This window comes from Grammomys surdaster, unplaced genomic scaffold (genome assembly GCF_004785775.1).
Source record: "Grammomys surdaster isolate TR1022 unplaced genomic scaffold, NIH_TR_1.0 62, whole genome shotgun sequence".
Lineage (NCBI taxonomy): Eukaryota > Metazoa > Chordata > Mammalia > Rodentia > Muridae > Grammomys > Grammomys surdaster.
Window position 1 is genome coordinate 29,349,994 of NW_021604564.1, and position 56,357 is coordinate 29,406,350.

The 56,357-nt window shown below is 35.8% G+C and overlaps 1 protein-coding gene and 3 pseudogenes across 2 annotated transcripts; 3 read left to right on the forward strand and 1 right to left on the reverse strand.

Moving 5' to 3' along the window:
• The first annotated feature begins 1,129 nt into the window (after positions 1–1,129).
• On the forward strand, positions 1,130–3,121 carry LOC114618694 (annotated as a pseudogene). The gene has a single exon (XR_003710996.1). The product of XR_003710996.1 is annotated as an adiponectin receptor protein 1 pseudogene (transcript).
• A 9,084-nt stretch (positions 3,122–12,205) lies between these two features.
• On the forward strand, positions 12,206–30,394 carry LOC114617453 (annotated as a pseudogene).
• Positions 30,395–33,965: 3,571 nt separating this feature from the next.
• LOC114610431 (prothymosin alpha-like) lies at positions 33,966–34,202 on the forward strand. The gene has a single exon (XM_028755019.1). The coding sequence runs from the start codon at positions 33,966–33,968 to the stop codon at positions 34,200–34,202; it is 237 nt and encodes a 78-aa protein (XP_028610852.1).
• A 15,047-nt stretch (positions 34,203–49,249) lies between these two features.
• LOC114610946 lies at positions 49,250–49,651 on the reverse strand (annotated as a pseudogene).
• Between the last annotated feature and the right edge of the window lie 6,706 nt (positions 49,652–56,357).

A 56,357-nucleotide genomic window follows, 5' to 3' on the forward strand; every position in this document is an offset into this window, starting at 1 on the left:
TTCCTTCCTTCCTTCCTTCCTTCCTTCCTTCCTTCCTTCCTTCCTTCCTTCCTTCCTTCTGCTCTTCTTCCAGTTAAGTACAATGTGACTTTTACAAGTACTCTTGGTTTTGGGATAGAGTGTAGTCAACATATCATTAAGAAAACTGACTGTCCCTCACAATGAAAATAGCAAATCCCTAAGATTGGGTGGGTAGCCCCATCCCACAACTGGGGACTATGCCTATCTACTGGAGATGGTATCTGCAGGTTATATTTCACCTTTGTTGGAAATTTTGGTTAATGGCATCCCAGTTGTGTCCTGAGAACCTCTTACTTCCCTCACTTCAGGAATTTTCTAGTGGCTACCCTACTTCCCCATCCCCTACTACATATTTCTGTTTAATTTCCTGAACCTATGAAGCCTAGAATTGTTCCTATCTAAAGTAAGTGAAAAAAACAAAATATTGAACAGAGTCTGAAGGAAAGGCCATACAGAAACTACCCCACCTAGGGATCCATCCCACCTGCAGACACCAAACCCTGACAGACACTATTGATGATGCCCAGAAGTGCTTGCTGACAGGAGCCTAATATAGCTGTCCCCTGAGAGGTTCTGCCAACACTTGACCAATATAGATGCAGATACTCACAGCCAACCATCAGACTGAGCTTTGAGACCCCCATGGAAGAATTAGGGGAGAGACTGAAGAAGCTGAAGAAGATTGCAACCCCATAGGAAGGACACCAATATCAACTAACCTGAGCACCCAGAGCTCCCAGGGAACTAAACCATCAACCAAAGAGTACACATGGATGAATCCATGGCTCCAGCTATATATGTAGTAGACGATTGCATTTTCTGGCATCAAAGGGAGGACAGGCCGTTTGTTTTGTAGAGGTCCTGTGGAGTATTGGGAGTGGATGGGGGAGCACCCTCACAGAGGCAAAGGGGAGGAGATGATGGAATGGGAGTTTTGCAGAGTGGAAACCTGGAAGAGAGACAACATTTGAAATGTAAATACGTAAAATAACCAATAAAAAAAGAAAATAACAAATTTCAATAGCTAACTATAAGCTAGTGTTTCGTATTCATATCTACCTACACTACTTTCATTACTACCTTACATACTCAAACTTTTTCTGGGCGCTCGGCATTTCAGCGCCGGCAGGGTGCTGAGGATCAGGCGCCCCTCAGCCGCAGGCCGCCTCCAGCGCCGGGGGATGTAGTGCCCGGGCCCGCGGCCCCCATCAGAGGCAGCCAGCCAGGCCTGTCCTCATCACAGGAAGATCTCTGCCCTCTGGGGCTGAAAGACTCCAACCTTTCCTCAAGCTGAAGCTTCAAGGCACTGAAGTACCAGCCAGATGTCTTCCCACAAAGGATCTGCTGTGGCACAGGGCAATGGGGCTCCTTCTATTAACAGAGAAGCTGACACAGTGAAGCTGGCTGAGCTGGGACCCCTGCTGGAGGAGAAGGGCAAGCGGGAAGCCACGAGCCCAGCCAAGGCTGAAGAAGAACAGACATGCTCAGTGCCACAAGAAGAGGAGGAGGAGGTGCGGGTACTGACGCTTCCTCTGCAAGCCCACCATGCCATGGAGAAGGTGGAGGAGTTCGTATATAAGGTCTGGGAGGGACGCTGGAGGGTCCCGTATGATGTGCTTCCTGACTGGCTGAAAGACAATGACTACCTGCTACATGGCCACAGACCACCTATGCCCTCCTTCCAGGCTTGCTTCAAGAGCATCTTCCGCATCCACACAGAAACGGGCAACATCTGGACACATCTGCTTGGTTTTGTGCTATTTCTCTTTCTGGGAATCTTGACCATGCTCAGACCAAATATGTACTTCATGGCTCCCCTACAGGAGAAGGTGGTCTTTGGGATGTTCTTCCTGGACGCAGTGCTTTGCCTCAGCTTCTCCTGGCTCTTCCACACCGTCTATTGTCATTCAGAAAAGGTCTCTAGGACTTTTTCCAAACTGGACTATTCAAGGATTGCTCTACTGATCATGGGGAGTTTCGTCCCCTGGCTCTACTACTTCTTCTACTGCTCCCCACAGCCACGGCTCATCTACCTCTCCATCGTCTGTGTCCTGGGCATCTCTGCCATCATTGTGACACAGTGGGACCAGTTTGCCACTCCTAAGCACTGGCAGACAAGAGCAGGAGTGTTCCTGGGACTTGGCTTGAGTGGTGTTGTACCCACCATGCACTTTACTATCACTGAGGGCTTTGTCAAGGCCACCACAGTGGGCCAGATGGGCTGGTTCTTCCTCATGGCTGTGATGTATATCACCGGAGCTGGCCTTTATGCTGCTCGGATTCCTGAGCGCTTCTTTTCTGGAAAATTTGACATATGGTTCCAGTCTCATCAGATTTTCCACTTCCTGGTGGTGGCAGCAGCTTTTGTCCACTTCTATGGGGTGTCCAATCTTCAGGAATTTCGTTATGGCCTAGAAGGTGGCTGTACCGACGACTCCCTTCTCTGAGCCTTCCCACCTGAGGGGTGGAGGAGGAACTTCCCAAGTGCTTTTTAAAATAAACTTCTTTCCTGAAGTACGTACGAGGAAGAGTCTGAGTTGTCTGTTTCTAGAAGAAACCTCTTAGAGAAGTCAGTACCAGTGAGGCTTCAGCTAGCTGTCAAAGCCTCGGGGCAGTACACTTCCCATGTGCATTCCCTGCAGTCACCTCAGTAAGGCAACTGCTGCTCCTTCACAGATAGGACGTGTGGGCTCATGTTGAGATTTTGCTCATTCCTCCAGCCATTTTGGGAGAAAAATTATGAACTGGGATTCTTCAGAAATTCTGTTTTGTTTTTTCTTGAAGAAAATATCCCTCCCTTACCCCCGTCCTTACTTTGTAACCTGGCTAATAACGGGCCATCCAGTTTTTGTAGCACACTTTTCAGAAACAATTATAACCTGGTCAAACAAAGCCACGCCTTGATGTAGCCCGGCTAGTCATGGAAGTATGTCCAGGCTTCAAGTAACTTGAGTTTAAATTTTTTTTCTTGGCAGAGTAATGTAAAATTAAAATGGGGAAGATATTTAATATTTAATACTAAGCTTTAAAAAGAAACCTGCTATCACTGCTATATATCTTGATGCAAATACTATGGTGATAATAAAAGAAAGTACAGACAAGGGAAAAAAAACTTTTTCTGGCTTGAACATGTGATTGTCTTGTGTATATTGTAACAATCACTAAAAGCTTTTGTTTTTAACTCCCCTAATGTATCCAGAAAACTATGTTTCCTGGGATTCCTTTACCATATTTGACTCTTGGAATCCCTCTGTTCCCTTTGTCACAAAGATCTCTGAGGCTTGTGGTATGATATGTATATTAGACACAGGACTGAACATTCCACTTACATATTACTTGCAAGACTAGTTGTTGGTTTCTATTGATTTCATTTTACTGCATAAACCAGCTTTTGAGAGATATACTGATATGTATTTATATATGTAAGTTAATAAAAATCATTTTAATACAGTGTCGATTTTTAACAACAATAGTATTGGGTTCACTTTTAGGCCTTTTGAACTACCTAGATACAAGTTCTTAGCCCTTTTTCTTAAAGCTTTGTTGTGTACATATTTCATCTGCTGGAATGGAAAGTATAGCCAGTAAAAATATATCTTTTAATTTTACATCATCTAATACTTCTTCAGTGTTAGGAAATGTAGAATTCCCTAATATAGAGTTGGCTTTCAGTGGCTTAAGAACACTAGATATTATTATGGGTACTTTTTTTTAAGGTTTAAGCTTCTTCTTTGAAACTACAGACTTCATTCTATCTAGAATTGAATGTATATATAGGTAGGCAGTCCACTCATAGACTTAGCAGAAGTATGCTTTTAAATTTAACTTCTAATCATTTCATCATTTCTTTATTAACAAAAGATGATATATATTTTATTTTTAAATATCTATAATCTGCTTTGGGGTAATTATAAAAATGTCTAAATCAACACTGAAATATTAGTATAGTGCCTTTTTAATCCATACTAACTTTCCAACATAAATATTGAACTATACAAATATTCAGAGAACTTATTTCAGGTAGCTTGTGATGGACAGTACTATAACAATCTTATTCAACTCCCAATATACATACAGAAATATTTTGATCAGTTTTAATTTTACAATCATTTAACTTTAGAATAAACTTTTAAAAATATAGTCCTATTTCATAAGTGAAGGTAATAAAGATTACATGGACAACAAAATAGATTATAGGTATTTTACTGTACAACAATCATCCAATTTAAGATTAAAAGATTCAAAATAAACATACTCATGGCTCAATTCTATATGAACTTGTCAAAAACAAGCAACTCTCTATACAATTGGTAATCAACCCACAGAGCTTTGCATAGACACTAATAACCTTAGAATTTTTCAAAATGCTCAAGTAGAAAGGCAAAATATACAAAGAAGGAGAAAACTTTATTCCTTCAATGTCTGTATGCACAACCCACTAAAAATTATGCCTACTGTCAAATATGAACCAAACTTTGGAACAGAAATAATTGTTTCTTACTTAGAGCAGAGGCATGTACTCTAACGTTCAGATTATACATAGTGCATACCATTTTATATGAATTAAATTGTGTGAGGCTAAGAATAACAGGATTCTTATGCAGCTGTTTTATTGTAGGCAGAAAAATCAAATAAGTATACACTAATTTTATGACATAAAACAATGAAGCATTGCTGCTGACTACTAGAAATTGACAACAATCAATCAATGTGACATGCCACAATTAGAAGTGAGGGAGCTGTAATTGAGCAAATGTGTCTTCTGGCTTGTAAGTGAAGGGGCAGATTCATAAGCAGTGACAAGATCTAACAATGGTGGCTCTATTCATTAATCAAAGAACATCTTCATACCATATTCTGCAATAAGACTTTGCTGTAAACATTCATTATTCAAGTGTTATTGATATAAATATGTAAACAAAATAATATTACAAGTGTGGGATTCACAAACTATTCCCAACGGCATGTTCTCAACCTTCCTGATTCTGTGACTCTTTAATACAGTTCCTACCTTTGTGGTTACATCAATTATAAAATTACTTTTGATGCTACTTCATAATTATAATTTTTAATGTTATGAATCATAGCATAAGTATCTGGGTTTTTCAATGGTCTTAGGCATCTCCAGTTTGACTTCAAAGGAATCATGACCCACACATTGAGAATCACAGCTCTATGAATTTTAATCTGAATATTGTAGTAAGACAAGCTTCAAAAATTGTGTTTATCACTTATTTATACAACATGAAAAACTGAAACACTGGGATGCTATAGTGATGCCTACATTTAATATAAGCACTTGAGAGCCACAGGCAGATATTTTGAGTTCAATGCCAACCATGTTTCCATAGTGAGGCTCTATCTCCCACTCTCACACACAAAAAAAGAAAATTGAAAACTATATGATGTAAGTTTTTTATAATTATGAATTTCAATCATGTATTAGGAATATTATAATTTATTCACAATACATTAAAATCAAAACTACAAATGTTATTTTATGTTAATTTTATTTATTAAGAAATGTTAAAATGGATTGTTCTGGATAGCTTTATGGTAATTTGACACAAACTAATGACATCTAAAAGAGGAACCCTGAATTAATAACATGCCTCCCATTTCTGACTGAAGCAGCAATGGGGAAACATGCATGCCTCTGTGCTGTGTCTTCTGCATGAATTCTATGGTTGTTTAGGTCAAACTCCAAACAGTGGGAGTGAGGATGTTCCTGACTGTTTAGTGCGCTCTTAGGATCCTTTTTCTTATACTGGGTTGGCCTACCCAGCCTTGGTATGAAAGTTTGTGCCTAGTCTTATTGTAAATTGTTAGGCTGTGTTCAATGGACATTTTTTCAGAAGATCTGGAGTAGAGGGGAGAAGGATAGCATGTAGATTAGGAGAAGAAGATGAAGTGGAGGAAGCAGAAGAGGAAGAAGAAGGATAAGGAGGAAGAAGAAGGACAAGGAAGATGAGAAGGAAGAAGAAGAAGAAGGAGAAGAAGAAGAAGAAAAAAGAAGAAGAAGAAGAAGAAGAAGAAGGAGGAGGAGGAGGAGGAGGAGGAGGAGGAGGAGGAGGAGGAGGAGGGAATGTCTCCATGATATTGGCTTGAAGGGCTGTGGCAAGCCTGTAGAGCATTTTCTTGAGTAGTGATTGATGGAGTAGTTCTTTCTATGGTGGGTGGTGCCATCCCTGTGCTGGTAGTCCTGGATTCTATGAAAAGTATACTGAGTAAGCCATGAGGAGCAATCCAGTAAACAGCACTCCATGCTCTACATCAGTTCCTGATTGATTTCATCAAGGCCCCAATTACCATCCTGATTTCCTTCAATGTGAACACTGTGGTGAAGGGATAAGCCAAACTAAACATTTCCTTCCCAGGTTACTGGGGTTACAGTGTTTCATCACAGGAATGATAACTGTAAATAAGACAGAGATCAAGGTCGTGTTGATCAAATATGTTTGTAAATTCCTTTTAGTTCTTTTCCTTTTGACCCTAGAGATTCATGGATATGGCTTTATATGGAGTACAAATAATCACAGTAACCTAATATGTAACAATATTAATACTTAAAATGATAAATGTTAGTCTCTTTGAATTATCAATAACCAATCTATATGTGTAAATATTAAGACACCAAGTTACATCTATCAAATTGATCTAACAAAAAATTGAGATTGCAGCCCAGTATAAATTTTTGCTGCTCATAAAAAGATTCATTTTAGAAGATATTTACTAGTAAACATTTATATAATTCAAAGCTGAAAGACATGAAACACATGTTAATGTCCTTCATCCATATTAATTTTACTCTTTATGTTGTCAATCTCCTATAATAAGTAATGGGAACATTTGTCATTTAATTAATTGATTCATGTAAAGACATATGTGTAGAAATATTTTAAGTGTATTAGATGTATTCAAACACTGATGTGTTTTGTATCTTAGACATTTACAGACTGAAGATACAGTATTGATATGCCTTTATTTATTTTTAAGCATAAACTTGCAGATTCAGCCAGTAGAGACCTAGAGTAGCTTCAATTGATGAGGCACAGCTAAACTAATATACACATGTTCAAGATGACTGGATGGTATTGAAAATTAACTGAGTCCTCCTTGGGAAACATATCTGAAATCAGGTGCTGAATATGTGTCCCAAAAGACAAGAGTGAAACTTCAGTCCCAGGTCAGCTATGTTGAGAGGTGAGATAGGTAAAAAGACTCTTGGATTAATTAAGCAAATATTGTAATAACTAGACTTCACATACCTGAGAAATAATTTTTCTTCATAAATTAACAACACTCATATATTCTTTATAGAGAGACAAACTGACAGAATATTTAAACATAAATTAAAGTTTTAAATATATCTAGATATCATTATATCTTATTTTATAATTGTCCCCTTTGTAAACTTTCAGAACACTTTTATGTAACTGTAAAAAAAATGTACTTACTGATTTTAACTTAGTTTTCTCTGGATTTTATTTTTTAAGAATTAAAATAGAATGAGGCAATCCTTTGTGGAGGTAGAAGACACATTACTGGGAAACCATCCTTCGTCTTTGGTATCAAGTTCCAAAAAATAGAAAATAAAAGTAACAGGTCCAATCAATCAGCTGCTGAATACAGTATACAAACAAGTAACATTTGTTGTCTGGCCAATATATGTATAATCATGCTCATAAATTTTGAACTAGATCTGGATGAAATAAGAAAGACGGCATTTATGAAAGCAAAATAAAATTGTAAAATACCTGTGTTTTTTTCCTTATGTAGAGTGTAAGTAAATTTGGTAGCTTGGAGTCATAAAAGTAATTATGTAGTATCATTTTTGTATTAATATTTATAAGATCATTAATAAAATATGTGATGTTTTAAATATTTATAATATTGATGTATAACACCTGATATTTACCTTTGTATTTTTGTACTTGAAACAACTGTGGAGAAAACATTAGAAAATTAGTATTATAGAAGTCAAATAAAGAATTATATTTTAAAAACCCTACTTAATCCACACAGCTCACTAATTGCTGAAGTTTAAACTCCTAGAGAGTTGGACTGTGAGTAATCTTCAGGTTTCAGGCAGTGTTTGCATGTTTGTAAATTTTTACAAGCTTCCTAATTAATGCCTAAGCCCTAGTGGAAAGCAATTAAATGTGTTTCAATAACTTTATCTTTTTTCCTTTATATTCTTTCTTTCCTTATTTATTTTTATACTCACTGTGCAAAATGCTCAATATTCCCTTAGATTTTTCTTATGTTTCCATGGGTTTATAAACTGCAGACCTTAGGGAGGTGAAAATGTGGAGAGCCTTTATTTTATTTTATTTTATTTTTTGAAGTCCCACAAAGGCCATGTCAGGAGGTCACCAGGGCATAGGAAAGGCAGGCATGTTCTGAAATACTGAGTTCTGTGTTGCTAACATGCGCTGATAGACACATCAGAAAATGTCTCATGAATTCAAATGGCATTCAGGAACAAAAGGCTGTCACTTCTTCCTTTAAAATAACTGTCTAGCTTATCTGTCTTTCTTCACACTGACAATACCTTCACAAAAGCAAAAGGTACACAATACAGTTTGAAAGACATACTTTACATTTATGCAAAAGAAAAAATGAGTTCCTGAAAATCATAAAGGGATATAAGTCATTAAGGAACACTCACATGCAACAGAAAACTCTCAGATATATCAAATGACAGAGGTAATATCATGTTTTCAAAACTTGGTTATTTTTGTCCAGTAGCAATGGTAGGTCACTTATTTAAAGATATATTTTTTTCTGAGGCTTGGTTATCTAGCCAGTCTATTCAAACCAGTAACAGTTTCAGTTTCAATGGAAGACTCTATGTCAATTGTTGAGGAAAGTATCTAAAATTAATTTCTATCTACCACTCACATATTTGAGGAGACGTATATTGTGAACTCTTGTCTCTTTCTTTCTCTCCTTATCCCTTTCCCTCTTTCTACTTCTCTTCCTCCCTCTCTCCCTCTCTCTTTCTGCCTGCCTGTCTCTGTCTCTCTGTCTCTCTTTGTGTCTCTCTCATCATATGTATATATATCATATATACACAGGATATATATACATATATATATATATCATATATACACATACATAAATATGTATATATGTGTATATATGTTATATATGTTATGCATATATATGTATCTGTATACATATATATATACATATATGTATATATATGATACAAAAGTAGAGATTGTGTAAGAGGAAATTAAATCTTCCTCTTACTGCTTCATTAAAAGTTCCTTCAGTGAGCAATTTATTACAAGCAGAGAAAGGAGAAATGAAGATGCACTCATATGAAATAAAAATCAAGTAAGCACAAAGCTTCTATGGGAATTCTTAACACATCCCTCACTAGCTGGTTGCACTTCCATTCTCCCAATTTCTGAGGTACTTTGTTCTGTTCAATGGCTTTCTCTTTACTAACTTGAGACACATTTTTGGAACAGCTTAATAAGGTCCTTAGGTTGAACAGGACTTATGGAGTCTTTTACAGTAAAGGACCAACAAATTCCTGTAACCTCAAAAACTTCCACATAAACAAAAGAATTTTGTCAAGATTTTATCTCTCAGAAGACCCACCATAAAACTCTGATTTTGTGTGACAGATTCTAATGTGTTATGTCATGATAAATCTAATCTACTTCATTGATAACTTCATAAATCTTCTGTCTATGGATAGGTTTGATTTTGTTAATATATTTTTCTTCTGTTCCAAGTCTATATAGTATATTACTGACATTAAAAAACTATATTAATGACAAGTATTCTTAAGTCTATTATGAGGAGACACAAGTGTACATATATGTATATGTGCATCATTCTATTATATGTATACTAGACATTGAACATATCTGAACAAAAACTATTCCTTAATATTTAATACAGAACTATTAAAATGGTAAGGTGATGACTGAACAACTTTAACCTAGCTTTATTAACTGACTTGCACAGATTCCTGAGAGTAAAAATATATTTACGTTTGATTATTTTCAGATTTAAGAAATAACAATTTGCCAATCATAAATAATGACTATAATCATTGATCCTAGTCTATATCAACTGTTGTTAGCTAAATAAAAGCAGATTTAAATGGTAATAGAAAAATTTTAAAGATGATTTCACACTTAAAGTAACCATGAGTCTAGAAACCTTTTGATTATATTTTCAAAATTATCAATATATTATGTATCCACACATCTATACTATCATGACTTGCCTTTCTGAAATCTCACTAAAGACCATTAAAACATTGAATATACAGAAAAAATATAAAAAGTCAATGTTCCTTTTTATCTTGATTTTGCTTGTTGTCAACATTGTTGGTCAGAAAATGAAGAATATTCAGATTAACCCGGTGGCAAAGTATTGTCTTCTCCAAACTTAGAGACTTACAGGAAAAGTCCTAGAATAAGAAGAGTGAAGGATAATCACAGATTTTGCTAAGATCCATAATGATCAGAATGAAAGAATATTTGGCTTAGTTAGAACTGCACTTAAACGTATCTTAGGATCCAGATGTGATGGATTTAGAGATCTTGTTGAATATTTTGTTTATTTCCTGAAACAGTACACATTTTGTTGCTGCTGTGTTGAGCACTGCTGTGAACATGAAACTTACCTTCCCTAAGAAGAGAAAATTAGTAAGACATAAATCCTACCCCATATTGGTGGGGGTGGAGGAAGTAGAAAGGCAGACAGTGAATGGTTTTACATACTCATCTCATAGACAACCACATTGATATAGCATTGTGAAGCATTTACAGATTGAGTGGAAACAGTACTGCAGAAGAAGGATCATGATACTTTAATATTCTATTGATCTTAAGTTCAGGAGTTTAGTTCAAACAACTAAATCTTTTTGGACATTTGTATGTTAACATACAAATAAAAGAATAAATAAATAAATAAATAAATAAATAAATAAATAAATAAAAGAATGTATTATCTACAGTTTGTAGAGTTCATACTTATTTGTTTCAGGTGCAAGTTCAGGTCTTGATTTATATACAGAAGTTTTTCTGTGGTGGTCAGCTGATATGCTGATAAACTCTTCTTTCAAACGATGGTCACAGTCAAAAGACCTTCCACAGTTGACTTTGCTGTCACATTTTGATGTATTCAAAGATTCGTGCCTTGTTAAACCGTCCTCAGAGAACAAAATACTTTCCATTTCCCCACTCTTCAGTAGATGAGAATAAATAGAGAGACTCACATGAGTACAATCAACAGAAAGTGGGAGACCTTGGAGCACTCAATTCTAAATTGGATGCCTCCATAATTTCCACCCCACAGGACTTAGGGAACTTTGAGTGAGAGGGGAGGCAAGAAGATTGTAAGAGTCATTGGGGACAGCAGGCAACAAGGAACACATAATAGAAATGACATACACATGAACTCATAGAGATTGTAACAGTATGTACAGGACATGCACAGGTTTAACATAGTTGAAGTACTAGCCTCCATCCCCAATGAGAAATTATCTCCAATTGACAACTTCTCTTAAAGACAAAAGAGTATCTCCAATGGGTATTTAAACCATCCTCAAGGGCAAGCATCATGGCCAGCAATAGATCTCTAACACAAAATAAATTTAATAATACTTTTGGACTTGGTCTCATCATGTTTTGTCAGGGATTTTTTTAAACTTTAAAGATCTTTTGCTTATATATTATGGTTTCTGATGTTGTTTTATTGAATTTCTGTGTGTGTTGCAATGTATCAGTGGTTTTATTGTGAGTTTTTTGCTGTTTTTCCTGCTTAGTAGGTATTTATTATTATCATCATCATCATTATTATTATTATTATCATTGTATTACCACTATCCTTAGACTTTTGTTTGTTTTCAAATGACAGAGAGAGAGCAACAATTTCGTTAGAGTGAATGGGGAAATGAGAAGGATCTTAGATAAGGAGGAGCAGAGGAAATCATAATTAAAATACAGTGAATGAAAAAATGTTTTCAATAAAAATATGTTTGCTGTCACAGATGTTGAATTCAGTTTCAGTTTTATCTGACATCACACCTGAGGAATTTCCAAATTTTGCTTTCTTCTGTAATCACTTTGTATGTAGTGGAATTCCGTGCTAAGTATTTGGTTTTGTTGTTCCACTACTACATTGTAAAACCCTGATGATCTTTCAAGGCAACATGGCTGTGACTCAGTGTCCAGGTCTGCTCTGGATCTGATATATCATCTTTGTTTGAAAAATTAGTTTTGTGTCCTTGGGTCTTGGGTTTTGAAATAGTAAACTAATTACCATATCATGTTTTGGTACTTGTATTACAATTCTACAGTTTTAACTGATGTACAATAGACATCTGTGATTCCCTGCTGAATATTTTCTTTTCTTCTCCTTATTGCAAATTTATCAAATCTCAAAATGAATGATTATAGTGTATACCACTCCCATTCTCCCATTTGGAGAGTCTTTGGAAGGTTATTCTAATTCTGGAAATAAAAACAAAAACAAAAAGAACCAACCAACCACCCAAAAATGAAAATCATATTGTAGAGGATAGTTCCAAAATCAACCCATTTAAAAGGAAGTAGAAAACAGTGACCATTCTAGAGGAGGCAAAGTGGCTAGTTTTTAGAAAGACTTCCTTCAGCTGTAATTTTCTCACATGCTTTATAATGTAACCAAGTTTATGATTGTTAGGAATAGTGACACTCAGCAGTAGTTATCTGTATTTCCCCTTAACACCCCCACTCCACTGTCATCCCCTTCCCCACGTCCTGCCTTTCTGTGTTTATAACCCCTGTGTGAATGAATTATGATTTGAAAAAAAATAAATTATTAAAAAAAGGAATAGTGACACTCTTTTAAGAAACGTTGCCACTCAGATGCTCACAACTAAACATTGAGCTGATCATAGGGTTCCCAATGGAGGAGTGAGAGAGAAGACTGAAGGAGCTGAAAGGGTTTGCGGCTCCATGTGGAGAGCAACAATACCAACCAACTAGAGCTCCCAGGGTCTAAACCACCAGCCTGGGAGCACATAGAGAGGGATCCATGGCCCCAGCTGTATATGTAGGGGAGGATAACATTGTCAGGCATAGGTGGGTGAGGAAGTCCCTGGTCCAGTAAAGGCTGGACGCCCCAGTGTGGGGGAAATCACCGGTTGGGAGGTGGGAATGGGAGGGTGGGTGGGCATACCCTCAGGAAGCAGGAGGAGGGTGGATAAGATAGGGGTTCCTACGTGAAGGGCAAATGAGGATTTGGGGATTACATCTGAAATGTAAATAAAATATCCAATAAAACATTTTTAAAATAAGAAACGTTGCGACTATATCACACAGACTTTTAGTTATATACTATTATATCATAAAACGCATCTGTTGATCCATATCTCCATAATAACAGTGCTCTATTCCTGTTTTTCAGAAGAATAGTTTTCAGAATTCAGTCTCTGTTTCTTTATCATAGTGGGCAAGCAGTACATGTGGATTAGTATTTCTCTGCAGGAGAATGTGTTTAAAATAACTACATTTTTTGAGATTTCTCGTTTGATCCATGTGTTAAGTTGTATGCTCAATCACAAGTTGTAAGTATTTTAAAAACTTTACATTGTCTATTATTTATTTTATTTTCATTCTATTTAAAGATAATGCTTGTATAATAAGTATTTTCTTAAATATTTTAAGATATATGAAGTTATTTTCAATGTGCTTTATGTCATATATATATATATATATATATATATATATATATATCTTCAGTTAAACATCTATTCGACTGCTCATTGATTATTTCTTGTGTCCATAAAGATAGTGGGTTTTATTTTACTATTTTGGGGGTTATTGGAATATTGGAATAGAATCAAAGCTTTCACTCATGTTATGTTATACCACTGAAATACACTGATCTCAAAATCTTTTTGGTTAATGGTAGAGATAGAGTCATCAACATGCATGTAAATTTCTGTCTAATCATTATGGCTATTACTGAGAAACTTAATGAATTTAGGATATAACTTTATTACTTTGTATCTTCTCATACTTCCATTAGCTCTGCCTCATAGATTTTTATGCTATGTTATTAGATGCTTATAGATGCTTACACATTAAATATTCCCATTCTTTCTTTTATTCCTAAAGAATGCATGAGAGTATTCAAACTGACCTCACTCTAAACTTCAATTCCCTCTGTTGTCCCTGATGCTTGTCCCATTATAAAATCTACTTTGAGATCAATATTGCTAACCCAGCACTCAGTGATTAGCATGGTACAGTTCTGTCTACCCTCTTACTTTTAATATGACCTCATCTTTATATTGGGTTTTTATAAACATTATGTAATTAGGTCTTGATCTTTATTTTCCCATTCTGATCTTCACATTTTATTGGCATAATCAGACTTGCACATTTAAAACGATAGTTTTCATGACTTGTCCAATGTTTACCATATTTGTAAAAAGGCTACTGGATGCATTTCCTCCTTTTATTACCTCATACTAATTTCTTGCTTAAATAGTTTAACAAACTGTTTAATATGATTCCATTTACCTCTTTTCTTAGGAGACTAATTATATATTTTAAATCATCTTTACAATCAACTATGCAATCTAATACCATAAAGTTACAGCCAACCAGTTGTTTTAACATAGCACACTACCTCTATGTGTACAGTATGAAAACTTTACCAAAAAGTTCCCCCAGTACCTACCCCTTGTTCCTTGTGATTGTTCCTGTTCATCTTAACACCACATTCCAACATGTCTCAATACAATCGCAAACTGAAAACCTGATCATAGTCTTATCCTCTAGAATAGTTAAGAAGTTAAGAGTGATTTAACTTGATGCTTGGGATTTCCCTGGCCAGTATTCACTATTTGCTCCCTGCAACCTTCTTTGGCTCTGATTTTGATTTTGACATATCGAATTTATTTTTTGTCATTTGATGATGATTCAGGGATTATCTGATAAGACCATTCTGCCACACTTTTGCTGTATAGTACTGTTGCTAAGAGCATCCTAGGCTGAGCATGCTTTTCCTGTTCTGTGAATAATTCACACCATTCTTTACTTGGCAGAATGTTAGTTCTCCTTGCTTTACAAATCAAGGCTTCCCTTTTGATTTCTCTTAGGAGTTTACTTTTCTTCCCACAACCTAACTTGACAATGCAGTTATTCAAAGGTTACTCATAGGTTTATGTTGTTTTTGCTTTGGCATTTAGCATTTACTCTAGTCCTTGTCCTCTGAATGCCCTGAATAACAGGCTTAATGTATTCTGTGATCATTATTATTGCGAATTTTCTGTATTTCCTTTTCTTGATCTTCTAATCTTCTGACAGTTCATTTGTGACACATTTTTAAGTTGATCCATACTACTTAGATGTCTTCCATTTCTTCTTCATCCCCACCATACCCTCTTTAAATTATTTTCATTTAAAAATATTCACTGGAAAAAAGCACAATCACTGATGTTTTGCTGTGTGCCTTTATCCACAGATGGCCTGCCAAAGGTGTCCTTTATTTATATTACAGTGGGATGATTTCTAGTACTTCCATTCAATCCCTCTTAAAATTTCTCTCTGCTAATGCAATACATCTGTTCTTAAATGTTGTCTACTTTTCCCAGTGTAGCATTTAATATATTTATAATACTCAAATTACTTTTCAGATATGTGTTGTTTATTTTTTTCTCTTCAGATATGTTTGGCATTCACTTATGCTTTTGTAGTAATGTGTTTGTTGTACTTGGCCCATAGTCAATTTGGCAAAAAGACACTGTGGCAAGTATATTTTCACTGTAAGTTTTCACTTTAATCTCAATACGAATTGGGTTGTAATTAATGTTAACTTTAACTATACGTATCAGAAGCCTATTCTTATTTTTTGTCTTATTCCTCTTTTATACCTTGGAGGATTTTAAGAATTCTTCTTTAAGTGAAAAGTGAATCATATTGCTATTGTAATCCCTTAGCAATCAGAAAGAACTGGAGTCTTTGTAAAGTGTCCGTAGAAATAGGATAGAGCAGCGCTACATCATCAAATGTTCAACTTTCCATGTAAAGGGTCTTTTTATTATACAAAGGTAAACACAAGAGAAGTGGTGAGGCTAGAGATACAGAAATTAGAGGTAGGAAATACTGATTTGAGGAAACATAATACACATGAGTAAACCAATTTGTATTTGTATTATATTTTAAGAAACATTTGGTTGAAGGGACAGCAGAATGTGTACTATACATGATTTTTTGGTACATTCAACTTCCTTCTTCAATTAAAAGGGCAGAAGTAGGTACCAGAATTTCTAAACTAAGAAGTCCTGTGGAGTCTTGCATAAGATGCCAAATTACAAGTTAGCCATTTGTATACTACACAGATTTAACTCTGGGAACAATATAGAACTCAGCTATGCATTGCAAGCATAATGTGGACTGAGGATGTGTGAAAGGAGACTCATTTTTTTTTCCATGTCAGAACAAGGCATTACTTGTATGTAGTCATGAGATAATAGTAAGAATCACAGTATTTCTAGATGTCTGTTAGCATATGCTGATCTGAGATAGGAACTTATTTTTCCTAGCTTTCATTTTTGATTGTCATCTATTTCACTGAAAACTTACTTGTATTTGTTGCTTTAAATTGTGTGTGTGTGCACTATTTGTATTTTTTCAGAAGAATATTTGTTCTTTCTCTGGGCAAATTTTATACTGAAACATAAAGTTTTGCTTACTATTTTAAACATTTATGTTGTTAGTAGCTTATTTGCTGTTTCATGCTTTTAATTTATTCTCTAGATTTTGTTTTTTAGTTTTTTAAATGCCACCTTTTAGAAATGTCTATTTACTATTAAGCATTTCTATCTTCCTAGCCAGTTTATATAGTTTGATGCACAGATATTTTTATAATTATATCTTTACTTTTGATTTTGGTCCTAGATTCTGGATTGATATTGTAATTTCTGTCAGTAATATTACAAGTTAGTTCTGTGAATTCATATGTGTTCAGAAGTATACAGTATCCTAACTACTCCATGCATATTCCATTTTATGTAATTATTTAAAAGTCACCATTGTAGATAATGTTAGTTAAAATGTCTATCCTATAATTAAACTTTAGGCATTGTAAAATTTAATCTCTGTTTTGTTTTAAAGATCCAGCAAACTAAACTAGAATCTTTAATAAAAAATCTAGGGCTTTACCTAAGCTGTCCTATCATTTTTCTCAGGAATCTTATTGAATAGCCTATTCACTCTGTTTTTTTGTTTGTTTGTTTTTTTTTCCTCTAAATGCTTTCTCTACAGATGTATGCGAATATTTCTCTCATATTTCCCACAATTCTCTGCTCTTCACTGCCAATATGCACCGCAATAATTCTTCTGAGAACATCAACTCATCTGCTTAATGACAGTTTCTGGACACTCAATCTTCCTTCTCCATTTGTCAAGGGAGGTGCTCATGACTTTGAACAAAATGTAAATCACTGCTTGGTTCCCATAAATTTTACTTCAAAAGTGCCACAGATAATAACCACTTTCCCCCGTGTTTCCTATATTTAAAAAATAAAAAACATTGTGTTCTGGAATTTTTTTTATTTTCATTAATTTTTAGCTATGCCGAACCTCAAGAATTTCACAATTACTATATTTTAAAACTGTATTTGGAAATTATTATACCATATATTTTTATTTAACATTTACATTATTCTGATTTTTTTTTAGCATGATGAGGATCTTAGGGTCAGGTGCATGCAATACAGGCATTCTAACACATTCTCTTCAGACTTCAGAAATGTTTAGTTACTTTTACTCATCTGTTGTTTTCCATCAATTTTAGAAGCATTTGTTTCAACCTTACAAATATGAATTTAGAGTTTCAGGGAGAATGTATACTTTTAGTCACATGAACATGAGTGTTTTCCATCATTGAATTGATCACACTACCTTACTTTATTTAGAATATTTGATTTGCTGTTAGAATAATCAAACCTTCCCAATATGATCTTCATTAAGCTTTTGTAGAAACACACATATCACTTAATAGAAAACAAGAGAAGAAAAAAAGGTGAAAAAAGGAAGTTCCTGGACTGTGTTTATAATACCCAGAAATGCTTGAAGAATGTATCTTGTTTATATTTTGCTTGAAGATTACCTAAGATGGATAGGAACTTCGATTATATCTAAAATGATTGCACAACATGATATACAGAATTATATTTTATCTGTTTATTATTTTGAAGCAAATATCTTAGTTTTTAAAATAATTTTGAATCATTGGATTTTGTATATAAATAAAATCATCTTAAATTACTGTGCATGTATGAACAAGCTCACAGAAGCACATGTCTAATGGTCATTAGGCCTTATTTTGACTATTTAGGGTTAAGCTTCTAGTCACTATACTACAGTGTAAGCTACAAGATTGGAGATGAAAAGGTGACTTAGTAGTTAAAAGCACTTTCTGCTCTTCATGAGGAATAGAATTTAGTTCCTACTACCCATACTCAGAGGCACACATCAGGGTCTGGAAATATGGTGCCCCCTCTGGCATGCTTAGGCACTTTTACATATGTGTGTACATATTTGCATAGATACACATACATACTCATATATAGATAAATGAATCAATCTGAGGAATACACACATATACATATGGATGTAAGACAATTAAACAATGGTCACAAAGGTGAAAAGGAAACAGAAAGGTTTTCAAGTAATAAAAAGAAGAGGAAATGGTATATTATATAAAAATTAAAAACAAATTATTAAAATAGAAAGACACTGTCATTGCTTTGTCCATCTATGACATGAACCTCTTTCACACTGCCCTTTTACTGTAAGAGGGATTTTCAGGTGCAGGAAGCAGTAGGAATTTCCATGCATGAAAACATTTTAGAAAGCAACATGATAAATGGGACATGTAACTTCTTCACTGTTGCTTCTGATTTTCCTTCTCTCAAATTTTTGGCATGACTTAAGGTAACAAATACTGGCAACCACTATGAAACAGGGCATACATCTAGGTGGAAGACTGCTGATTACACCTATCACAGTATTTCAATGTGTACATCAGTAGGCATAGGCCTTCTGGTATGTTGATAACAGCATAGGTAGTTCATGCTAAATTATCACTGACAACAATTCTCCCCAGACAAACTCACTAGGAAGCATTCAATTTATATCAAGCCTGACTTCTCTATTTCCAATATTCAGAGTATATGATGCTTTCTTCAATAGGGACTCACCATCTAAATATGGTGCTACCAATATCAAGTGTCATTTATCTATAGTACTTTGTTGGTGTGGGTTTTGGGAACTTGGTCAAAATATTATAGGAAGGTAACATGTATTTGTCACTGATGTTTTCTTTCAATAACTTTCTGTTTCAGTCTATGACTTTTGGCCCTTTACAGTTAAATTTTTTTATTAATGTTTTTCAAGTTTATTTTCTATATCTATTAATCATGTATTAGGATTATTTTGAGAAGAAATATTTTGAGAAAGTAGAAAGATCTCTAACGACATACTGCCACTCATTAAAAACAATGTGTTAAATTTAAACAGATAAGGTTTGGTGGGTAGGGATGTGTGTGCATATCTAGGAGGACTTACAGGAAGGAGTTAGGTGGTAAATAAGAACAAATGCTCAAGGAATTAATAAAATATTTATTTTTAAAAGATAATAGCAATATTAAGATTATCATTGACCTTTTATTTTTGTCCAATATTTGGATGGTTATACTTGGATCCATTTTCTTGAAATAATTATTTCCATCATTTTTGCCTGAGGCCATGTCTATCTTTGATGTCAAGGCATGATTCTGAAATGTACCACAAAGATGGTATATTTTTGTCTTCATATTCATTCTGTTAGTCTTTGTCTCTTTATTTGGGAATTGAGACCATAGATGTTGGGAGTTACCAATTAGCAGTGTTTGTTTATGCTATTTGGTTTCTAGCATAGTTCTCCTAATTTTTGATTTTCTGGTCTAAGATTATTTACTCTTTGTGTTTTCTTGAGTGTAGTTAATATCTTCTGGTTGGTGTTTTTCTTATTGCATCTTGCATAGAGATGAATTTATAGATAGAAACTTTTAAAACTTGGATTCAACCTGGACTGTCTTAACTTCTCCTTCTGTCCTGTATGGAAACTTTTGATGGGCATAATAACTTAGGCTGGCAATTGTAGTCTCTTTAGAGTATTTAGAACATCTCTTTAGGTACTTCTGGCTTTTAGAATCTCCATTGAAACATTAGATGTCTTAATAGGACTGCCTTTATGTGTCACATTGTCATTTTCCTGTTCAGATTTTTTAACAATCTTTCTTTGTTCTCTCAGTTTCGTGTTTTGATTTTTATGTACTTTGGGAATTTCATTTCTTGTCAATGAATATAAAGTGAAATCTCAGAGTCATTTTTATTTACATTTTACTGATGACTAAGAATGTTGAGGAGATCCTTGGTCCCATGAAGGCTGGACATCGAGTGTGGGGGAATTCGATGGTGGAGAGTGGGACTGGAAGGGGTCGTCGGGACATATCCTCATAGAAGCAGGATGAGGGAGGATGCGATAGGGGGTTTCTGGGTGGTGGTGGGGAATGGGGTAAGGGGATAACATCTGAAATGTAAATAAAGTATCCAATAAAAAAAAGAAACTCTATAAAGAAAAAAGAATGTTGAACGTTTGTTTAGGAGCTTCTCAGCCATTGGAGATTCCTCTTTTGAGAATTTGCTGTTCAACTCTGCATCCTATTTTTTAATTGTTTTTTTTTGGGGGGAGGGAGTTGTTGTTGGTAGTTAACTTCTTGAGGTCCTCATATATTTTGGATATTAGCCTTCTCTCAGATATAGAGATAGTGAAAATCTTTTCCTAATCTGTAGGCAGTTGTTTTGTCCTAATGATGGTGTTCTTTGACATACAGGAGATTTTCATTTTCATGAAGTCCCATTTATTAATTTTTGACCTTAGTGCCTAAGCTATTGATGTTCTGTTCAGTAAGTTGTCCCCTCTACAAACAAATTCAATGTCATTCCTGGCTTTCTCTTGTATTGGATTAAGTGTGTCTTGGTTTTATGTTGAGGTCTTTGATTCATTTAAATTTGAGCTGTTTGCAGGGTGATAGATATTGATTTATTTGCATTCTTCTACCTGCAGCCTTCTAGATAGACCAACACCATTTACTGAAGATATTCTCTCTCCTCCATTGTATGATTTTAGGTTCTTTATCAAAAAAAATCAAGTGTCTCAAAGTTTGTAAGTTTATTTCTGAGTCTTCAATTTATTTCAATTAATACACCTATGTGTTTCTATACCACTGACATGCAGTTTTTGTTACTACCCGCTGTGTATTACAGCTTAAAGCCATGGATAAGGATACTGCCAGAAGTTCTTTTATTGTGCAGGTTCATTTTAGCTCTACTAGGTTTCTTCTTTCTCCATGTAAGTTGAGAATTGTCCTCGCAGGATTTTGATGGGGATATCATTAAATTTGTAGATTGATTTTGGTAAGAAGGCCATTTTTACCATGTTAATTCTTCTAATCCATGAGCATAAAAGATCTTTCAATTTTCACGTATCTTCCTCAGTATCTTTCTTCAGAAATTGAAATTCTTGTCATACAAGTCTTTCAGTTGATTTTGTATTATTCGTGGCTATTATAAAGGGTGTCATTTTCTTAATTTCTTTCTTGGCCCATTTATCATTTCAATAAAGTTAGACTACTGATTTCTTTGAGTTAATTTTATATCCAGCCAATTTGCTAAAATTGTTTGTCAGCTGTAGGGGTTCTCGGGTAGAATTTTTGGGCTCACTGTTTATTATCATATCATTTGTAAATAGTGATACTTTTACTTCTTTCTTTCCAGAGTTTATCCCCTTGATCTCATTTAGTTGTCTTATTGCTCTAGCTAGAACTTCAGGTACTATATTGAGGAGACAGGGATAGTGGACAGCCTTGACTTGTCTCTGATTTTATTGAAAATGATTTATATTTCTTGCCATTTAATTTGATATTAGCTACCAGCTTGCTGTATATTGTCTTTACTGTGTTTAAGTATGTTCCTTGTATCCATGTTCTCTCCAATACTTTTATCATGAAGGGGTATTAGATGTTTTCTAATGTTTTTTTTTTCTGCATATAATGACGTGGTCATGTGTTTTCTTTTTCAGTTTGTTTAAACAGTATATTCTGTTGATGGATTTCTGTCTATTATGCCAGCCCTCCATTTTTGACATGAAGGCTACTTCATCATGATGTATGATGTCTCTGATGTGTTTTTAAATTTTGTTTATGGGTATTTTATTGACTTTATTGCAACAATGTTCACAAAGGAGGTTGATCTGAATTCCCTTTTTTTGTTAAGATTTTGTGTGGTTTAGGTATCTGGGTCACTGTGGGCCATAGAGCAAGTTTTGCAGTGTTACTTCTGTTTCTGTTTTGTCAACTAGTTTGAAGAGTACTAGCATTAGTTCTTCTCTCAATGTCTGGTAGAATTCTGCAATAAAATCTTTTTGCCTAGGCTTTTGCTGAGTTTTTTTTTTCTTTTTCTTATTTTTTGGGGAGGTTGGGAGACTTTAAATGATTACTTCTATTTCCTTAGGGTTACAGGACTATGTAGATAGTTTACCTGATCTTTATTTAGCAATGGTAATTGGTATCTGTCTATAAAACCATCCATTTCATTCAGATTTTCCAATTTTATGGAGTACAGGCTTTTGAAGTAAGACTTAGTGATTCATTGAATTTCCTCAATGCCCATTATTATCTCTCCTTTTACACTTCTTGATGTAGATACATTCTCTCTGCCATTTAGTTAGTTTGGCTAAGAGTTTGTCTATCTTATGTTTTTACCAAAAAAGCAACTCTTGGTTATGTTGATTCTTTATATTGTTCTCTTTGTTTCTTATTGATTGTTTTCAGACCTGAGTTTGATTTGAATATTTGCATCTGACTCTTTCTGCTGCTTGTTGGGCCTCTCAGAGAGCAGTCATTCTAGGCTCCTGTCTGTAGGTACACAATATCGTCAGTAATAGAATCAGGCTTTGGAGCCTCCCCTTGAGCTGGATCACAATTTGGGTTGGTCATTGGACCTCTTTCCCTTAGTCTCTTCTCAGATTTTGTCCCTGTAGTCTTTTTAGGCAGGAACAATTCTGGGTCAAAATTTTTGATTGTGGGTTAGCAACCCTATCACTCCACTTGATGTCCTCTCTTTCTGCTGGAGGTGAACTCTACAAGTTCACTCTCTCCATCAATGGGCATTTCATCTAAAATCCCTCTCTTTGAGTCCTGAAAGTCTCTCACCTTCCAGGTCTCTGGTACATTCTAGAGGGTCCTCCCACTTTCTAAGGCTGCCTGTTTTCATTCATTCTGGTAGCTCTTAATGCTTCACTCCTGCCACCTCTACTCCGTTAATACATGATCAAGGTCCCCTTTTCCCTCCCTGTCTCCCCTCTTTCACTCAAATACCTTCCTACCTCTGTTTCCCTAACCCCAAACCTCTGATTGGTTTCTTCTCTCTCCCAAAAGGAATTGAGGCATCCTCATTTGGGCCCTTTTGCTTGTTAACCTTCTTGAGTTCTGTGGATTGTGTCCTGGGTATTCCATAATTTTTGGCTAATATCTGCTTATTAGTGAGCACATACCATGCATCTCCTTTTGGGTCTGAGTTACCCCACTCAGGATGATATTTTCTAGTTCTATCCATTTGCCCACAAAATTCATATTGTCCTGTTCTTAATAGTTTAGTAGTATTGCATTGAGTTTGATTGTTTCCTCCCTTGCCTACTCCTCCTCATTGTGTTTGCATCCTTTTTCTTCTAATATCTTCAGATATACTTTTAATTCTTTAGTATGGAAACTCTCCAATTTCTTTATGAGGGCACTTAGTGCTATGGACTTTCCTTTTAGCACTGATTTCATACTGTCCCATAAGTTTGGTTATTTTGTATACTCAGTTCCATTGAATTCTAGAAAGTATTTCATTTCTTCCCTTTTGTTCTCCCCTACACACTAGTTGTTGAGTGGAGAGTGGTTCAGTTTCTGTTAATGCGTAGGCTTTCTTTTTTTTATTGTTAAAGTCCAGCTTTAATCCATGATGACCTATAGAATGCAAGGGGTTACTTCAATCTTCTTATATCTGTTGAGGTTTGCTTTAAACTAGATTAAAAGGTAATTTTTGGAGAAGTGTCTGTGAAGTGTTAAGAAAAAGATATACTATTTTGTGTTTAGGTTAAATGTTCTAAAGACAACTGTTAGGTCCATTTGAATCACAACTTCTGTTAGTTTCTTGATTCCTCTTCAGTTTCTAAATGATGATTTGTTCATTGGTAAGAATGGAGTATTGAAGTCTCCTACTGCTAATGTGTGGGCTTTGATGTGTGAATTAAGCTTTAGTAATGTTTCTCTTACAAATATGGATATCCTCGCATTTGGGGCATAGAAATTCAAAACTGAAATGTCCTCTTGGTGGTTATTTCTTTGAGGAGTTCTAAGTGTCCTTCCTTGGCTCTTTTGTTTACTTTTGTTTTGAAGTCTATTTTATTAGATATTAGATGACTACTTCAGCTTGTTTCTTTGGTCCATTTGCTTGGACCACCGATGTCTGGCTGACATCTCTGGTCACTTAGTATCTGTAGAACATCTGTCATGGCCTTCTATCTTTTAGAGTCTCAAATGAGAAATCAGCTGTAATTCTAATAAGTTTTCCTTTATATGTTTTTGACACTTTTCCTTTGCTTCTTTTAAAACTCTTTCTTTGTTCTGAATGTTCAGTGTTTTGATTATTATGAGATGGGATGATTTTCTTTTCTGTTTCAATCTGTTTGCTACCCTGTAAGCTTCTTGTACTTTATAGGCATATCTTTCTTTAGATTAGGGAAATTTTCTTCTATGATTTTTTTTTGTTTGAAGATGTTTTCTGGTTCTTGGACCTAGTAATCGTCTTATATTCCTATTATTCTTACTTAGGTTTGGTGTTTTCATAGAGTCACAAATTTCCAGGAAGTCTTTGTTATAAATGTTTTAGATTTTGCTTATTTATTGATATATTGATTTCTTCTACTTTATTGTCTATATGTGAGATTCTCTCTTTAATCTTTGTACTATTTTGGTAGTGCTTATGTCTGCAATTCCTATTTTTTCCTAGGTATTTAATTTCCATAATTACCCTAGTTTGTGTCTTTTTTTATTGATTAATTTCTCCTTGAAGGTGTTGAAAATTTTATTCATGTATTTCATCAATTTGATTGCATTTTCCTGCATTTATATTTATTTGTGTATTCTTTTAATACCTCTACAAGTGTGAATGTATTTTTCTGTATTTCTCTAAGGAATTTATTCACATCTTTTTAAAGGACTCTATCATCTTTATACAATTTGATATATCTTCCTGTGCTTCAGTTTCATTAGGATATCCAGGATTAGCTGTAGCATAATTACTGGGCTCTGGTAGTCCCATATTGCCCTGGGACTTGTTGATTGTGTTCTTAGGCTGGCCTTTAGGAATCTGGTTTTCCCTGGTGTTGGCTAGATGATCCTGATGGCAGTAGGTCTTCTTGACAAGCCATGTATAAGACAGCAATGTTCAAGATACTCTTTTCTATTAACTGTGCCTCAGGAAGAGTCTTCTTTGCTGGCTGTGTCTCAGTCAGACCCAGCTGAGTTGTTGGGAGGATACAAATCCACAGGCTGTGTCAGGCAAACCAGCTGGAATAGCTGGAGGATCATTTTTATGTGTGGTCAAGCACAGTTTCAAACAGGTTAATTTTGATGTCACTCAGAAGGTTTCCTTGGAGCATCAGTATACTCCTGGGGTCCTACAGTGCTCCTCCAGAACAAGAAGAAAGGTAAGTATAAGACAATGGTGCTCTGGGGGCCACACATGCCACTCAGCTTTCTCTATATACTTCTTGTACTTCTTTAAGTTATAAAATTTTTTCTTTATGATTTGTTAAAATATTTTCGGTGTCTTTCATTAGCATTGTTCATAGATTTGATCTTTTTATACTCTACCAAATTTCCTGATAAATTTCAACTTTTTCTTTTTTAAAATTTTCTTTGAATTCTATTCTATTTATTTTCAATGTCAGATTCTCACTTCCATTTCTTTTAATCTGTAAGTGAGGCTTGATTCTGAGGTTTTTCTTTGACTTCCTAAGTTGTTCATTTTATATTTTGCCCCAGTTTGTGTTTTCTAAAGTGATTCCATTTTTACTTTTATATTTTAGGCTGTTTTCTTTAATTCACTTTATTTAATTACATTGTTTATTTGTGACCTAGCTTTTCATTCTATTTTTCTACTAATTTCATTGTTAGAACAACTTGGGAAAGTCTTCATTGTTTGAGACATTCATTGAGAATGTCAAAATAGTGGTGTATTTCATTATAGTCATGGTCAGGTCCTAAGCAGTACAAATAGCTACACTAAAAGTTATCTGAATTTCAAAATATGCTCACTGTACTCTTGTCTAAGAATGAGACAATACCACATACATATATTATTTCACATGCATACTTCTATGTTATTATTCTATATGTCCATTAAAAGTATTATCCATCCATTCCTCCTGCTGTCTGTTTTCCAGGAATTATTGAAAAGCTCCTGCTCTAGAAAATCAAGAAATGGAATGCGAGGATGTGATGATGGAACCTGAAGTTGTAAGAAGCATCTGACATGAGCCTATCACATCCTCAAAATGGAAATGTGCCTAAAAAAACAGTAAAAAGTTTCAAAAGCTCTGAAGAATTCTGTGAATGTGGGTTCAACAGATGCACAATGTGGTGGTATGTCTAAAGAGACAGTGGAAAATGTAAAAGTTAAGAGATCACTCCTAAAACTTGCCACTTCAGCCCCCCCCCCCCAAAAAAAAGAGAAGCATTAGTGTGCTCTCCTGATTCATAACCATAAAAAAAGAAGCAAATGATGCTGAGTCTGACACCAAAAATGAAATCACAAAGGCTCTTGAAGAATCAGAAGATACTGTGGAGAATCCAAATGGCAGCGAGGTACCCAGACCCACTTTAAGACTGACATATACTTTTAAGGGTACTTCATTTGCCTCCTTATCTAATCCCATCACTGAGAACATTACTTTGAAGTCTGTAGAAAGAAGAGGTATCAGGAACATAACTGGGACCCAACATAAAAGCATCAGAACATTCTGGAAGGCAGGGATCTTCTGTCAGTTGTAAAAGCTGGTAGAGGCAAAACCCTTGCTTTCCTCATTCCTTTTCATGAGCTCATTGTCAAGTTGAAATTCATGCCCAGGAATGGAACTGATGAAGCACCACACTCACATGTAGGGGCTGATCAAATTTGGCATTTTCAAGGATGTTGAAGCTCAGACACATATCAATGAAATTAACATTACTATGGTTACTTCAGGGCAGGTCTGAGATCACATGCAAAATACTCCAGGGTTTATGTGCAAAAATCTACAGTGTCTAGTTATTGATAAAGTTAACTATACCTCAGATATTGAATTCAAAGAAGAATTAATGCAAATTATTAAACTTTCGCCAGCAAGCAAGCAAGCAATCTGTGCTCTTTTCTACCACACAAACTAGAAAACTAATTGGAAATAATTTCTTTGCAAAAAGAGCCATTGTAGGTGGGTGTTGATGATAAGAAGGTTGCCACAGTGGGTAGGCATGAATAGGGATATGTTATCTGTCCCTTTGCGAAGAAGTTTATTCTGCTTTTCACATTTCTTAAGCAAAATGAGGAAAAGCAATAGTTTTCTTTTCATTATGCATGTCTGTGAAATTCCAATAAGTTACATTGATCTGCCTGTCTTGGCCATCCACAGAAGGTAAAATCAAAATAAGCCAGCAATCAAATGTTTCCAATTGTGCAATGCAGATTCAGAAACACTGCGTGGTCAGTTGTGGCATCTAGAGGACTGGTCATCTTGAAGTGAACTAGATTGTTCAGAATGACTTTCCCGATGACCCCAAGGAAGACATTCATACTTTGGATAGAACAGCCTAGGATGGAAGAAGGCATGCCCTGCTCATTCTGTTGGGTTTCCTCAGTAACTTGAAGCCATCCAGAGTTTCACTGAATTAATTTTACTTTTCCTGGTCTACTGTTTTTGACATTCGATCTCAGCTGAAAGAGCATATAGAAAACAACTACTTTCTTCACATACCCAAACAGGAAATATATAAGTCACATACAATTGTATTACTCTGACTCTATGCAAATAACTTAAATTTATCTCAGATTGTCTCTTTTTGTTTTAATGTCCTTTATTTTGTTTACTTGAACATGAGCATCCATGAGGTTAAGCATAAAAAGAGAGGAAGTGATAGTGGATTCAACAAATTCCCAAGATTTTTCTTTTTTTCACTATTCCTTAATATCTCTCTCTTGGTTTTTGTTTTGGGTTTGTTTTTTTTTTGGCTTTGTGGATTTTTTTGTCTCTTTTTTGTTGTTGTTTTTGGGTTTTTTGGAGGGTGGGGCTTCTTATTTATTTATTTATTTATTTATTTTACACTCCATATTTTATTCCCTGCCCTATCCAACCTCCGACTGTTCCACATCCCATACCTCCAACTCACCTCCTTGTCTCCATGAGGCTGTCCCCACCCCCTACCTGACCTCTGAACTCCCTGGGGTCTCCAGTCTATTGAAGGTTAAGAGCATCATCTCTGATTGAACACAGGCCCAGCAGTCCTCTGTTGTATATGTATTGAGAGCCTCATCTCAGTAATTGTATGCTGTCATCTTGGTAGTCCAGTGTAGGAGGAGCTAAGGTGTGAGGAGTAAGGAGAGGAAGAGGAGGAGTAAGGATAGGAAGAGGAAAGGAAGAGGAGGAGATAGAGAGAGCAGAGATGTAGGAGCAATGGAGGCAGATGTTCACTTGTCTGTAGCAGTCAAAGGTAGTTGGTATATCTAGGTTGGGTATTAGGTTAGACTTCTGATTGTATGGGCATCTTGTTACTGATCATTACTAGATATATAAGCTTTTGGATAATTTAAGCATTAGAGTCTCATTTTCTTACTGGATCTGCATGGATGGTGGGATGGTCTGGTCAATGCCCAGCCTTGTGAATACAGCATGAAAGATTGGCAGAGCCATCTCCCACGCTGGCGTCTCGTGGGTAGCAGGGCTGGTGTTTCTGGCTGGCTGATTCTAGCTGCATGCAGATGGCCTCTGGCTAAGAAACATGGCGGCAGAGCCACCACAGCTTAGATACTCAGCTTGACCAGAGGCCATTTTAAATAACTACTGCAACAGTTCAGTGTTTGTGAAATCTTGGGAGTTCAGGTTAATTGAGACTGCTGGTCCTCCTACAGGGTTGCCCTCCTCTACAGCTTCTTTAAGCCTTTCCCTAATTCAATCACAGGGGTCAGCAGCTTCTGTCCATTGGTTGGGTGCAAATATCTACATCTGACTCTTTCAGCTGTTTGTTGGGTCTTCTGGAGGGTAGTCATGATAGGTCCCTTTTTGAGACCTCTCCATAGCCTTAGTAATAGTGTCAGGCCTTGGGGCCTCTCCTTGATCTGGATCCCACTTTGGGCCTGCTGCTGGACCTTCTTTTCCTCGGGGTCCTCTCCATTTCCATCCCTGTAGTTCTTTCAAATGAGAAAAATTATGGGTCAGAGTTTTGACTGTGGGATGGCAACCCCCTCCCACATTTGATGCCCTGTCTTCCTGCTGAAGGTGAGCTCTATGAGTTCCCTCTTGCTACTGTCTGGCATTTCATCTAAGGTCCCTCCTTTGAGTCCTGAGAGTCTTTCACCTCACAGGTCTCTGGTGCATTCTGGAGGGTCCCTCAACCTCCTACATCCCTAGATTGTCTGTTTCCATTTTTTTCTGCTGACCCTCAGGGCTTCAGTCCTTTTCCCTCATCCAATAGTAGATAAGTTTCCTCTCTCCTGCCCAGACCCATTCATTTTCCATTTCAGGTCCCTCCCTCCCCACTTGTTTTGCTTTCTTCTCCATACTGAGTGGGACTGAGGTGTCTTTACTTGAGCCCTTCAGCTTGTTGATCATTTTGAGTTCTGTGGACTGTATCTTGAATATTCTGTACTTTATTTTTTGTTTGATTTTTTTGTTTGTTTTTGTTTTGCTTTGTTGGCCAATATCATCTTATTGGTGAGTAAATACCATGCATGTCCTCTTGGATATGAGTTATCTCACTCAGGATGATATTTTCTAGTTCTATCCATTTGCCTGCAAAACTTAGGATGTCCTCATTCTTAATAGCTGAGTAGTATTCCATTGTGCAAATAAACTACATTTTCTATATTCATTCTTCTGTAATGGGACATCTGGGTTGTTTCCAGCTTCTGTCTATCACAAATTAGACCGCTATGAACATAGTGGAACAGGTGTCCCTATGGCATGGTGGAGCATCTTTTGGGTAAGAGCACAAGAGTGATATTGCTGAGTCTTCAGGTAGATCTATTTCCGTTTTTATGAGCAACCTCCAGATTGATTTATAGAGTGTTTGTACCAGTTTGCAATCTCACCAGCAATGGAGGGGTATTCCTTTTTCTCCATATCCTAGCCAACATGTGTTGTCACCTGAGGTTTTGATCTTAGCCATTGGTTGGTGTAAGGTAGAATCTCAGGGTTGTTTTGATTTGCATTTTTCTGATCACTAAGGACTTTGATCATTTCTTTAGGTGCTTCTCAGTCATTCGAGATTCATCTACTGTAAATTCTCGGTTTATTTCTATAACCCATTTTTTGATTGAGGTGTTTGGGTTTTTTGGTGGTTAGCTTCTTGAGTTCTTTACATATTTTGGATATTAGCTCTCTATTAGATGTGGGGTTAGTGAAGATTTTTTCCAAATCTTTAGGTTGCTGATTTATCTTATTGACTAGGTCCTTTGCCTTACAGAAGCTTTCCAGTTTCATGTGGTCCCATTTATCAATTCTTCATCTTAGAGCATGAGCCATTGGAATCCTGTCTAGGAAATCCCCCCCACACACACATACACACACACCATGGCAATGAGTTCAAGGCTCTTTCCCACTTTCTTTTTTGTTCTCTTTCTCTTTCTGATTCAATGTATCTGGTTTTAAGTTCATTGATCCACTTGGACTTGAGCTTTGTGCAAGGTGACAAATATGGGTTTATTTTCGTTTTTCTACCTACAGACAGCCAGCTAGACCAGCACCATTTATTGAAGTTGCTTTCTTTTTTTCCATTCTATATTTTTGGAGTGCTTGTCAATGATTAAGTGTCCGTAAGTGTGTGGTTTTATTTCTGTGTCTTCAGTTCTATTCCATTGATCAGTGTGTCTGTTTCTGTACCAATAACTTTCAGTTTTTATCACTCTTGCTCTGTAGTACAGCTTGAGGTCAGGGATGGTGATTTTCCACAGCCTTTCTTTTATTGTTAAGAATTGTTTTTGCTATTCTGGGTTTTTTGCCTTTCCAGATGAATTTGAGAACTGTTCTTTACATGTCTTTGAAGAATTGTGTTGGGATTTTGATGGGAATTATGTTGAATCTGTAGCTGGCTATAGGATGGCCATTTTTACTATATTAATTCTGCCAATCCATGAACATGGGAGATCTCTCCATTTTCTGAGATTTTTTTCAATTTTTTTTTTCTTGAGAGATGTAAAATTATTGTCATACAGGTCTTTCACTTGTTTGGTTATAGTTACCCAATATATTTTATATTATTTATGGCTATTGTGAAGGAAATTGCTTCCCTAATTTCTTTCTCAGCCTGTTTATTATTTGTATAAATGAAGGCCACTGATTTATTTCATTTAATTTTATATCTGGCCACTTTGCTGAAATTGTTTATCAGCTGGAAAAGTTCTCTGGTAGAATTTCTGGGGTCACTTATGTATACTATCATACCATCTGTAAATAGTGATACCTTTATTTCTTCTTTGCCAATTTCTATCTTCTTGTTGTCTTCTTGCTGTCTTATTGTTCTACCTAGCACTTCGAGTACTGTATTGAATAGATATGGGGAGAATGGGCATCCTTCTCTTGTCCCTGATTTTAGTGGGATTGCTTCAAAGTATGTCTCTATTTAATTTGATATTGGCTGTTGGTTTGCAATAAATTGCTTTTATTATGTTTCGGTATAGGCCTTGAATTCCTGATCTCTCCAATACTTTTAACATGAGAGGGTGTTATGTTTTGTTCAAGATCTTTAAACATATAAGCAAGAAAATAGCCAACAGTTCTCCCCCTTGAGAGAAATGGCCTTCCACTTGGACTGACTTTGCCCTATTTCCCCAAACACCCTTTCTAAAGGAACTTTTATCACCTTTAAGATATTTATGTCTTTACTAGGATAATAATATTTTATTTTTAAATACTCCCATAAAATACATTATAACATTGCTTTCAAAAGAAGAAAAGTAGATGATCTGAAACTCAAAAAAGAAGAATCTGTAAAAAAAAAAGTATTTTTATATTTATACTATTTCTAACACATTGTATGTGGGGTTTCTACATCAGGACGCCAACTAGGAGTGGAATAACTTTACATAGAATGATTCTGACACTAGTGACTCAAGCTACTACAGATCATGCAGAAGAAAGGCTGGGCCTCGGTTCAGACTCCAATTTTGGTGTCAGATGCCAAGAACTCATAAACACATATCAGATTATTTATTATAAATAAGGGAAGATATTTCATTAATTTACAGTACAAGTTATTATACAATTATACAAAATCATCAAGGTTAAGGGGAAAATAATGTTCTAAAGGATCTCAAACATCTAATTGCATTGGTGGTGTTCCCCAGCCTGGGAGCATACTGTTGTATAGAGGAGTCCACAAGTTCTCATGGTCGCACTTTGAGATGTTCATGAAGCTGTAATCATACAGATGTGAACAATTATGCATTCATCAGGACCATCTCTATCCATATGATTGTACAAGGTTGCAATTTCCAATCTTCTAATCAAGCTATGTTCTCATTGCTGTATCTCTCCTCTCTTAAATACACTAAGATACACAGGAAGTCTGCTTTTAGCAGAATCCTTTCCAGTCCACAAAAAGTAAAGTATACACTATTCATTTTAACCTCATTAATCAGGAAATTAATAGGATTTTAGAAACTCTGTACCAAACACCAATTGTTAGGAAAATAAATAAATAATAACAACAAGAACCAAACAAACCAAACAAATCAAACTAACAAACAAATAAAAAACTTACATACTCCTCTCATTCTTGTTACAAATTATTTTTTAATTTTTAATGTGTCAGAGAACAAGTGTAGACTTCAAGTCTCTGTTTATTTAGCGCTTTATAATGCATTAGCATTTTCACAATTAAATCTCCATATGAGTTTTGTTTCTAAACAAATAGATACCCAAGCATCATTTCCTTCTTTCCAGTTTTAAGTGAGAAACAACATCCAATTGGAAGTAAATCAAATAAATTATTATAGCTCATTTCTGAACTAATTAATCCACAAGAAGATTAAAAATATATCCTTTAATCAACTAAAGTAGAAGATCAATAGCAAATTTTTAATACTACATTGAAGTCATATTCACTTTTAAATTAAGTGTTTTTAATTGTCTTTCTCATTTTTGTTCAGAGTATGATGGCTTGTATATACTTGGTCAGGGAATGATACTATTTAAGTTGTTGCCTTGTTGGATGAGGTATCACTGTGGGCATAGGCTTTTTCCTAGCTGCCTGGAAGCCAGTCTTCTCCTAGCTGCTTTCAGATGAACTTATGGAACTCTCAGCTCTTCCTGTGGCATGACAGCCTTGATGATACTGGATTGAACCTCTGAACCTATAAGCCAGATTCAATGAAATGTTGTCCTTTATAAGAGCTGCCTTGCCCACTGGCTGCTCTGAAAAGCCATATTTACATTGTTCCTGGGTCTTGCTCAGGCGCTCACTGCAGGCACCTTCACCACCCACTGCCTCATGCAACAGGCAGCTTTCCTGCCAGAATCCTGAGCTCCACTGATTCCTCACTTGCTGCCATGGACCCGCAGCATGCCCCATCATGTCAAACACAGCAGTGGACACCAGCTCCAAAATCACCACCAAGGACTTGAAGAAGGAAGTTGTGGAGGAGGCAGAGAATGGAAGAGATGCATCTGCCAATGGGAACGCTCAAAATGAAAATGGGGAGCAGGAGGCTGACAGTGAGGTAGACGAAGAAAAGGAAGACAGTGGGGAGGAAGAGGAGGAGGAAGGTGACTGTGAGGAAGGGGACAGAGATGAAGATGAGGAAGCTTAGGCTCCTATGGGCAAGCAGGTAGCTGAGGATGAAGAGGATGATGATGTTGATACCAAGAAGCAGAAGACTGAGGAGGATGACACACAGCAAAAGGAAAAGCTAACCTTACACACCGTGACCTATTCACTTTCTACTTCCTGTCTCAGAATTTAAACGTGGTCACCTTCGAGCAGAGAAGCAGGCCCAGGCCACAGAGGCCAGTACAACCCACAGGTGACATGTGCTCTTCATCACCCCACTGAAGCCACAACATGAATTGGCAACATGGGAGGAAAAAAGAACCAGAACTTTCCAGGCCCTGCTTTTTTCTTAAAAATACTTTAAAAGGAAAATTTGTTTGTATTTTTTATTTACATTTTGTAGTTTTGTACATATTGTTAGGGGTCAGCCATTTTTAATGATAATGTGTGATTGAACCAGCCTTCAGAACGTTTTGTGTCTTCAGACTTTACTTGTGATGTGACCATGTTCATTATAATCTCAAAGGAGAAAAAAAAACTTGTAAAAAAACAAAAACAACAAAAACAATCTTATTCCAAGCATTCCAGTAACTCCTTTTGTGTATGTACCTAGCTGTACTATAAGTAGTTGGTTTGTACGAGATGGTTAAAAAGGTCAAAGATAAAAGTTCTTTTTCCCTTTTTTTTTTTTGTCTATGAAGTTGCTGTTTGTTTGTTTGCTTATTTATTTATTTATTTTGGCCTGTTTGATGTATGTGCAAAACAATGTCCAACAATAAACAGGAATTTTATTTTGCTGAGTTATTCTTAAAAAAAAAAATGTGTTGCCTTGGTCACTGTGTCTTTTTATAGCAGTAAAGACCTAAGTAACACATATGGCTAAATTTTTTATTTATGAGGGATTTGTTGTGAACGAATGTGTGTGGAGGCCTCCGATGGACACCATGCTGCAGTCAGTTACTTCATACTATGTGGGATCAATGAATAAACAAGTGTGCTAGCTTGCTTGCAAAGTGTTACAAGCTAAGATAGCTTGCTGGCCCTTTATCCACTCTTATTGTTCATACAAGTATGTTTTTTACTTAAAAGTTTCTTTTTTTAAATTTATTTTATTGGATGTTTTATTTACATTTCATATGTTGTCCCCTTACCCCATCCCCCACCCACCTAGGAACCCCCTATCCCCTCACGCCTCCTCCTCCTTCTCTGTGGATGTAACCTCTATCTACCCCCCACTCCCACCTCCCCACCCTCAGAATTCCCACCCCCTGGGGCGTCTAGCCTTCATGAGGTCAAGGTTCTCTTCTTCCACCTATGCCCAGCAGGGCCCTCCACTCTTACTTATTCAGCTAAAGCCCTGGATCCCTCCCTAAGTGCTCTCAGGCTGGTGGTTTAGAACCTGGGAGCTGTGGTTGGTTGGTATTGTTGCTCTCCTCAGCAATTTTAAGTTTTTAAATCAATGTTAGTTAGAAAAAGTATATTTTCAAAAAGGCTTACATTGTAATGTGTTTATTGATGTTATTGTTTAGCATTTTAGTAATTAAATTGTCCTAGATGTGAGACAGGGACACTGGGACAAATGGTCCAGTGAAATGAGTGCTTTCTTAGAAACTGCCTAGTACTTTCCAAAAGCTCTCTAGTCTTGTTTATGTGAAAGAAAGTTCTTCACTATAAACTAGAGGATCATTGCTCAGTTATTGTCTGTGGGTCCGCGGTTGCAGATGATGTCCCACGATGATATCCCGGCTGAAGACGAGTGAGAGCAAGGAGGGTCTGCTACAGTCTCTGCCACTGCCTCTGCCTGTGTCTCCACTGTCTGTTGGTCTCCAGCCAGGCCTGATGTGAAAGGTCTGGGTCAAAGGGTACAGAGCGTGAGCAGGGAGGAGAGATCACCTGCCCCCACTGCTGCCTCTGCCTGAGTCTCTGCTGTCGCTGATCCCAGGTGCTGCACCTGTCTCTCAGCGCTGAGCTGGCCTGGGCTGGGCTGATAGGAAGCCGGCTAGCTGGCGAGGAAGCAGCTTGGTGCCCCAGGAAGGTTCCGGGAGAGCAGATCTCTCCCCAAGTGTTACAGCTCTAGTGTTACAGCTCTTGTGACAGAAACTCCCGGACATCAGGATGATTCTTGAACACACCTTTACTTCTCCAGAATAGAACCCTTATATACAGTTTCAGGGTGGGTTAGGGTCTGGCAGCAGACAACACCTATTGGCTTGGTCTGAGAGCTTGGAGATACCTCATCTACATGTAGGAGAGCCTGAGGCACTGTTCCTCATGATTGATGGCCATAGACCTCTCTTTGGGAGGTGCTGTGGAGGGCCGAATCAAATGAAAAGAACCAGGGCCTGGGGGCAAAAGCCGAACACCTGCCATCCAGATAAGGGTTCAGGGTTCAAGACTTGCTCAACCAGGTTCCCAGCTGCTTCTCCCAGCCCAGCACCCCACAACTGTCTCACTGACTACAGTACTGCAAGGTCCCCACCGTGACTAGGATCTGCCTCTCGTATGTTTTCATCACATTTGTTCAAAAGTATACTTGCATGTCTCAGATAAATTTCATTAAAATTATTTTTAATCTAAATTGCCATTTTGAGATTTTTCCTTCTTCTAATATGAATCATTTTATCCTTGTTTTTGTAAAAAAAGAAAATCATGCTGATTCTTTTTCTTTCTTTTCTAACTTACAATGTGTGAAGCAGCTTTGATCAGTCTAATTAAAACTTACGCGAAGAACAGAAAACAAAGTATGTGATGGGGGCTTTCTGAAGTTATTTGAAATGATGCTAACATCAATGCTGTAACTTGTTATGTACCATCAGGTGTTTGCAAATCAAAGTAAATAAATCGCTTGTATTTTACACAGTATAATTAGTATCATGGTACATTGCACTGGTGACTTGAAAGATATTTCTAACAAACAGTAATGTAAATATGTTAAAAAATAATTCCAAAGGTGACAGAGATTTTACAAATAACTAGTTTTGAAGTGGTACAAAGCCTTTAAAATAAATAAACGGGATGAGTATGATTATATACTTTATTCTTTTTTTTCTATTACTTTTATTTTCTTACAGTCTATTCCTTACTCTACTCCCAGTTAGACTTCTCACAGTTATTCATCACATCCCTTCTCCGCCCTGTGTCCAAGAGGATGTCTCCAACCCACACCACCCCTACCACAACTCCCCACTCCCTGGGGCCTCAAGTCTCTCAAGGGTTAGACACGTCTTCTTCCACAGAGGCCAGAATAGGCAATCTTCTGCTGTATTTGTGAAGGGTTCAGGCCAGCTCCTGTATGCTGACTGGTTGGTGGCTCAGTTTCTGAGAGATCTCAGGGGTTCAGATTAGCTGAGATTGCTGGTCTTCTTTTGGGGTCACTTCCTCCTCAGCTTCTTCCTTCCTTTCCCTAATTCAACCACAGGGGTCCCTGACTTCAGTTACTTGATTGGGTCTAAATATCTGCTTCTATCACAGTCAGCTGCTTGTTGGGCCTCTCAGAGGACTAGGCTGCTGTCTGTAAGAATATCATAGCAACAATAATAGTGTCAGGTCTTAGAGCTTCCCCTTGAGATGGATCCCAAGTTGGGCTGGTCACTGGACCACAGTTTTCTCTGTATTTTCTCCATTTTTGTCTCTGCAGTTCTTTTATATAGGAATAATTTTGGGTCAGATTTTTTGACTGTGGGATGGCAACCCCTTCCCTCCACTTGATGCCTTGTCTTTCTACTGGACGTGGACTCTACAAGTTCCCTCTCCCCACTTTTGGGCATTTCATCTATTTTTATTTGATAAAAAAATAAAATAATCCAGGAAGAACATGAAGTCAGATAAATATGAATAATGAGTAAAGGAAAAGGACAAAAATAAAGTACAGAATTCTGTTTCTAAAATAAAAACAGATACATGTTCAAAGAACAAATCTTGGGTGGGTAGTACAATTTGGGTAGTACAATTTAATGAAGGGTTTTCACCACTCAGGTTGATCCCTTCGAGGAATAAAAAAAGAGACAGAATGAGAACAACAAACAAGCTTCCAAATCAGCAGCATTCCTTGTTGCTCTTTTGTTCCTCAGGCACTGAGTTCCTTTCTCTACATCAAGTTTTCAATACCAGATGTGCTGAGTGTGCCCCTCTTAGAGTTTCTGAGGCAAGCCCATAGAAGCTACACTAGTGTTAAAAAAAAATCACAAGAATCATCTAAAAAGTTTTAAGTGGACATGGATACATAGGATGGTCTATTACAGACAGATTAATCTTATGATAAACATTCATTAAAACCATTAGGTCAGACATTATAACCATAAAGTCCCCACTGTAGGCTTAGAGTTTTCAAAAACTAATTTAATTATTGTTCTTCAATGCTTCAACCTCCCTTCTAGCCCACCACATGTAAGAGGTAGGGTAGTAGAAAGGTTAATAGGAAAGAGTACTTGTGGACCTGTTAAAAATAGTCTTTTGGGGTGATTCCAATCTTTGTTGTCAGTAGTTCAGTTAACTTGCAAAATATCAGGAATACAGGAAAAAACCAAACATGCATCAGTAGCAACAGCTAGATCTAGAAGAAACCAAAAGGTTCTACTGATCTGATCAGCATGAATTGGCAGAAGCAGCAAGAAGTACCCAAAATACCACCAGAAGTTCTTTGGTATATTTCTCTCCAAGATATCATGACAAGTGAAGCTCAGTAAAGAAAGCAAGGTGAACCAATGCAAGAGAATCTTCAACAAAGACCAGCAAAGCATTGCAAGGAGAACCAATGCAAGAATATTGTCAGTAGAGACCAGAATCAACAAAGCCCAAAGAATACAAGCGAAGAGTTGCAAGACAAGCCAATGCAAGAGTTTTGCCCACTGTCTATTGGGTTGCACTTATATTCTTTCCAAACATCACGAGTCCTCTCAAGCGTCTGCTCCAGTAGAACATCCCATACCCTTTCACCAGACAGCTACTAGAAAAACACCACGTGCCTGTTCTCAGCAAAACATCCTCTCACATGTCTGCTTCAGTAAAACTTACTCTCATAAGACAGTTTCTAGAAAAAATCATGTGGTACAACTGAATCGCCAACAAAACCAGAAATATCCATTTTACCTAACTATTAAGTACATAAAAACACTAAATTCTCAGTATTTAGCTGATAAAAATTAAGTGAGTTATGAGATAACACACATTGACTTACATATTAAATATATTATTATAGGATATTTGTGAACTCAATAATAAGCATATATACTTATCATTTATATGATTACTTATATACTCAGTAAGTATATAAATGTGTGTAGCATTATAGTATGGATATGAATTCTTTTTGTGCCAAGGAAATATATTTTTACTTAGATTAAAAAGTCATATATACATGGTTTAAGTGGTGCTGGTATTGAATGCAGTCATTTGAACTTCCTATCCATCTCTCCAGCCTGCAGGCCTGTAATTAATTGCAGCTGAAAGAATCATTGCAAACATTATATTTGTGGAATATATACCAGAAGCTAAACATATATCAGGTAGTCTTTTGAGTTTCCTTAATCATTAAAATGGATACGTTGTACAGAAATTACAATGAAGGCAGTGAAGGCATATACATTTTAAGTTAAAATTGCTCAGCCTGAAAGTTCACATCAAGAATGATTAAGAATAAAAGTACAACATATACTATCACTTTAATCAGATTCTGGCTGAGATACAAATTTTAAATTTACTTGCACATTCTATGCAGAATATTTTAAGGTCGCAAATATTTTTATTTGTATTCAAAATTAAAAAATGTCACCTCCCCAAAACACTATAGCTTTTGAACTTCTATAAATACGTTACTTTGACTTAAGACTTGATAATAATAGGTATCTTGATGAACTTGAAAACTTTATCTTGGTACTAAATATATAATCAAGGTTTATAACATAGAGAATAACATTGTATATAAGAACATATCTTTATTATGCATATTTGAGCAAAAAACAGCTCTTTGAATAGTCATCTTGCTCTCAAAATACTCTGTCAAAATGCAGGGCTATAGAAATATCTATGCTGCATATCTAGATCCTTTTATGTCTCATACAGATAAACACTGTTGTTATATGGAATTTATACATTATCTTTGGTCTTGTAGTTTTTAGTGAGAAAATCATAATGTATAGTGAGTGTGTATATGAGTGTGTGTGTGTTTGTGTGTGCATGTATGTGTATGTACATGTGACTCACACACATGAATTGTGACATACCCACATGCTTTGGAATTTCTTTTTTTCTACAAGTAGATCCTCAGACAAAACTTAAATACAAACAGTTTCTACTGAGTTCTGTTGTTGGGAATATCAAGGTGAAAGAATGATACAGAATAAAACCTGACTCTGAAAGGTACATCGTAGGTCTCTATGGCAGGTAGTACACAGAATTTAATTCCATTGGATACTCTTACAAATGGTAAAACATCACACTAGTAATTATTCCACTGAGAACAAGAAGCTAATATATTTATTCATCAATTCCCTAAGTCATTATTTTTGGGCTGCTACCAGCATGTTATAAATTTTACAATCTCTATACTTGGAGAAAGAGTAACTTTCATGTCTTCCAGAAAAAAAAGCTCCCAGGCAGAGATCGACACTGGGACACTAACCATAATATTTTGCACTGTGTGAAGTCATTGAACAGAGCTTGGAACACATACTTCTGTTTTTACCTTACAGAGCTCCAGTCACCCTAGGACTTAATAATAAATTCACAGTTCACTTAATATTACTACTTCTTCAAGTTTAGTTTTTGAGATTTTAAAACAAAAACAAAGCCAGTAGACTTCCTACAACCAATAAACTAAACACAAACTTCAGCCCTGAAGTTGCAGTTGGCCCAAGTCCTGTGAAGGCTGGAGCTCTTCGCTTCTATTGCTAAGATTGCCCTGGTTTTTCTGTTTAGCCATGAGAATTTGTCAGTGTAGAAAATGATCATTTCAGGTCTGAACATTTTGATCCTTGCCTTATCAATTGCTTTTTTAGATCCTGTATTTTGTTACTGCTGTTTAAAACTGGAGCTGAAGAAATGGAGCTGGAGCTGGAGAAATGGCTCTATGAAAAGTGCGTACTATTATTGCAGTTTGAATCCCCGCACTCATACCCAGCAGCTCACTACTGCCGAATCTAGATCCAGAGTTACCAGATACCTCTGGTCCCTGTGGATTTCACATTTATGTGCACGTATGTAATACGCATGCACATACTAAAAATAATTCCTTAGAAGAAAAAAAATCATGGCTCCAAAAAGAGATAAGAGCTCCAAGGGATCTCTTTATATCCAAAGACTATTTTTTATGTATATAACACCTCAATAACCAGTGTGATCTTCAGAAGGGCAGATATCCATGGGAACCTACTACTTCCTCTTTACTAGCATTACTGAGTGGGGTTAAGCATTCAAATTAGTGGTGATCCTTCAGAGTCCAGCCTTGATGGGGTTCATAACCCAAAGGAGGCTGTGTAGAATTGGTGAACGAAGACTTGGATTTTTTAAAATTTTTGATATTATAATAAGAGCATCATTTCTTCCCTCCCCCTTTCTCCCTCAGAACTGTCCCCAACTTCTTGTTCTCGCTCAAATTCCATGGCTTTTTAAATTTTAATTGTTGCTACATAGTAAAGTCAAATCTAAGTTAATGGATTAATGTAACATATACTATTTCACAAACTTTTAATTTGTCAAATCAAAATGTGATGGCATTCAACTAAATTTTACTTCTGGTTGTCTTCTAAAGCACAGGATGCTTTTTGGAAATAGTTACAACAGCGGAATTTGGTCTTTCTAGTTTCAACAGATGAGTACAATGCATAGAATATTACAGGCATAGAGAAAATCTGGGGTGAATAGGAGAAGAAAAAGGAAATTTTATTTGAAAATAAAATTATAGTTTTCTAAATTTGGGTATGTATTCTGTTGACAGCTAAAAGTGAAGACTATCTTAACTTATAAAATACTAAAATATTATGATAAAGCATATAAAAATTTATCTACCTAATAGCTTACAAGCTTTTCATGTGTGTGCATATGTATGGTTTTGAAAGTGTGTTAGTTATTTTATGTGGAAGCATGTACATGTGAATGCTGAGGCTGACATCACTTTCTCAATCATTCCCACTTTCTCTTTGGTGTGTGGTTCTCAGTGAAACCAAGAGTTTGCAGATACTACATGCTTAGTGACTTAGCTTGCGCCAATGATCTCCAGTCTCCAGCTTCTGAATTCTTGGAATTACAGATGACCATACTCAACCACCACCTACCTGGGTGCTGGGGATTTGATCTTGGCTCTCATGTATGCATAAGAAATTCTTTATTTGAATAACTACTCTCATATTCTTGCCTATCACTTTTAATTATATATTTCAGCAACAAATATAAAACTTCATTAACATGAAGTCTACTACTTTCACAGACTTGAGTTAATGTTCAGATGTGGATATTTATTATTTTGGTTTTGGAAATAAAGTGTCCTGTCTATCCTGGTCCTGAACTACTATACAGCTGAGCTAACCTCAAGTTTTTAGTACTTCTGCAGCTTACTTGCAAGTGAGTGGATTATAGGCTGTGCCACCGAAGCAGGTTTATACGGTGATGAGATTTCATGCATACCATGAAAGTACTCTACCAGCAGATGCTGATTTCTAGATTATTCCTACAGAATGTACCCTATGGATAGCTTCCTCATTAGTGTAGAATGTGAATATTATCTTTGCAAATTTTCATGAAGGTTACAAAAAAAACCTTGTAATTAGTTCAATAAGTGAAAACAAATTCTGGTTTGAGCTCAACAACTGTTCAATTAGCTTAATTGCTTCACTGACATCGAAGTAATAGGAATATATATCACCATAATGAAGGCCATATATTTTTAGATACTTTCCCCATATTCAGTATTCTGATTTTTTAAAAGTGAGTTTATTTATTTCTAATGAGCTTGACTTCTGTATATTTGGTACACTTCACAATTAAACTTTTACTGGATAAGCAGAAAAGTATTCACCTAATTCCAAAGAAGAAAATATCAGCCCATTCCAGCGAGAAGAAAGAAGTATGAGAATCCCATCTTCTCTTGAAAAACCGACCAGACTCAGGAAAGAAATAAATTGAAATGAATTATGTGAAGGAAACCACAGAGTAAAAAGTCTTTAATCTATTGTCTATGTGCAATATTAATATGGTTTATAAAATAATCTTGAGTTAAATGGCAATCCATTTGATTGAATGAAGTACATGTTTTGATGGAAAACATATTTCAATTTTTATGAAACTATAACTTTTTACTTTTATTAGTATAAAATCTATTTTAGTAGATGCATAATAGTTTTTTATCAATCATGCTTAACATCTTCTTACATTAGAAAATAAAGAGTCTGTCATGAAAAGACCATAGTATTAAGGTGCACTGAAGACCTGCCTACATTCCTATGCTGGGAACCCCAGTCATCAAATGCTAGGAAATTTGATGTACATGTTGGACCACAGTCCTTTACATAATACTTTTAAAAAAGAGAAACCAGACATACATATTGCATTACTATTAACAAACTATGCAGATCTTACCAGGTGAACAGCATTATACGCTCTGTTTGTAACCTCTTGTTTTATAAAAGATCATTTTGACATTTGGAACCAACTTAATTAGAAACCTAATTTAATATTATAGTCAATTGCTGGAAAGCAACCTCTGATATGGTCAATGCTGAAGACACATTAACCTGAATGGTATTCCTGCATTATTCACAAAGTTCTACTGCTCAGTATAAACACTGATGCTCGGATGTATGTACAGAATCTGGAGGAAAAAACTCATAGGAAAACAGGAAAAATGTTGGTCAAGCCTTTAAGTGGGCTTGTAACAAAGCCTGAAATACATAAATAGGTTCATTTTCCATATCATGCCATGAAAATGCATTTTGTTGGCCATTAGAATCTGCTAAGTATTCTTATATAAACCTGTAGCAACCTGTTTGGGTCAGTCAACAGGGTCTCCAGTGCAGGAGTGAGGATGCATGCTTCCAATTCCCACTGTGTCCTTCACTGTATCCCGCTTACTGGAGCTCCAACGTTGAGGCGCCACTTTGTAGCCACCCGAGCTGCCTCACATTCGGGGGGTGGCCACGTTGTAATGGCCTGTTCTGCTGCTCCGGTCCAGGCCTAGCAAGAGAGAGAGTGAGGGCGGAGCAGAGATGCGAAGAATGGAGACAAGACATGGAATCTGATCAAGTCTCTTCAAGTCTCTTTATTGGAAGGAAATCCTGGGTATTTATACCCTTTACCACGTGCCTTGCCCTCGTGGACAAGCACAGCTGAAGGCACTACGTCAAGTGCCTTGCAGCGTGGATATCACGTGCACCTAGCTAGCAGTGAGGAGACCTTGCAGCTGGTGGCACTAAACAGCAAAACAAGATATATGAGAAAAACAAGATGTTTATCAGAGTGTGCTCAGCTGTTTCGGGCTGTGGAAAACAAGTCTCTTGTCAGGGTATATGGCTCGAGATGGCTGTAAAGATGATAGCCGCTTTCAGCTAGGAGTCGGCTCCCAACAGGTCCCCCTTTTTAAATTTGTTTTCAAAAGGGAAGGCTGGGAAAACTTACGGAAACCGTGCCTGTCTTAGGTTGGAACAAAGGACCCCAGCCTCCCTTTCCCGTCTCTAGATACTCAATAGCCATTGGTTGAGCTCCTGTCTTAGGATGGTGAGGCCTCCCAGTTAGGGGCAAGGGTCTTGAGGTGTTCTCTTACCCGTCATTGACTATCCGGCTTAGCGAGTAAGTTAGGGGTTAATCCTCGTCAGTCTTGATGACAGAGGTTTTAGAGTCCCCTACTTCCAGCCTGTAATAATGGACCTGTATGGGTTTCATTTGAATAGCATCTGTCTGTTGTTGTACAAAAGCATGAACCTGAGAGACAAGAGACTTAATGCTGTCTGAATGGTTTGTGTAAACCATTCTGCCTCAGAGCAACACTCTTTTTTAAGGGTAGCACACAACTCCCTCTGTTGGAGGAGTAAAACGTATAAACCTCTTCTATTCCTTAGCACTATTTTCTAAATCTAAATCTGTATATATACAGAACTGATCATAACTTTGATCTTAACAAAACAAGTAAGGAAATCAGTGTCCCTGCCCCAATCAATCTCAAATCCAAAAAACAGCTATAGTAACTGTGGTAATGGGTTCTCACTTGGGTCTAAACAATGTACCCCACTAAATCATAAATCCAAGAGTCCAATAGAGCCACCCTGGAGGTGCGGGTGGTGATGTCTTCTTCTGCACTGAGAACTTTCCAAGTCAGGCATGCTGGTTGATCCGCTCCAGTGAAGCATCTTCATGTTTCCTGCAAAGAAAAAATATGCTTCCCAGGGGATTTCTCCTCCCTGGACTTATTATTGTTGTCTATTTGTTTAATCATTCTCTCTGGCAGCCAACATGTGGCATCTGCTGTTTGGGAATCAGAGTAACCAAAATATGCATCAGAGGAACCAAAGCCTTGATCCTCTCTCTTAGTACTCTTATATTTATGATTAGTAGGGATCAATGGGATTAACAATAGTTGAGCTATCCTCCTTCCTGTAGGAATGGTGACTATATTCTGTATTGCCTTGGCCATTACCTTAATCTAACCATGATAATCATTGTCTATAACTCCAGAAAAAAATGTGTAGTCCCTGCATAGTAACACTGCTTCTTCCCACTATCAGACCAAACATGTTTGGATAGAGTGGTCCAAACACTCCAGTGGGTAAGGTTTGTGGTCCCATTTCTGGGGTTAATACTGTGTGGGTGGCAGAACTGAGGTCCAGTCCTGCACTTCCTGGTGTTGTTCAACTAAGTTCTGAAAGGGGTTGCTGTTTGCTGGTATGAAACTAACTGCCCCATAAGCCTGACGAGCTCAAGATGGCTGTAAAGATGATAGCTGCCTTCAGCTAGGAGTCGGCTCCAAACATAAACCTGCTAAAACATGTCAGGTCATCAGTACGAACAATGTTCTACCATGCTTAAAATTAAGAACACTTCAAATTTTATGATGTTCTTAATTGGACCAAGCAATTTTTAAAGATTTGTGTAGAATCTCTACTCTTTTCTTTTCTTGCTCAGAATTCCAAATTTTATTTCATTGCCCCCCACACACATTAAATTATGTGCTAGCTAGTTATATGCCAACTTGCTATATTCTAGTGTCCATTGGAGATGAGAGTGCCTCAGCTGAGAAAATACTTCCACAAAATCCTGCTCTAGGCTAGCCTGTAGAGCATTTTCTTAGTGATTAATGTGAGAGGGCCCAGCCCACTGTGAGTGGTTCTATCCCTGGGTTGGTGGTCCTGGATTCTATAAGAAAGCAGGATAAGCAAGCCATGGGGAGCAAGCAGTCAGTAAGCTGGTAAGCAGCACCCAGCCATGGTGATCACATTGTTATTTTGCCTCTAGGTTCCTGCACAGTGTGAGTTACTGTCCTGACTTCCTTTTATGATGAACAGTGATGTGGATGCATAAGCCAAACAAAACCTTTCCTCTCCAAGTTGTTTTGATCATGGTATTTAATCAAAGAAACGGAAATATTAACTAGGATATAATCATAGAATAAGTGAGAAGGTGAAGGGCTAAATGGATGATAAAATGATGAATATCAAAAGGTAGTTTTAATGTAAAAGTAGATATATGTAAACCAGTCTTGAATAGTTCTGTGTGTGTATTATCTTTATAGACTGAAAACTTGGAAAACTCAAGAAAAATCCTTTTATATAAAAAAATGAGTGAATATGAATTATTGCACTTAAAAACTTAATGTGAATGCAATAGTATACTAAATGTATGAATAATAGTTATGATTTAAGACTATGTGTGGTGAATTTGTTTGGAAGAATACAGTATTTTGTATTATAGAATTACTTAGGTTAGATATGAAAATAATGGTGTTTAATAAAGTAAATTTTTCAGAATGTACTTAAAATAAGTACATTTATATTACTTTTAAACTAGAGTGGGGGATTAATAAAAGTATAATTAATCGTGGGAAATAAGGGAAAAGCTAAGCAGAATGTGAAACAACCTGAGAGAATGGGTGTAGGTTTCTCAAAGTACTGTCACAGAAAGCCAAATATACCTCAGTGTGGATAAGGACAACACAAAGAAGAGCCGTTGTTTCTTCTCTCATCTTAATCTATCCTTATAGAAATGTGTCTAGCTTCTGAGATTCCATAAAATAAAACAAACCATAATTTGAATGTGACTGGAGAAATGAATTAAATAGTATATAAACACATGTTGGTTTTCTCCCTACAAGTCTTCATCTTCACAACTCGAGAGTATTCCTTGCTGAAGAAATTGTCTTTCTTTTTATTCCCATTCTACCTGTTTAGTATCCATTACGTATCCAATATCCATTATGTAGCAGAAGAAAGTAACACCTGAAGAAAATTAAAGAGGAGAGAGAGAGAGAGAGAGAGAGAGAGAGAGAGAGAGAGAAGGAAAAGAGTGGGAAGAGAGAATTAAACGTAAAGATGTACAATGTCAAGAAAAACAAGAAACATCTGAAGTGAAGTAAGTGAAAAGAAAGTAGTGAGCTAGCATCACCTAGTTATACCCAAATACTTACTCAATCACAGTGGTTTTCCTTCTGATAACCATTAACCCATTCCACATTCATTACAGGTGAATTAGTCACTTGATTCAATACTACAATTCAGTGAATTGAAATGACAATTTCTTTAATAATAATTAAATTGCAATAATACTTTCAAATCAAAATATTTAAACCTACATTGTACTTCAACAAATACCACACACTAAAATGCGGAAGATTATGTGTCATGTAGAGTTTATTACGATAGCCCATGGTATATTAAAACAATGTACAAGTCTACCATTTTCTATCCCAAGACAAAGTTATACAATAGTGATCTGTAACATCTGTTTTGTGTTTACTTAAGAAAATGCACCTCAACATTCGCAAATATGAGTCAAAGTAAAAAACTGAAATGTAACTTATTTTATTTTCACTGATTAAAAGATTTCCTTAAGAAAATCAAAATAATTTCAACAAAATATTTTGAAATTATTTCAGGTCAATGTTAGGAATCAAAACTTCCAAAACCATCCCCAGATTGCAATCTATTTTTCATTAATTATTTTTGTACGTTGAGCACTGATAGCCAAGCAATTTCATTGCGTTTTGAAGCTTTTTTCAAACATTCTTGGCAGTGAAGTGTTGTTGATGAATAATGTAATAATTTGCAAAAACACCTGGTGTTTCTTTTTTAAGTTGGTCATAAACTCCTGTTACCCACTAACCCATGTAAGTGTTCCATCTGTTGTATGGGCAATATCAGAGCAGGGAATATTTCCTTGTGAACCTATTTTAATGTTGTTAAAAATGACAAACTGATTTGCAGAGCAGTTTTCTAAAAGATTTCTCTGTTATTCTTTTTCTCTCTGTTTGAAGTTTGTGAACAACAACTGTGATATGACACATCCACAGTCTTATTTTTCTTATTAATTTGTCTGAAAACAATATGGTATATTAATACATGAACTGCTCTCCATTACCATACAAATGACTTCTAATGCATTTGCTATGATTAATTTTCTTGATTACCAAGTGGTTCAACATATTTTGCATTATTTGTGCTTTCCTGTAAGGAGATAAATTCAATTGGTTTTTAAAATTTTTAAACATTCAAATCTCAATGTAAACGTTGTTAAATATCATTAAATGTCAAAATTATACTATCATGTTTCTTTTGAATGTGTCTACAGAGTGTCTTTCCTGCTAACTGACACATTTTTAAGTTGTTTTTCACAATTGTTAGTCTAAACCATCTTTTTTTTTAAGTTTGTAATGATCTGACTTTATTTTACACTAGGTAGGGGGCACAAAGCAATCCTCTTTAATAAAGTTGACAATTAGCTTCACTTAGAACATTTCAATAATGCACATTAAAAAAAAAAGTGTTTGTCTTACAAATTGTTCTGCAATCCAAATATACAACAGCTTGGAAAACAACATTTAGTAAACAAAAGCCAATGTAAAAAGACAGATTAAAATAACTGCAACAGTACAGGGTTGGTATGGCTCAGACTTTACAGCTTTCTTACTGCGTCATCTATCTCAGAGATCTGTTCCTTCAGCTGGCTTCACTGTTCCATGTTTAAAGAAATACCTTTTCTCCCTGGTTTCATTTCATCTTCTGAGTCCATCCAATATTCTCTAATATCAATTAGAATTTTTCCTTTAAAGTCCTGAACACTGACATATCTCATCTTTCCAATCTGGAACATGTTATCATCTCTGCTGCTGCTGCTCTGCTTGGAGGATGCCAGAGCTCTAGAAGTCTCACCAGGCTTTTGCTTCTTCACAGGTTTCTCTGGAACAACCTGCTTTTTCCTCTTTAACTTTTTTTCAACTTCGCTGTCAGAATCACTGCCTGAAGAGCTTGAAGAAACAAATTCCTTTCATTTAGGCATTGCTCCGCTCCTGCCGTCCAACAGCCTCTACCTCACTCGCTTGCTCCGGACTGTAGTCTAAACCATCTTAATGCATTTCAAAATTTAAAAATTTTTTCTATAATATTTGTTAAACGTCTACTATTTACTGTTATCTCATACTTAGAGGCAGATACTCACAATTCCTCGTGCCCCATAGGTGGTATTACTTTCCTACAATGAAGAATTCTTCTACCTCTTCACAAAGCAAATGCAATCTCTCAACTTTCTGGTACTTGTGATTGATATGCATGAATTTGGTGTGAGTTGTGTTCTTCATTTAGGAGTGAAATGGATGTAAATTCCAGGCAACTTAAATACTCTGCCTCAGCCACTTTGATATGACTGTTTTGGTTTTTGGGGGTTTTTGTTTGTTTGTTTGTTTGTTTTTTGTTTATTCAAATCTGGCCTGAGCTAGGAGGATCAGCTATCTAGTTGTTTTGTTAATCTAAACCTGATCTATTCTTCATTTCCATTCTCAAACATTCTTACACTCTTGCCACCATCTATGTAGACTCACAAGCCTCCTTCTATATTTTAACACACACACTCTACTTGACAGTAAACATACTGATACAGGAAACTTCCTTCCTATTGCTCTATCCTACATACACTTGACATAAAATAAGTATCTGGGAAATAAATAGTTTTCATTTTCCTTCTTTTATTTGATTTTAATGCATTGCTCTCTAAGTGAATTTTATGCAATTGCTTATAAAAAATAGCTGTAACAATTTTAGAGCAATTCAAGAAAATTGTAGTATGATTAATAGTTTTTGTTTCTTATGCGGTTATCGTAACTGCAACTTGGTTATTTTAACACTAACTTGAAGAAAATGCATATATAAATGTAAGGCAGTTTTGAAATTCAAAGATTTGAAATATAAAACCTAAATGAACCAACAGTGTTAATCATTCAATCTGGTATCCAAGAGGCTTTTTCCCCCTTTCTCCAACAAAAAGAAATTGTTAAAACTAGAGGCATTGAATTTGACAGAGATTAAGGAAAGATATGAAGAATTTGGAAGGAAGAAAGAGAAGAAGCACCATATAGGTATATTAAAATCTCAAAAATTAAAATAAATATTTTTTTAAAAAAAGAAACATTACCATCCCATAGTCTCAATGATACACAGACCTCTATGGAAGACATTTAGCATTGCAGTGTGCCTCAGGAGTACAAGAGTGGCAGAGTTGCTCAGGCCTGCATATTTAGATTAACAGTACTTTTCTGCAGGGCCTGTACAATAATTAGAACTTAAATAACATTGCAGGGCATTATCAAAGAGAATGAAAAGACCCAAAGAGAATGTCTGTCATTATACAAAATGCCTAATTAAGTACAAGTAATTTAGCTGATAATTTACATGTTCATTTTCTAATAGAAATTATTTAGTCTTAGGTCCTTTTTATATTTCTAAGGTAATCTTGACTCAAGGGATTACTGACTATTAGAAGGGGTATAAATTTTAAAATAAGACATATGTTTAGCTGATGCATACAGCTTTTGTTATGCTAATGATTCCTCAAGCAATAATTGCATAGTGAAAGCATCTTTTTTTAAGCTAATAATGCTCATTGCTTCTTATATCTGCTGTCAGTTTACAACTTTAATGGGAAAGAGTCCTAACTTCTTGATTATTTTTCCAAGGATATATACTGGTTTAAATTAATTCTGAGCAAAAAACATTAATACCCATATTACCCAGCAAAGTTTTCTTACAAATGTGGATGCCCAAAAAGTAGATAATAATTCAATAGCTTATTAAAAGCAAAAATGCACTCGTGAAATATTCATACAGATAGTATACATATATATGTTTATGCATATACATATATACTTATAATACAAAATACATACAAAAAAATTGAGTAGGCTACACATTGTGTACCGCTTAATAGCTACTGACTTTATCTGTAAGTCTAATTATTTTAGTACTGCAGATAGGTATTTATAAAGTCTGCCTTTACTTATATTTGCTAGGAAATGTTACTCTAACATTACTTAGGTAGGAAATGAAATCACTGTCTTTTCTCAAGTTCTCTTGTGGGCTGCATAATTGTTTAAAAATTCAGGTTTTGTTTTGTATATATGTATATATCTGCATATATATATATATACATATACATATATAAACCTATAAATGTATATAGAAAATCAAAAACACCACAAGAATAGTAGAGACTTAGTTCATTCAATACTCTTGAAACAGTGATGTAAAATGGTGTTCATTTACATAAAAGCTCACACAAAAAATTCTGAATTATTTTTGTTTTTAGAAATTTATTATTGGTTTTAAATCCTTACTTATTTAAGATTTAAGATTTTCTCTCTCCCTTTATCTCTCTCCTCTCATCTCTCTCTCTGTTTCCATCTTTCTGTGTGAGTTTGTGTGTGTGTGTGTGTGTGTGTGTGTGTGTGTGAGAGAGAGAGAGAGAGAGAGAGAGAGAGAGAGAGAGAGAGAGAATAGCTCCACATGACAAACAAGCGGAAAAAGGAAACAAGCAAGACAGGTTATGATTAGAGGATTTCCTGCATTTCTGATTGTTCAGTTACTGCAAATATTATTGTTTAAGTGAGACAGAACTTCCTACCAGTTCATGTCATAAAGATAACAACTTTTTTTGAATGGCTGTTCTAAGTTTATAAAAGTTTGTTGGAATGAATAGATTTTAGAACTGCTAAATTTTTATCTGTGTTTAATTTTTTAAAATAAAATTATAAAATTTTAGAAACTCTTTTATGTATCAATTTTTGTACATAAATAAATTCAACCATCATTTACTCACAAGCAAATTGAAGCAGTGTTTGTTTCTTGCAATATATAACTTCCTGTCCAATAAACTTCTAAGCCTTTGTGTGGGACAGGGAACAATTCACTTCAATAGAGCATAAAGGAAACTGGTCATTTCTAGAATGTTGAACTAGTAGCATTAAAACAACAAAAGAACTAAAAGATAAGTGAGAGTAATAGAACTAAGTCCTCTTGACCTTAGTAAGAACTACATCCTATGTAAGAGCAGAGAATGCCAAGACTGATTTCTAGGGAAGAGAATACTAGCATTAAGTTTTTAATTCCAATATCATCTAAGTGGAGATTGAAACAGAGTAGAAATCTGTTGTTTTTGCAGAGCACCAACAGACTGCTGTTCAGTCTTCAAAATGTAATTATGAATAAAATGATAATGAACACAGTAACTGTTAGCATTCCTTCTAAGCTCCGCCCCACAGTTACCTGGCAACAGCCAAGTACCCTGACTCAGTATAAAAGGAGGTTCTTGCCCCCTCCTCACTCTCTTGCCCTCCTGCTCTTCTCTTGCTCTCTTTCCCTCTTCCCACTCTGTCCCTTCACCCCCCCCCCACTCCCCTTCCCCTTGCTCTCCACATGGTCATGGTCGGACTTCAAATCCTTTCTCGGTCTACTACCCCTTTAACTCCCCTCACCATTCCCTAAATAAACTCTGTTTCTATACTATACCTTCGATTGGCTGGTACCTCAGGTGGAAGGGATGCCTCAGCCTTGGTTTGCAAAAGCACTCCGCACCATACAGCACCTCTACCAAACATATCTATGGTTTCTCTCTCTCTTTTTTCTAAAACACAACAGTAACAAATTGCATTAGATTGTAATTTATAGTTTTTCTCACAGTAATTCAGTAAAGTTATTGTAAACTTGTGTGTGGGCATGAAAGTTTAAAATAACTTATAAAAAATTGAGGCATTTCACTGAGTAAATTACCTTGAGTGTGGCTGTAACTCAGAATTTACCATATATTAATATGACATTGGCATGTATTCATAGATGACACACACAGAGTGCAGAGTGTAGTGAACCAGCGGCTGCCAGAGAATAATCCTCGTGAAATGACACTCCTAGTAACACGACTAACTTGAAAGGCAAGAACAAATGAAACATCATCCGATCTTCACCGAATGTTAAAGCCTTTAATAGCAATAGGATTTTGGTAACATTGACTTTGGAATTCAAAAATGTACTATTAGTCTACGATGGCCCTTCGCATTGGGAGTTCTTTATTTTTAATGACCAAGTGAGGTAAACACACATGAATTAACACAGTCTGAAATATTATGTGTGTAAAGCTCCTGATATCCCACAGTATCTAAATTTCTGCCCTCTTACCAAAGAATGACACTAAAGATAGTTTTCCTGTCTTGCTAAGTGGAGTCAGTTAATGAACTCTAAGCTAAACTCTGAACAACAAAGAGCAAAAGAATTTATTATTGCTCAGTAAACTTGCAATACAATTTCTCCTTAACAATTGCAAGTCAAGTATATTTGTTACTCTATCTTTAGTACAGGTATATAGAGCTTTATCTATTTTGTACATGTACTGATTTCTTAATATTCGACAGTAGGAACTGGTTTTTGAAAAGTGTATGAAGAAGTATATAACAATGGTTGAATTACAGAGTACATTAAAGATTCCTTTCTCCTCTTTTTTGATTGTGAGATATTAGAAGTGTGCTAATGAGACAGACTGAAGCTACACTGAACTTCAAGTCAAGAAAGCAATAGCTTAGTAAGTTTGATCTGTACAGATTAAGTTCTGACCCCTTCAAATCTTTTGATAACTATGTGTGTTGGTAAGTCAGGTGACTGAATTGAATTGGATATTTTTACTTGTACTTTTCAGTGTGCTCTCTATTTAGCTCTACTAGGTAATGCTGTCAAATAACAACATGAAACCTTTGACCAAATAAAACAAGTTTCACTTTATACTTACTACTGCTTTAAATCTGCTTGACTTATTCTTCACGGTGATTATGCACAAGGAATTAGGAGGAAATCATTAGCCTTAGTGTTGTATACTATTTGTAAAACATAATTTAAAAAATATACAATAAATGACTAAAAAGAACTATCTGTAAGTAATTTTAAAAGTCAAGAAAATTCTGATTCTAATTTATGTATATAGACAATGAAAAATATCCTAGGTTATTGTTGGTTCCACTCTGTATCCATTTAGATCCGATTTCTGCCTCTCAAAACCTCATTCCATAGAAAAAATGGAAATGGATACACTTCACTATGACAGTGGCAGATCTCTTCGAATATTTGTACAAATGCTAAGCAATAAGAATTGAGAAGGGTGGTTTCTAGAAAATAGCATTGCCTTCTGATTAAGGCTGGGTCTGTGTGTTGATAGGGATGTTCATAACCACCACATAAGTAGCAGGTAATAGAAGCCAATTTATTGAAAGGGATAAGCAAGGAGACTCCAGCAAAGATACACAGAAACCTGATGCAAGGTGACTGAGGATCTTTAACTCTGAGTATTTTTGGAAAACAATATACTTTTTCAGTTTGAGTTAGTTTCTCTGTTAGTAAAAGCCAAAATACAATCATAAAAAATAAAGATATACCATCATTGGTATGTATTTAAAATCATATTATGAACCATATTTCAAAATAGAGAAAAAATGCTAGACACCCAACATTTTGCATAAATTTTATGTTTTCTTTTAAAAAATTATTTATTTATATTTATATTTATTTATTTATTATTTATTTATATTCAGTTTGTCTCTCAAGCACTTATGTGAGGAAGTTATTCCCCATTTCAAGGCACCTAGAATGCAAACCTTATCTCACACTGGCTGTACACAGCATATCTTTGCGTGGTGATAGAGTAGGCAAGCTCCATCAACTGAACTCTCCATAGTAAAAGGTTGGAGGCTATTGAATGGGAGGGGAAGGAGAGAAGGAACAGAGCAAGCACACATTCATGTTCCCTCTCATCTAGTGATGGTAGGACCATTCTTAGAGTCTGGTAAAACCATCACAAAGATTGGCCTGTCAAACTTTGATTTATAAGGTACCATACATTTTTTGACATTTTTATTATTATGCTTTAATGACTTCATACATAAAGTACTGTTCTGAACTAACACAACAGTCAACTCATGAAAACTGGCTACATATTAGAACTGCTGTTGAATTCCCAATCCTTTCATTGTGAGTAAATCCAGAACCAAATTTCAGGTTAGTGAATCATGAAACCTTTAGAAACATGAAACATGAACAACTACACTTAGAAACAGAAAATTACAATGAACATTAATAACTTCAGACATATCCATCATTGACATGCTCAATTTTATTTAGTATTGTCTCTTTAGGTTTGAAAGAATATAGAGAAGATTCAATTATATTTTAACAATTTCCATTTGACTTTTGAAAACTAGAACAAGGCACATATGTGCTGTATCACCTGTAAAACACACTCATCTATACAACAGATTTGGCAGTGCGTGTGGAGACATGGAGATACTGGCTGAAAGTTAATCTGTTTGGATTAGCTTTTATTTATTAATAAAGCAAAGATTGTCTTTGTGTTCAAGGCACTTGGGTACAAACCTTTTTTTAATTTGTGAAAAAATGTTAATTAGGATGATACAATGTATTTGTTGAAACATACACACATGCATAGGTATGCATACATTCAAGCACATGCACAAACATACACACAAATTTAGAATGAATAAAATTTTAAAATTGAAGGAAATGGACAAATTTTATGCTAAATGCTGGAAATGTACAATTTCTGCTAAGGCATTAGAATACTGCATTATTAAGTTGATACAACAATATATCTGTGTATCTGGTAAACTTTTTGACTAATTACTTGTGCACCATTATATATATATATATATATATATATATATATATATATATATATATAT

Bases quoted from the DNA above. Each gene is read 5' to 3' on its own strand.
- LOC114610431 (XM_028755019.1), top strand. From the start codon at position 33,966: ATGTCAAACACAGCAGTGGACACCAGCTCCAAAATCACCACCAAGGAC.